Raw genomic sequence first — 72089 nt, forward strand, 5'->3', positions numbered from 1 at the left:
GAGAATGTGAAATGTGTTCATATATAGTAGAAACCTGAGAAATCCGTCTGTTTTCGTCATTTGTTATCGAATCGACTTAAAGCCAGATCGTCACATTGGCCGCTCTTCTCTCGTAAACGGTTGTACTTATCGTCTTCAAAGCTATGTCGCGTGCTGCGGTATGCGGAGACACTAAAAGCACCATAGTAGAACACAGATGAAGCTTCTAAGTTGATGTAATAGCCAGTAAGAAGTAGTACAATTCAAGTTTTAGGTATCGATTATTGGCTTTTTAGCTGGCTTTGGTGCCTTGGACATGAGCTAGGACCTTAAGATTCTAAAAAAAAAAAAAACTTAATCATTAGTGTCATGCAATATTTTGTGTAATGTAATTTCTTGTACAGACATCTTTTGTTAACCTGACACGTTCCACATCATTACGAAGTGTCGTATTCATGATCTATGGAACAAGTATTAATCTAATCTAATCTAATCTAATCTGCATGAAAGGAGGACTAGCAGAAGCGTTGTACGGGAGAATGTGAATTGTGTTCATATGTAGTAAAAACCTGAGAAATACGTCCGTTTTCGTCATTTGTTATCGAATCGACTTAAAGCCAGATCGTCACATTGGCCGCTCTTCTCTCTGAAACGGTTGTACTTATCGACTTAAAGCCAGATCGTCACATTGGCCGCTCTTCTCTCGTAAACGGTTGTACTTATCGTCTTCAAAGCTATGTCGCGTGCTGCGGTATGCGGAGACACTAAAAGCACCATAGTAGAACACATATGAAGCTTCTATGATGATGTAATAGCCAGTAAGAAGTAGTACAATTCAAGTTTAAGGTATCGATTATCGACTTTTTAGCTGGCTTTGGTGCCTTGGACATGAGTTAGGACCTTAAGATTCTGCATGAAAGGAGGACTAGCAGCCGAGTTGCACGGGAGAATGTGAAAAGTGTTCATATGTAGTAAAAACCTGAGAAATCCGTCCGTTTTCGTCATTTGTTATCGAATCGACTTAAAGCCAGATCGTCACATTGGCCCCTCTTTTCTCTGAAACGGTTGTACTTATCGTCTGCAAAGCTATATCGCGTACTGCGGTGTGCGGAGACACTAAAAGCACCATGGTAGAACACAGATGAAGCTTCTAAGTTGATGTAATAGCCAGTAAGAAGTAGTACAATTCAAGTTTTAGATATCGATTATTGACTTTTTAGCTGGCTTTGGTGCCTTGGACATGAGCTAGGACCTTAAGATTCTGCATTAAAGGAGGACTAGCAGCCGCGTTGCACGGGAGAATGTGAAATGTGTTCATATGTAGTAGAAACCTGCAGAAATCCGTCCGTTTTCGTCATTTGTTATCGAATCGACTTCAAGCCCGATCGTCACATTGGCCGCTCTTCTCTCTGAAACGGTTGTACTTATCGTCTGCAAAGCTATGTCGCGTGCTGCGGTATGCGGAGACAATAAAATCACCATAGTAGAACACAAATGAAGCTTCTAAGTCGATGTAATAGCCAGTAAGAAGTAGTACAATTCAAGTTTTAGGTACTGATTATTGACTTTTTAGCTGGCTTTGGTGCCTTGGACATGAGCTAGGACCTTAAGATTCTGCATGAAAGGAGGACTAGCAGCCGAGTTGCACGGGACAATATGAAAAGTGTTCATATGTAGTAAAAACCTGAGAAATCCGTCCGTTTTCGTCAATTGTTATCGAATCGCCTTAAAGCCAGATCATCACTTGGCCGCTCTTCTCTCTGAAACGGCTGTGCTTATCGTCTGCAAAGCTATGTGGCGTGCTGCGGTATGCGGAGACACTAAAAGCACCATAGTAGAACACAGATTAAGCTTCTAAGTTGATGTAATAGCCAGTAAGAAGTAGTACAATTCAAGTTTTAGGTATCGATTATTGACTTTTTAGCTGGCTTTGGTGCCTTGGACATGAGCTAGGACCTTAAGATTCTACATGAAAGGAGGACTAGCAGCCGAGTTGCACGGGAGAATGTGAAAAGTGTTCATATGTAGTAAAAACCTGAGAATTTCGTCCGTTTTCGTCATTTGTTATCGAATCGACTTAAAGCCAGATCGTCACGTTGGCCCCTCTTTTCTCTGAAACGGTTGTACTTATCGTCTGCAAAGCTATATCGCGTACTGCGGTGTGCGGAGACACTAAAAGCACCATGGTAGAACACAGATGAAGCTTCTAAGTTGATGTAATAGCCAGTAAGAAGTAGTACAATTCAAGTTTTAGGTATTGATTATTGACTTTTTAGCTGGCTTTGGTGCCTTGGACACGCGCTTGGACCTTAAGATTCTGCATTAAAGGAGGACTAGCAGCCGCGTTGCACGGGAGAATGTGAAATGTGTTCATATATAGTAGAAACCTGAGAAATCCGTCTGTTTTCGTCATTTGTTATCGAATCGACTTAAAGCCAGATCGTCACATTGGCCGCTCTTCTCTCGTAAACGGTTGTACTTATCGTCTTCAAAGCTATGTCGCGTGCTGCGGTATGCGGAGACACTAAAAGCACCATAGTAGAACACAGATGAAGCTTCTAAGTTGATGTAATAGCCAGTAAGAAGTAGTACAATTCAAGTTTTAGGTATCGATTATTGGCTTTTTAGCTGGCTTTGGTGCCTTGGACATGAGCTAGGACCTTAAGATTCTGCATGAAAGGAGGACTAGCAGCCGCGTTGTACGGGAGAATGTGAAATGTGTTCATATGTAGTAAAAACCTGAGAAATACGTCCGTTTTCGTCATTTGTTATCGAATCGACTTAAAGCCAGATCGTCACATTGGCCGCTCTTCTCTCTGAAACGGTTGTACTTATCGTCTGCAAAGCTATGTCGCGTGCTGCGGTATGCGGAGACACTAAAAGCACCATAGTAGAACACATATGAAGCTTCTATGATGATGTAATAGCCAGTAAGAAGTAGTACAATTCAAGTTTAAGGTATCGATTATCGACTTTTTAGCTGGCTTTGGTGCCTTGGACATGAGTTAGGACCTTAAGATTCTGCATGAAAGGAGGACTAGCAGCCGAGTTGCACGGGAGAATGTGAAAAGTGTTCATATGTAGTAAAAACCTGAGAAATCCGTCCGTTTTCGTCATTTGTTATCGAATCGACTTAAAGCCAGATCGTCACATTGGCCCCTCTTTTCTCTGAAACGGTTGTACTTATCGTCTGCAAAGCTATATCGCGTACTGCGGTGTGCGGAGACACTAAAAGCACCATGGTAGAACACAGATGAAGCTTCTAAGTTGATGTAATAGCCAGTAAGAAGTAGTACAATTCAAGTTTTAGATATCGATTATTGACTTTTTAGCTGGCTTTGGTGCCTTGGACATGAGCTAGGACCTTAAGATTCTGCATTAAAGGAGGACTAGCAGCCGCGTTGCACGGGAGAATGTGAAATGTGTTCATATGTAGTAGAAACCTGAGAAATCCGTCCGTTTTCGTCATTTGTTATCGAATCGACTTCAAGCCCGATCGTCACATTGGCCGCTCTTCTCTCTGAAACGGTTGTACTTATCGTCTGCAAAGCTATGTCGCGTGCTGCGGTATGCGGAGACAATAAAATCACCATAGTAGAACACAAATGAAGCTTCTAAGTCGATGTAATAGCCAGTAAGAAGTAGTACAATTCAAGTTTTAGGTACTGATTATTGACTTTTTAGCTGGCTTTGGTGCCTTGGACATGAGCTAGGACCTTAAGATTCTGCATGAAAGGAGGACTAGCAGCCGAGTTGCACGGGAGAATGTGAAAAGTGTACATATGTAGTACAAACCTGAGAAATCCGTCCGTTTTCGTCATTTGTTATCGAATCTACTTAAAGCCAGATCGTCACATTGGCCGCTCTTCTCTCTGAAACGGTTGTACTTATCGTCTGCAAAGCTATGTCGCGTGCTGCGGTATGCGGAGACACTAAAAGCACCATAGTAGAACACAGATGAAGCTTCTATGATGATGTAATAGCCAGTAAGAAGTAGTACAATTCAAGTTTTAGGTATCGATTATTGACTTTTTAGCTGGCTTTGGTGCCTTGGACATGAGCTAGGACCTTAAGATTCTGCATGAAAGGAGGACTAGCAGCCGCGTTGGATAGGAGAATGTGAAAAGTGTTCATATGTAGTAAAAACCTGAGAAATCCGTCCGTTTTCGTCATTTGTTATCAAATCGACTTAAAGCCAGATCGTCACATTGGCTGCTCTTCTCTCTGAAACGGTTGTACTTATCGTCTGGAAAGCTTTGTCGCGTGCTGCGGAATGCGGAGACACTAAAAGCGCCATGGTAGAACACAGATGAAGCTTCTAAGATGATGTAATAGCCAGTAAGAAGTAGTACAATTCAAGTTTTAGGTATCGATTATTCACTTTTTAAATGGCTTTGGTGCCTTGAACATGAGCTAGGACCTTAAGATTCTGCATGAAAGGAGGACTAGCAGCCGAGTTGCACGGGAGAATGTGAAAAGTGTTCATATGTAGTAAAAACCTGAGAAATCCGTCCGTTTTCGTCATTTGTTATCGAATCGACTTAAAGCCAGATCGTCACATTGGCCGCTCTTCTCTCTGAAACGGTTGTACTTATCGTCTTCAAAGCTACGTCGCGTGCTGCGGTATGCGGAGACACTAAAAGCACCATAGTAGAACACAGATGAAGCTTCTAAGTTGATGTAATAGCCAGTAAGAAGTAGTACAATTCAAGTTTTAGGTATCGATTATTGACTTCTTAGCTGGCTTTGGTGCCTTGGACATGAGCTAGGACCTTAAGATTCTGCATGAAAGGAGGACTAGCACTTGAGTTGCACGGGAGAATGTGAAAAGTGTTCACATGTAGTAAAAACCTGAGAAATCCGTCCGTTTTCGTCATTTGTTATCGAATCGACTTAAAGCCAGATCGTCACTTGGCCGCTCTTCTCTCTGAAACGGTTGTACTTATCGTCTGCAAAGCTATGTCGCGTGCTGCGGTATGCGGAGACACTAAAAGCACCATAGTAGAACACAGATGAAGCTTCTAAGTTGATGTAATAGCCAGTAAGAAGTAGTACAATTCAAGTTTTAGGTACTGATTATTTACTTTTTAGCTGTCTTTGGTGCCTTGTACATGTGCTATTACCTTAAGATTCTGCATGAAAGGAGGACTAGCAGCCGCGTTGCACGGGAGAATGTGAAATGTGTTCATATGTAGTAAAAACCTGAGAAATCCGTCCGTTTTCGTCATTTGTTATCGAATCGACTTAAAGCCAGATCGTCACATTGGCCGCTCTTCTCTCTGAAACGGTTGTACTTATCGTCTGCAAAGCTATGTCGCGTGCTGCGGTATGCGCAGACACTAAAAGCACCATAGTAGAACACAGATGAAGCTTCTAAGTCGATGTAATAGCCAGTAAGAAGTAGTACAATTCAAGTTTTAGGTATCGATTATTGACTTCTTAGATGGATTTGGTGCCTTGGGCATGAGCTAAGACCTTAAGATTCTGCATGAAAGGAGGACTAGCAGCCGAGTTGCACGGGACAATATGAAAAGTGTTCATATGTAGAAAAAACCTGAGAAATCCGTCCGTTTTCGTCATTTGTTATCGAATCGCCTTAAAGCTAGATCGTCACTTGGCCGCTCTTCTCTCTGAAACGGCTGTACTTATCGTCTGCAAAGCTATGTGGCGTGCTGCGGTATGCGGAGACACTAAAAGCACCATAGTAGAACACAGATTAAGCTTCTAAGTTGATGTAATAGCCAGTAAGAAGTATTACAATTCAAGTTTTAGGTATCGATTATTGACTTCTTTGCTGGCTTTGGTGCCTTGGACATGAGCTAGGACCTTAATATTCTGCATGAAAGGAGGACTAGCACTTGAGTTGCACGGGAGAATGTGAAAAGTGTTCACATGTAGTAAAAACCTGAGAAATCCGTCCGTTTTCGTCATTTGTTATCGAATCGACTTAAAGCCAGATCGTCACTTGGCCGCTCTTCTCTCTGAAACGGTTGTACTTATCGTCTGCAAAGCCATGTCGCGTGCTGCGGTATGCGGAGACACTAAAAGCACCATAGTAGAACACAGATGAACCTTCTAAGTTGATGTAATAGCCAGTAAGAAGTAGTACAATTCAAGTTTTATGTACTGATTATTTACTTTTTAGCTGTCTTTGGTGCCTTGTACATGAGCTATTACCTTAAGATTCTGCATGAAAGGAGGACTAGCAGCCGCGTTGCACGGGAGAATGTGAAATGTATTCATATGTAGTAAAAACTTGAGAAATCCGTCTGTTTCCGTCATTTGTTATCGAATCGACTTAAAGCCCGATCGTCACATTGGCCGCTCTTCTCTCTGAAACGGTTGTACTTATCCTCTGCAAAGCTATGTGGCGTGCTGCGGTATGCGGAGACACTAAAAGCACCATAGTAGAACACAGATTAAGCTTCTAAGTTGATGTAATAGCCAGTAAGAAGTAGTACAATTCAAGTTTTAGGTATCGATTATTGACTTCTTAGCTGGCTTTGGTGCCTTGGACATGAGCTAGGACCTTAAGATTCTGCATGAAAGGAGGACTAGCACTTGAGTTGCACGGGAGAATGTGAAAAGTGTTCACATGTAGTAAAAACCTGAGAAATCCGTCCGTTTTCGTCATTTGTTATCGAATCGACTTAAAGCCAGATCGTCACTTGGCCGCTCTTCTCTCTGAAACGGTTGTACTTATCGTCTGCAAAGCCATGTCGCGTGCTGCGGTATGCGGAGACACTAAAAGCACCATAGTAGAACACAGATGAAGCTTCTAAGTTGATGTAATAGCCAGTAAGAAGTAGTACAATTCAAGTTTTATGTACTGATTATTTACTTTTTAGCTGTCTTTGGTGCCTTGTACATGAGCTATTACCTTAAGATTCTGCATGAAAGGAGGACTAGCAGCCGCGTTGCACGGGAGAATGTGAAATGTATTCATATGTAGTAAAAACTTGAGAAATCCGTCTGTTTCCGTCATTTGTTATCGAATCGACTTAAAGCCCGATCGTCACATTGGCCGCTCTTCTCTCTGAAACGGTTGTACTTATCCTCTGCAAAGCTATGTCGCGTGCTGCGGTATGCGGAGACACTAAAAGCACCATAGTAGAACACAGATGAAGCTTCTATGATGATGTAATAGCCAGTAAGAAGTAGTACAATTCAAGTTTTAGGTATCGATTATTGACTTCTTAGATGGATTTGGTGCCTTGGACATGAGCTAAGACCTTAAGATTCTGCATGAAAGGAGGACTAGCAGCCGAGTTGCACGGGACAATATGAAAAGTGTTCATATGTAGAAAAAACCTGAGAAATCCGTCCGTTTTCGTCATTTGTTATCGAATCGCCTTAAAGCTAGATCGTCACTTGGCCCCTCTTCTCTCTGAAACGGCTGTACTTATCGTCTGCAAAGCTATGTGGCGTGCTGCGGTATGCGGAGACACTAAAAGCACCATAGTAGAACACAGATTAAGCTTCTAAGTTTATGTAATAGCCAGTAAGAAGTAGTATAATTCAAGTTTTAGGTAGTGATTATTGACTTTTTAGCTGGCTTTGGTGCCTTGGACATGAGCTAGGACCTTAAGATTCTGCATGAAAGGAGGACTAGCAGCCGCGTTGGATGGGAGAATGTGAAAAGTGTTCATATGTAGTAAAAACCTGAGAAATCCGTCCGTTTTCGTCATTTGTTATCGAATCGACTTAAAGCCAGATCGTCACATTGGCCGCTCTTCTCTCTGAAACGGTTGTACTTATCGCCTGCAAAGCTATGTCGCCTGATGCGGTATGCGGAGACACTAAAAGCACCATAGTAGAACACAGATGAAGCTTCTAAGTTGATGTAATAGCCAGTAAGAAGTAGTACAATTCAAGTTTTAGGTATCGATTATTGACTTTTTAGCTGGCTTTGGTGCCTTGGACATGAGCTAGGACCTTAAGATTCTGCATGAAAGGAGGACTAGCAGCCGAGTTCCACGGGAGAATGTGAAAAGTGTTCATATGTAGTAAAAACCTGAGAAATCCGTCCGTTTTCGTCAATTGTTATCGAATCGACTTAAAGCCAGATCGTCACATTGGCCGCTCTTCTCTCTGAAACGATTGTACTTATCGTCTTCAAAGCTATGTCGCGTGCTGCGGTATGCGGAGACACTAAAAGCACCATAGTAGAACACAGATGAAGCTTCTAAGTTGATGTAATAGCCAGTAAGAAGTAGTACAATTCAAGTTTTAGGTATCGATTATTGATTTTTTAGCTGGTGTTGTTGCCTTGGACATGAGGTAGGACCTTAAGATTCTGCAAGAAAGGAGAACTAGCAGCCGAGTTGCAGGGGAGAATGTGAAAAGTGTTCATATGTAGTAAAAACCTGAGAAATCCGTCCGTTTTCGTCATTTGTTATCGAATCGACATAAAGCCAGATCGTCACATTGGCCGCTCTTCTCTCTGAAACGGTTGTACTTATCGTCTTCAAAGCTATGTCGCGTGCTGCGGTATGCGGAGACACTAAAAGCACCATAGTAGAACACAAATGAAGCTTCTAAGTTGATGTAATAGCCAGTAAGAAGTAGTACAATTCAAGTTTTAGGTATCGATTATTGACTTTTTAGCTGGCTTTGGTGCCTTGGACATGAGCTAGGACCTTAAGATTCTGCATGAAAGGAGGACTAGCAGCCGAGTTCCACGGGAGAATGTGAAAAGTGTTCATATGTAGTAAAAACCTGAGAAATCCGTCCGTTTTCGTCAATTGTTATCGAATCGACTTAAAGCCAGATCGTCACATTGGCCGCTCTTCTCTCTGAAACGGTTCTACTTATCGTCTGCAAAGCTATGTCGCGTGCTGCGGTATGCGGAGAGACTAAAAGCACCATAGTAGAACACAGATGAAGCTTCTAAGTTGATGTAATAGCCAGTAAGAAGTAGTACAATTCAAGTGTTAGGTATCGATTATTGACTTTTTAGCTGGCTTTGGTGCCTTGGACATGAGCTAGGACCTTAAGATTCTGCATGAAAGGAGGACTAGCAGCCGCGTTGGATGGGAGAATGTGAAAAGTGTTCATATGTAGTAAAAACCTGAGAAATCCGTCCGTTTTCGTCATTTGTTATCGAATCGACTTAAAGCCAGATCGTCACATTAGCCGCTCTTCTCTCTGAAACGGTTGTACTTATCGCCTGCAAAGCTATGTCGCGTGATACGGTATGCGGAGACACTAAAAGCACCATAGTAGAACACAGATGATGCTTCTAAGTTGATGTAATAGCCAGTAAGAAGTATTACAATTCAAGTTTTAGGTATCGATTATTGACTTTTTAGCTGGCTTTGGTGCCTTGGACATGAGCTGGGACCTTAAGATTCTGCATGAAAGGAGGACTAGCAGCCGAGTTGCATGGGAGAATGTGAAAAGTATTCAAATGTAGTAAAAACCTGAGAAATCCGTCCGTTTTCGTCATTTGTTATCGAATCGACTTAAAGCCAGATCGTCACATTGGCCGCTCTTCTCTCTGAAACGATTGTACTTATCGTCTTCAAAGCTATGTCGCGTGCTGCGGTATGCGGAGACACTAAAAGCACCATAGTAGAACACAGATGAAGCTTCTAAGTTGATGTAATAGCCAGTAAGAAGTAGTACAATTCAAGTTTTAGGTATCGATTATTGATTTTTTAGCTGGCTTTGTTGCCTTGGACATGAGCTAGGACCTTAAGATTCTGCAAGAAAGGAGGACTAGCAGCCGAGTTGCAGGGGAGAATGTGAAAGGTGTTCATATGTAGTAAAAACCTGAGAAATCCGTCCGTTTTCGACATTTGTTATCGAATCGACTTAAAGCCAGATCGTCACATTGGCCGCTCTTCTCTCTGAAACGGTTGTACTTATCGTCTTCAAAGCAATGTCGCGTGCTGCGGTATGCGGAGACACTAAAAGCACCATAGTAGAACACAGATGAAGCTTCTAAGTTGATGTAATAGCCAGTAAGAAGTAGTACAATTCAAGTTTTAGGTATCGATTATTGACTTTTTAGCTGGTTTTGGTGCCTTGGACATGAGCTAGGACCTTAAGATTCTGCATGAAAGGAGGACTAGCAGCCGAGTTGCACGGGAGAATGTGAAAAGTGTTCATATGTAGTAAAAACCTGAGAAATCCGTCCGTTTTCGTCAATTGTTATCGAATCGACTTAAAGCCAGATCGTCACATTGGCCGCTCTTCTCTCTGAAACGGTTCTACTTATCGTCTGCAAAGCTATGTCGCGTGCTGCGGTATGCGGAGACACTAAAAGCACCATAGTAGAACACAGATGAAGCTTCTAAGTTGATGTAATAGCCAGTAAGAAGTAGTACAATTCAAGTTTTAGGTACTGATTATTTACTTTTTAGCTGGCTTTGGTGCCTTGGGCATGAGCTAGGACCTTAAGATTCTGCATGAAAGGAGGACTAGCAGCCGAGTTGCACGGCAGAATGTGAAAAGTGTTCATATGTAGTAAAAACCTGAGAAATCCGTCCGTTTTCGTCATTTGTTATCGAATCGACTTAAAGCCAGATCGTCACATTGGCCGCTCTTCTCTCTGAAACGGTTGTACTTATCGTCTGCAAAGCTATGTCGCGTACTGCGGTATGCGCAGACACCAAAAGCACCATAGTATAAAACAGATGAAGCTTCTAAGTTGATGTAATAGCCAGTAAGAAGTAGTACAACTCAAGTTTTAGGTATCGATTATTGACTTTTTAGCTGGCTTTGGTGCCTTGGACATGAGCTAGGACCTTAAGATTCTGCATGAAAGGAGGACTAGCAGCCGCGTTGCACGGGAGAATGTGAAATGTGTTCATATGTAGTAGAAACCTGAGAAATCCGTCCGTTTTCGTCATTTGTTATCGAATCGACTGAAAGCCCGATCGTCACATTGGCCGCTCTTCTCTCTGAAACGTTTGTACTTATCGTCTGCAAAGCTACGTCGCGTGCTGCGGTATGCGGAGACAATAAAATCACCATAGTAGAACACAGATGAAGCTTCTAAGTTGATGTAGGAGCCAGTAAGAAGTAGTACAATTCAAGTTTTAGGTATCGAGTATTGACTTCTTAGATGGATTTGGTGCCTTGGACATGAGCTAGGACCTTAAGATTCTGCATGATAGGGGGACTAGCAGCCGAGTTGCACGGGACAATATGAAAAGTGTTCATATGTAGTAAAAACCTGAGAAATCCGTCCGTTTTCGTCATTTGTTATCGAATCGCCTTAAAGCTAGATCGTCACTTGGCCGCTCTTCTCTCGGAAACGGCTGTACTTATCGTCTGCAAAGCTATGTGGCGTGCTGCGGTATGCGGAGACACTAAAAGCACCATAGTAGAACACAGATTAAGCTTCTAAGTTGATGTAATAGCCAGTAAGAAGTAGTACAATTCAAGTTTTAGGTATGGATTATTGACTTTTTAGCTGGCTTTGGTGCCTTGGACATGAGCTAGGACCTTAAGATTCTGCATGAAAGGAGGACTAGCAGCCGCGTTGCACGGGAGAATGTGAAATGTGTTCATATGTAGTAGAAACCTGAGAAATCCGTCCGTTTTCGTCATTTGTTATCGAATCGACTTAAAGCCCGATCGTCACACTGGCCGCTCTTCTCTCTGAAACGTTTGTACTTATCGTCTGCAAAGCTACGTCGCGTGCTGCGGTATGCGGAGACACTAAAAGCACCATAGTATAAAACAGATGAAGCTTCTAAGTTGATGTAATAGCCAGTAAGAAGTAGTACAACTGAAGTTTTAGGTATCGATTATTGACTTTAAGCTGGCTTTGGTGCCTTGGACATGAGCTAGGACCTTAAGATTCTGCATGATAGGAGGACTAGCAGCCGCGTTGCACGGGAGTGTGTGAAATGTGTTCATATGTAGTAGAAACCTGAGAAATCCGTCCGCTTTCGTCATTTGTTATCGAATCGCCTTAAAGCTAGATCGTCACTTGGCCGCTCTTCTCTCTGAAACGACTGTACTTATCGTCTGCAAAGCTATGTGGCGTGCTGCGGTATGCGGAGACACTAAAAGCACCATAGTAGAACACAGATTAAGCTTCTAAGTTGATGTAATAGCCAGTAAGAAGTAGTACAATTCAAGTTTTAGGTATGGATTATTGACTTTTTAGCTGGCTTTGGTGCCTTGGACATGAGCTAGGACCTTAAGATTCTGCATGAAAGGAGGACTAGCAGCCGCGTTGGATGGGAGAATGTGAAAAGTGTTCATATGTAGTAAAAACCTGAGAAATCCGTCCGTTTTCGTCATTTGTTATCGAATCGACTTAAAGCCAGATCGTCACATTGGCCGCTCTTCTCTCTGAAACGGTTGTACTTATCGCCTGCAAAGCTATGTCGCGTGATGCGGTATGCGGAGACACTAAAAGCACCATAGTAGAACACAGATGAAGCTTCTATGATGATGTAATAGCCAGTAAGAAGTAGTACAATTAAAGTTTTAGGTATCGATTATTGACTTTTTAGCTGGCTTTGGTGCCTTGGACATGAGCTAGGACCTTAAGATTCTGCATGAAAGGAGGACTAGCAGCCGCGTTGGATGGGAGAATGTGAAAATTGTTCATATGTAGTAAAAACCTGAGAAATCCGTCCGTTTTCGTCATTTGTTATCGAATCGACTTAAAGCCAGATCGTCACATTGGCCGCTCTTCTCTCTGAAACGGTTGTACTTATCGCCTGCAAAGCTATGTCGCGTGATACGGTATGCGGAGACACTAAAAGCACCATAGTAGAACACAGATGATGCTTCTAAGTTGATGTAATAGCCAGTAAGAAGTATTACAATTCAAGTTTTAGGTATCGATTATTGACTTTTTAGCTGGCTTTGGTGCCTTGCACATGAGCTAGGACCTTAAGATTCTGCATGAAAGGAGGACTAGCAGCCGAGTTGCACGGGAGAATGTGAAAAGTATTCAAATGTAGTAAAAACCTGAGAAATCCGTCCGTTTTCGTCATTTGTTATCGAATCGACTTAAAGCCAGATCGTCACATTGGCCGCTCTTCTCTCTGAAACGATTGTACTTATCGTCTTCAAAGCTATGTCGCGTGCTGCGGTATGCGGAGACACTAAAAGCACCATAGTAGAACACAGATGAAGCTTCTAAGTTGATGTAATAGCCAGTAAGAAGTAGTACAATTCAAGTTTTAGGTATCGATTATTGACTTTTTAGCTGGCTTTGTTGCCTTGGACATGAGCTAGGACCTTAAGATTCTGCAAGACAGGAGGACTAGCAGCCGAGTTGCAGGGGAGAATGTGAAAGGTGTTCATATGTAGTAAAAACCTGAGAAATCCGTCCGTTTTCGACATTTGTTATCGAATCGGCTTAAAGCCAGATCGTCACATTGGCCGCTCTTCTCTCTGAAACGGTTGTACTTATCGTCTTCAAAGCTATGTCGCGTGCTGCGGTATGCGGAGACACTAAAAGCACCATAGTAGAACACAGATGAAGCTTCTAAGTTGATGTAATAGCCAGTAAGAAGTAGTACAATTCAAGTTTTAGGTATCGATTATTGACTTTTTAGCTGGCTTTGGTGCCTTGGACATGAGCTAGGACCTTAAGATTCTGCATGAAAGGAGGACTAGCAGCCGAGTTCCACGGGAGAATGTGAAAAGTGTTCATATGTAGTAAAAACCTGAGAAATCCGTCCGTTTTCGTCATTTGTTATCGAATCGACTTAAAGCCAGATCGTCACATTGGCCGCTCTTCTCTCTGAAACGGTTCTACTTATCGTCTGCAAAGCTATGTCGCGTGCTGCGGTATGCGGAGACACTAAAAGCACCATAGTAGAACACAGATGAAGCTTCTATGATGATGTAATAGCCAGTAAGAAGTAGTACAATTAAAGTTTTACGTATCGATTATTGACTTTTTAGCTGGCTTTGGTGCCTTGGACATGAGCTAGGACCTTAAGATTCTGCATGAAAGGAGGACTAGCAGCCGCGTTGGATGGGAGAATGTGAAAAGTGTTCATATGTAGTAAAAACCTGAGAAATCCGTCCGTTTTCGTCATTTGTTATCGAATCGACTTAAAGCCAGATCGTCACATTGGCCGCTCTTCTCTCTGAAACGGTTGTACTTATCGCCTGCAAAGCTATGTCGCGTGATACGGTATGCGGAGACACTAAAAGCACCATAGTAGAACACAGATGATGCTTCTAAGTTGATGTAATAGCCAGTAAGAAGTATTACAATTCAAGTTTTAGGTATCGATTATTGACTTTTTAGCTGGCTTTGGTGCCTTGGACATGAGCTAGGACCTTAAGATTCTGCATGAAAGGAGGACTAGCAGCCGAGTTGCACGGGAGAATGTGAAAAGTATTCAAATGTAGTAAAAACCTGAGAAATCCGTCCGTTTTCGTCATTTGTTATCGAATCGACTTAAAGCCAGATCGTCACATTGGCCGCTCTTCTCTCTGAAACGATTGTACTTATCGTCTTCAAAGCTATGTCGCGTGCTGCGGTATGCGGAGACACTAAAAGCACCATAGTAGAACACAGATGAAGCTTCTAAGTTGATGTAATAGCCAGTAAGAAGTAGTACAATTCAAGTTTTAGGTATCGATTATTGACTTTTTAGCTGGCTTTGGTGCCTTGGACATGAGCTAGGACCTTAAGATTCTGCATGAAAGGAGGACTAGCAGCCGAGTTGCACGGGAGAATGTGAAAAGTGTTCATATGTAGTAAAAACCTGAGAAATCCGTCCGTTTTCGTCAATTGTTATCGAATCGACTTAAAGCCAGATCGTCACATTGGCCGCTCTTCTCTCTGAAACGGTTCTACTTATCGTCTGCAAAGCTATGTCGCGTGCTGCGGTATGCGGAGACACTAAAAGCACCATAGTAGAACACAGATGAAGCTTCTAAGTTGATGTAATAGCCAGTAAGAAGTAGTACAATTCAAGTTTTAGGTACTGATTATTTACTTTTTAGCTGGCTTTGGTGCCTTGGGCATGAGCTAGGACCTTAAGATTCTGCATGAAAGGAGGACTAGCAGCCGAGTTGCACGGCAGAATGTGAAAAGTGTTCATATGTAGTAAAAACCTGAGAAATCCGTCCGTTTTCGTCATTTGTTATCGAATCGACTTAAAGCCAGATCGTCACATTGGCCGCTCTTCTCTCTGAAACGGTTGTACTTATCGTCTGCAAAGCTATGTCGCGTACTGCGGTATGCGCAGACACCAAAAGCACCATAGTATAAAACAGATGAAGCTTCTAAGTTGATGTAATAGCCAGTAAGAAGTAGTACAACTCAAGTTTTAGGTATCGATTATTGACTTTTTAGCTGGCTTTGGTGCCTTGGACATGAGCTAGGACCTTAAGATTCTGCATGAAAGGAGGACTAGCAGCCACGTTGCACGGGAGAATGTGAAATGTGTTCATATGTAGTAGAAACCTGAGAAATCCGTCCGTTTTCGTCATTTGTTATCGAATCGACTGAAAGCCCGATCGTCACATTGGCCGCTCTTCTCTCTAAAACGTTTGTACTTATCGTCTGCAAAGCTACGTCGCGTGCTGCGGTATGCGGAGACAATAAAATCACCATAGTAGAACACAGATGAAGCTTCTAAGTTGATGTAGGAGCCAGTAAGAAGTAGTACAATTCAAGTTTTAGGTATCGAGTTTTGACTTCTTAGATGGATTTGGTGCCTTGGACATGAGCTAGGACCTTAAGATTCTGCATGAAATGGGGACTAGCAGCAGAGTTGCACGGGACAATATGAAAAGTGTTCATATGTAGTAAAAACCTGAGAAATCCGTCCGTTTTCGTCATTTGTTATCGAATTGCCTTAAAGCTAGATCGTCACTTGGCCGCTCTTCTCTCTGAAACGGCTGTACTTATCGTCTGCAAAGCTATGTGGCGTGCTGCGGTATGCGGAGACACTAAAAGCACCATAGTAGAACACAGATTAAGCTTCTAAGTTGATGTAATAGCCAGTAAGAAGTAGTACAATTCAAGTTTTAGGTATGGATTATTGACTTTTTAGCTGGCTTTGGTGCCTTGGACATGAGCTAGGACCTTAAGATTCTGCATGAAAGGAGGACTAGCAGCCGCGTTGCACGGGAGAATGTGAAATGTGTTCATATGTAGTAGAAACCTGAGAAATCCGTCCGTTTTCGTCATTTGTTATCGAATCGACTTAAAGCCCGATCGTCACACTGGCCGCTCTTCTCTCTGAAACGTTTGTACTTATCGTCTGCAAAGCTACGTCGCGTGCTGCGGTATGCGGAGACACTAAAAGCACCATAGTATAAAACAGATGAAGCTTCTAAGTTGATGTAATAGCCAGTAAGAAGTAGTACAACTGAAGTTTTAGGTATCGATTATTGACTTTTAGCTGGCTTTGGTGCCTTGCACATGAGCTAGGACCTTAAGATTCTGCATGATAGGAGGACTAGCAGCCGCGTTGCACGGGAGAGTGTGAAATGTGTTCATATGTAGTAGAAACCTGAGAAATCCGTCCGTTTTCGTCATTTGTTATCGAATCGCCTTAAAGCTAGATCGTCACTTGGCCGCTCTTCTCTCTGAAACGACTGTACTTATCGTCTGCAAAGCTATGTGGCGTGCTGCGGTATGCGGAGACACTAAAAGCACCATAGTAGAACACAGATTAAGCTTCTAAGTTGATGTAATAGCCAGTAAGAAGTAGTACAATTCAAGTTTTAGGTATGGATTATTGACTTTTTAGCTGGCTTTGGTGCCTTGGACATGAGCTAGGACCTTAAGATTCTGCATGAAAGGAGGACTAGCAGCCGCGTTGGATGGGAGAATGTGAAAAGTGTTCATATGTAGTAAAAACCTGAGAAATCCGTCCGTTTTCGTCATTTGTTATCGAATCGACTTAAAGCCAGATCGTCACATTGGCCGCTCTTCTCTCTGAAACGGTTGTACTTATCGCCTGCAAAGCTATGTCGCGTGATGCGGTATGCGGAGACACTAAAAGCACCATAGTAGAACACAGATGAAGCTTCTATGATGATGTAATAGCCAGTAAGAAGTAGTACAATTAAAGTTTTAGGTATCGATTATTGACTTTTTAGCTGGCTTTGGTGCCTTGGACATGAGCTAGGACCTTAAGATTCTGCATGAAAGGAGGACTAGCAGCCGCGTTGGATGGGAGAATGTGAAAATTGTTCATATGTAGTAAAAACCTGAGAAATCCGTCCGTTTTCGTCATTTGTTATCGAATCGACTTAAAGCCAGATCGTCACATTGGCCGCTCTTCTCTCTGAAACGATTGTACTTATCGTCTTCAAAGCTATGTCGCGTGCTGCGGTATGCGGAGACACTAAAAGCACCATAGTAGAACACAGATGAAGCTTCTAAGTTGATGTAATAGCCAGTAAGAAGTAGTACAATTCAAGTTTTAGGTATCGATTATTGACTTTTTAGCTGGCTTTGTTGCCTTGGACATGAGCTAGGACCTTAAGATTCTGCAAGACAGGAGGACTAGCAGCCGAGTTGCAGGGGAGAATGTGAAAGGTGTTCATATGTAGTAAAAACCTGAGAAATCCGTCCGTTTTCGACATTTGTTATCGAATCGGCTTAAAGCCAGATCGTCACATTGGCCGCTCTTCTCTCTGAAACGGTTGTACTTATCGTCTTCAAAGCTATGTCGCGTGCTGCGGTATGCGGAGACACTAAAAGCACCATAGTAGAACACAGATGAAGCTTCTAAGTTGATGTAATAGCCAGTAAGAAGTAGTACAATTCAAGTTTTAGGTATCGATTATTGACTTTTTAGCTGGCTTTGGTGCCTTGGACATGAGCTAGGACCTTAAGATTCTGCATGAAAGGAGGACTAGCAGCCGAGTTCCACGGGAGAATGTGAAAAGTGTTCATATGTAGTAAAAACCTGAGAAATCCGTCCGTTTTCGTCATTTGTTATCGAATCGACTTAAAGCCAGATCGTCACATTGGCCGCTCTTCTCTCTGAAACGGTTCTACTTATCGTCTGCAAAGCTATGTCGCGTGCTGCGGTATGCGGAGACACTAAAAGCACCATAGTAGAACACAGATGAAGCTTCTATGATGATGTAATAGCCAGTAAGAAGTAGTACAATTAAAGTTTTACGTATCGATTATTGACTTTTTAGCTGGCTTTGGTGCCTTGGACATGAGCTAGGACCTTAAGATTCTGCATGAAAGGAGGACTAGCAGCCGCGTTGGATGGGAGAATGTGAAAAGTGTTCATATGTAGTAAAAACCTGAGAAATCCGTCCGTTTTCGTCATTTGTTATCGAATCGACTTAAAGCCAGATCGTCACATTGGCCGCTCTTCTCTCTGAAACGGTTGTACTTATCGCCTGCAAAGCTATGTCGCGTGATACGGTATGCGGAGACACTAAAAGCACCATAGTAGAACACAGATGATGCTTCTAAGTTGATGTAATAGCCAGTAAGAAGTATTACAATTCAAGTTTTAGGTATCGATTATTGACTTTTTAGCTGGCTTTGGTGCCTTGGACATGAGCTAGGACCTTAAGATTCTGCATGAAAGGAGGACTAGCAGCCGAGTTGCACGGGAGAATGTGAAAAGTATTCAAATGTAGTAAAAACCTGAGAAATCCGTCCGTTTTCGTCATTTGTTATCGAATCGACTTAAAGCCAGATCGTCACATTGGCCGCTCTTCTCTCTGAAACGATTGTACTTATCGTCTTCAAAGCTATGTCGCGTGCTGCGGTATGCGGAGACACTAAAAGCACCATAGTAGAACACAGATGAAGCTTCTAAGTTGATGTAATAGCCAGTAAGAAGTAGTACAATTCAAGTTTTAGGTATCGATTATTGACTTTTTAGCTGGCTTTGGTGCCTTGGACATGAGCTAGGACCTTAAGATTCTGCATGAAAGGAGGACTAGCAGCCGAGTTGCACGGGAGAATGTGAAAAGTGTTCATATGTAGTAAAAACCTGAGAAATCCGTCCGTTTTCGTCAATTGTTATCGAATCGACTTAAAGCCAGATCGTCACATTGGCCGCTCTTCTCTCTGAAACGGTTCTACTTATCGTCTGCAAAGCTATGTCGCGTGCTGCGGTATGCGGAGACACTAAAAGCACCATAGTAGAACACAGATGAAGCTTCTAAGTTGATGTAATAGCCAGTAAGAAGTAGTACAATTCAAGTTTTAGGTACTGATTATTTACTTTTTAGCTGGCTTTGGTGCCTTGGGCATGAGCTAGGACCTTAAGATTCTGCATGAAAGGAGGACTAGCAGCCGAGTTGCACGGCAGAATGTGAAAAGTGTTCATATGTAGTAAAAACCTGAGAAATCCGTCCGTTTTCGTCATTTGTTATCGAATCGACTTAAAGCCAGATCGTCACATTGGCCGCTCTTCTCTCTGAAACGGTTGTACTTATCGTCTGCAAAGCTATGTCGCGTACTGCGGTATGCGCAGACACCAAAAGCACCATAGTATAAAACAGATGAAGCTTCTAAGTTGATGTAATAGCCAGTAAGAAGTAGTACAACTCAAGTTTTAGGTATCGATTATTGACTTTTTAGCTGGCTTTGGTGCCTTGGACATGAGCTAGGACCTTAAGATTCTGCATGAAAGGAGGACTAGCAGCCACGTTGCACGGGAGAATGTGAAATGTGTTCATATGTAGTAGAAACCTGAGAAATCCGTCCGTTTTCGTCATTTGTTATCGAATCGACTGAAAGCCCGATCGTCACATTGGCCGCTCTTCTCTCTGAAACGTTTGTACTTATCGTCTGCAAAGCTACGTCGCGTGCTGCGGTATGCGGAGACAATAAAATCACCATAGTAGAACACAGATGAAGCTTCTAAGTTGATGTAGGAGCCAGTAAGAAGTAGTACAATTCAAGTTTTAGGTATCGAGGTTTGACTTCTTAGATGGATTTGGTGCCTTGGACATGAGCTAGGACCTTAAGATTCTGCATGAAATGGGGACTAGCAGCAGAGTTGCACGGGACAATATGAAAAGTGTTCATATGTAGTAAAAACCTGAGAAATCCGTCCGTTTTCGTCATTTGTTATCGAATTGCCTTAAAGCTAGATCGTCACTTGGCCGCTCTTCTCTCTGAAACGGCTGTACTTATCGTCTGCAAAGCTATGTGGCGTGCTGCGGTATGCGGAGACACTAAAAGCACCATAGTAGAACACAGATTAAGCTTCTAAGTTGATGTAATAGCCAGTAAGAAGTAGTACAATTCAAGTTTTAGGTATGGATTATTGACTTTTTAGCTGGCTTTGGTGCCTTGGACATGAGCTAGGACCTTAAGATTCTGCATGAAAGGAGGACTAGCAGCCGCGTTGCACGGGAGAATGTGAAATGTGTTCATATGTAGTAGAAACCTGAGAAATCCGTCCGTTTTCGTCATTTGTTATCGAATCGACTTAAAGCCCGATCGTCACACTGGCCGCTCTTCTCTCTGAAACGTTTGTACTTATCGTCTGCAAAGCTACGTCGCGTGCTGCGGTATGCGGAGACACTAAAAGCACCATAGTATAAAACAGATGAAGCTTCTAAGTTGATGTAATAGCCAGTAAGAAGTAGTACAACTGAAGTTTTAGGTATCGATTATTGACTTTTAGCTGGCTTTGGTGCCTTGCACATGAGCTAGGACCTTAAGATTCTGCATGATAGGAGGACTAGCAGCCGCGTTGCACGGGAGAGTGTGAAATGTGTTCATATGTAGTAGAAACCTGAGAAATCCGTCCGTTTTCGTCATTTGTTATCGAATCGCCTTAAAGCTAGATCGTCACTTGGCCGCTCTTCTCTCTGAAACGACTGTACTTATCGTCTGCAAAGCTATGTGGCGTGCTGCGGTATGCGGAGACACTAAAAGCACCATAGTAGAACACAGATTAAGCTTCTAAGTTGATGTAATAGCCAGTAAGAAGTAGTACAATTCAAGTTTTAGGTATGGATTATTGACTTTTTAGCTGGCTTTGGTGCCTTGGACATGAGCTAGGACCTTAAGATTCTGCATGAAAGGAGGACTAGCAGCCGCGTTGGATGGGAGAATGTGAAAAGTGTTCATATGTAGTAAAAACCTGAGAAATCCGTCCGTTTTCGTCATTTGTTATCGAATCGACTTAAAGCCAGATCGTCACATTGGCCGCTCTTCTCTCTGAAACGGTTGTACTTATCGCCTGCAAAGCTATGTCGCGTGATGCGGTATGCGGAGACACTAAAAGCACCATAGTAGAACACAGATGAAGCTTCTATGATGATGTAATAGCCAGTAAGAAGTAGTACAATTAAAGTTTTAGGTATCGATTATTGACTTTTTAGCTGGCTTTGGTGCCTTGGACATGAGCTAGGACCTTAAGATTCTGCATGAAAGGAGGACTAGCAGCCGCGTTGGATGGGAGAATGTGAAAATTGTTCATACGTAGTAAAAACCTGAGAAATCCGTCCGTTTTCGTCATTTGTTATCGAATCGACTTAAAGCCAGATCGTCACATTGGCCGCTCTTCTCTCTGAAACGGTTGTACTTATCGCCTGCAAAGCTATGTCGCGTGATACGGTATGCGGAGACACTAAAAGCACCATAGTAGAACACAGATGATGCTTCTAAGTTGATGTAATAGCCAGTAAGAAGTATTACAATTCAAGTTTTAGGTATCGATTATTGACTTTTTAGCTGGCTTTGGTGCCTTGCACATGAGCTAGGACCTTAAGATTCTGCATGAAAGGAGGACTAGCAGCCGAGTTGCACGGGAGAATGTGAAAAGTATTCAAATGTAGTAAAAACCTGAGAAATCCGTCCGTTTTCGTCATTTGTTATCGAATCGACTTAAAGCCAGATCGTCACATTGGCCGCTCTTCTCTCTGAAACGATTGTACTTATCGTCTTCAAAGCTATGTCGCGTGCTGCGGTATGCGGAGACACTAAAAGCACCATAGTAGAACACAGATGAAGCTTCTAAGTTGATGTAATAGCCAGTAAGAAGTAGTACAATTCAAGTTTTAGGTATCGATTATTGACTTTTTAGCTGGCTTTGTTGCCTTGGACATGAGCTAGGACCTTAAGATTCTGCAAGACAGGAGGACTAGCAGCCGAGTTGCAGGGGAGAATGTGAAAGGTGTTCATATGTAGTAAAAACCTGAGAAATCCGTCCGTTTTCGACATTTGTTATCGAATCGACTTAAAGCCAGATCGTCACATTGGCCGCTCTTCTCTCTGAAACGGTTGTACTTATCGTCTTCAAAGCTATGTCGCGTGCTGCGGTATGCGGAGACACTAAAACCACCATAGTAGAACACAGATGAAGCTTCTAAGTTGATGTAATAGCCAGTAAGAAGTAGTACAATTCAAGTTTTAGGTATCGATTATTGACTTTTTAGCTGGCTTTGGTGCCTTGGACATGAGCTAGGACCTTAAGATTCTGCATGAAAGGAGGACTAGCAGCCGAGTTCCACGGGAGAATGTGAAAAGTGTTCATATGTAGTAAAAACCTGAGAAATCCGTCCGTTTTCGTCATTTGTTATCGAATCGACTTAAAGCCAGATCGTCACATTGGCCGCTCTTCTCTCTGAAACGGTTCTACTTATCGTCTGCAAAGCTATGTCGCGTGCTGCGGTATGCGGAGACACTAAAAGCACCATAGTAGAACACAGATGAAGCTTCTATGATGATGTAATAGCCAGTAAGAAGTAGTACAATTAAAGTTTTACGTATCGATTATTGACTTTTTAGCTGGCTTTGGTGCCTTGGACATGAGCTAGGACCTTAAGATTCTGCATGAAAGGAGGACTAGCAGCCGCGTTGGATGGGAGAATGTGAAAAGTGTTCATATGTAGTAAAAACCTGAGAAATCCGTCCGTTTTCGTCATTTGTTATCGAATCGACTTAAAGCCAGATCGTCACATTGGCCGCTCTTCTCTCTGAAACGGTTGTACTTATCGCCTGCAAAGCTATGTCGCGTGATACGGTATGCGGAGACACTAAAAGCACCATAGTAGAACACAGATGATGCTTCTAAGTTGATGTAATAGCCAGTAAGAAGTATTACAATTCAAGTTTTAGGTATCGATTATTGACTTTTTAGCTGGCTTTGGTGCCTTGGACATGAGCTAGGACCTTAAGATTCTGCATGAAAGGAGGACTAGCAGCCGAGTTGCACGGGAGAATGTGAAAAGTATTCAAATGTAGTAAAAACCTGAGAAATCCGTCCGTTTTCGTCATTTGTTATCGAATCGACTTAAAGCCAGATCGTCACATTGGCCGCTCTTCTCTCTGAAACGATTGTACTTATCGTCTTCAAAGCTATGTCGCGTGCTGCGGTATGCGGAGACACTAAAAGCACCATAGTAGAACACAGATGAAGCTTCTAAGTTGATGTAATAGCCAGTAAGAAGTAGTACAATTCAAGTTTTAGGTATCGATTATTGACTTTTTAGCTGGCTTTGGTGCCTTGGACATGAGCTAGGACCTTAAGATTCTGCATGAAAGGAGGACTAGCAGCCGAGTTGCACGGGAGAATGTGAAAAGTGTTCATATGTAGTAAAAACCTGAGAAATCCGTCCGTTTTCGTCAATTGTTATCGAATCGACTTAAAGCCAGATCGTCACATTGGCCGCTCTTCTCTCTGAAACGGTTCTACTTATCGTCTGCAAAGCTATGTCGCGTGCTGCGGTATGCGGAGACACTAAAAGCACCATAGTAGAACACAGATGAAGCTTCTAAGTTGATGTAATAGCCAGTAAGAAGTAGTACAATTCAAGTTTTAGGTACTGATTATTTACTTTTTAGCTGGCTTTGGTGCCTTGGGCATGAGCTAGGACCTTAAGATTCTGCATGAAAGGAGGACTAGCAGCCGAGTTGCACGGCAGAATGTGAAAAGTGTTCATATGTAGTAAAAACCTGAGAAATCCGTCCGTTTTCGTCATTTGTTATCGAATCGACTTAAAGCCAGATCGTCACATTGGCCGCTCTTCTCTCTGAAACGGTTGTACTTATCGTCTGCAAAGCTATGTCGCGTACTGCGGTATGCGCAGACACCAAAAGCACCATAGTATAAAACAGATGAAGCTTCTAAGTTGATGTAATAGCCAGTAAGAAGTAGTACAACTCAAGTTTTAGGTATCGATTATTGACTTTTTAGCTGGCTTTGGTGCCTTGGACATGAGCTAGGACCTTAAGATTCTGCATGAAAGGAGGACTAGCAGCCACGTTGCACGGGAGAATGTGAAATGTGTTCATATGTAGTAGAAACCTGAGAAATCCGTCCGTTTTCGTCATTTGTTATCGAATTGACTGAAAGCCCGATCGTCACATTGGCCGCTCTTCTCTCTGAAACGTTTGTACTTATCGTCTGCAAAGCTACGTCGCGTGCTGCGGTATGCGGAGACAATAAAATCACCATAGTAGAACACAGATGAAGCTTCTAAGTTGATGTAGGAGCCAGTAAGAAGTAGTACAATTCAAGTTTTAGGTATCGAGTTTTGACTTCTTAGATGGATTTGGTGCCTTGGACATGAGCTAGGACCTTAAGATTCTGCATGAAATGGGGACTAGCAGCCGAGTTGCACGGGACAATATGAAAAGTGTTCATATGTAGTAAAAACCTGAGAAATCCGTCCGTTTTCGTCATTTGTTATCGAATTGCCTTAAAGCTAGATCGTCACTTGGCCGCTCTTCTCTCTGAAACGGCTGTACTTATCGTCTGCAAAGCTATGTGGCGTGCTGCGGTATGCGGAGACACTAAAAGCACCATAGTAGAACACAGATTAAGCTTCTAATTTGATGTAATAGCCAGTAAGAAGTAGTACAATTCAAGTTTTAGGTATGGATTATTGACTTTTTAGCTGGCTTTGGTGCCTTGGACATGAGCTAGGACCTTAAGATTCTGCATGAAAGGAGGACTAGCAGCCGCGTTGCACGGGAGAATGTGAAATGTGTTCATATGTAGTAGAAACCTGAGAAATCCGTCCGTTTTCGTCATTTGTTATCGAATCGACTTAAAGCCCGATCGTCACACTGGCCGCTATTCTCTCTGAAACGTTTGTACTTATCGTCTGCAAAGCTACGTCGCGTGCTGCGGTATGCGGAGACACTAAAAGCACCATAGTATAAAACAGATGAAGCTTCTAAGTTGATGTAATAGCCAGTAAGAAGTAGTACAACTGAAGTTTTAGGTATCGATTATTGACTTTTAGCTGGCTTTGGTGCCTTGGACATGAGCTAGGACCTTAAGATTCTGCATGATAGGAGGACTAGCAGCCGCGTTGCACGGGAGAGTGTGAAATGTGTTCATATGTAGTAGAAACCTGAGAAATCCGTCCGTTTTCGTCATTTGTTATCGAATCGCCTTAAAGCTAGATCGTCACTTGGCCGCTCTTCTCTCTGAAACGACTGTACTTATCGTCTGCAAAGCTATGTGGCGTGCTGCGGTATGCGGAGACACTAAGAGCACCATAGTAGAACACAGATTAAGCTTCTAAGTTGATGTAATAGCCAGTAAGAAGTAGTACAATTCAAGTTTTAGGTATGGATTATTGACTTTTTAGCTGGCTTTGGTGCCTTGGACATGAGCTAGGACCTTAAGATTCTGCATGAAAGGAGGACTAGCAGCCGCGTTGCACGGGAGAATATGAAATGTGTTCATATGTAGTAGAAACCTGAGAAATCCGTCCGTTTTCGTCATTTGTTATCGAATCGACTTAAAGCCAGATCGTCACATTGGCCGCTCTTCTCTCTGAAACGGTTGTACTTATCGCCTGCAAAGCTATGTCGCGTGATGCGGTATGCGGAGACACTAAAAGCACCATAGTAGAACACAGATGAAGCTTCTATGATGATGTAATAGCCAGTAAGAAGTAGTACAATTAAAGTTTTAGGTATCGATTATTGACTTTTTAGCTGGCTTTGGTGCCTTGGACATGAGCTAGGACCTTAAGATTCTGCATGAAAGGAGGACTAGCAGCCGCGTTGGATGGGAGAATGTGAAAAGTGTTCATATGTAGTAAAAACCTGAGAAATCCGTCCGTTTTCGTCATTTGTTATCGAATCGACTTAAAGCCAGATCGTCACATTGGCCGCTCTTCTCTCTGAAACGGTTGTACTTATCGCCTGCAAAGCTATGTCGCGTGATACGGTATGCGGAGACACTAAAAGCACCATAGTAGAACACAGATGATGCTTCTAAGTTGATGTAATAGCCAGTAAGAAGTATTACAATTCAAGTTTTAGGTATCGATTATTGACTTCTTAGCTGGCTTTGGTGCCTTGGACATGAGCTAGGACCTTAAGATTCTGCATGAAAGGAGGACTAGCAGCCGAGTTGCACGGGAGAATGTGAAAAGTATTCAAATGTAGTAAAAACCTGAGAAATCCGTCCGTTTTCGTCATTTGTTATCGAATCGACTTAGAGCCAGATCGTCACATTGGCCGCTCTTCTCTCTGAAACGATTGTACTTATCGTCTTCAAAGCTATGTCGCGTGCTGCGGTATGCGGAGACACTAAAAGCACCATAGTAGAACACAGATGAAGCTTCTAAGTTGATGTAATAGCCAGTAAGAAGTAGTACAATTCAAGTTTTAGGTATCGATTATTGATTTTTTAGCTGGCTTTGTTGCCTTGGACATGAGCTAGGACCTTAAGATTCTGCAAGACAGGAGGTCTAGCAGCCGAGTTGCAGGGGAGAATGTGAAAGGTGTTCATATGTAGTAAAAACCTGAGAAATCCGTCCGTTTTCGACATTTGTTATCGAATCGACTTAAAGCCAGATCGTCACATTGGCCGCTCTTCTCTCTGAAACGGTTGTACTTATCGTCTTCAAAGCTATGTCGCGTGCTGCGGTATGCGGAGACACTAAAAGCACCATAGTATAACACAGATGAAGCTTCTAAGTTGATGTAATAGCCAGTAAGAAGTAGTACAATTCAAGTTTTAGGTATCGATTATTGACTTTTTAGCTGGCTTTGGTGCCTTGGACATGAGCTAGGACCTTAAGATTCTGCATGAAAGGAGGACTAGCAGCCGAGTTGCACGGGAGAATGTGAAAAGTGTTCATATGTAGTAAAAACCTGAGAAATCCGTCCGTTTTCGTCAATTGTTATCGAATCGACTTAAAGCCAGATCGTCACATTGGCCGCTCTTCTCTCTGAAACGGTTCTACTTATCGTCTGCAAAGCTATGTCGCGTGCTGCGGTATGCGGAGACACTAAAAGCACCATAGTAGAACACAGATGAAGCTTCTAAGTTGATGTAATAGCCAGTAAGAAGTAGTACAATTCAAGTTTTAGGTACTGATTATTTACTTTTTAGCTGGCTTTGGTGCCTTGGGCATGAGCTAGGACCTTAAGATTCTGCATGAAAGGAGGACTAGCAGCCGAGTTGCACGGCAGAATGTGAAAAGTGTTCATATGTAGTAAAAACCTGAGAAATCCGTCCGTTTTCGTCATTTGTTATCGAATCGACTTAAAGCCAGATCGTCACATTGGCCGCTCTTCTCTCTGAAACGGTTGTACTTATCGTCTGCAAAGCTATGTCGCGTACTGCGGTATGCGCAGACACCAAAAGCACCATAGTATAAAACAGATGAAGTTTCTAAGTTGATGTAATAGCCAGTAAGAAGTAGTACAACTCAAGTTTTAGGTATCGATTATTGACTTTTTAGCTGGCTTTGGTGCCTTGGACATGAGCTAGGACCTTAAGATTCTGCATGAAAGGAGGACTAGCAGCCGCGTTGCACGGGAGAATGTGAAATGTGTTCATATGTAGTAGAAACCTGAGAAATCCGTCCGTTTTCGTCATTTGTTATCGAATCGACTGAAAGCCCGATCGTCACATTGGCCGCTCTTCTCTCTGAAACGTTTGTACTTATCGTCTGCAAAGCTACGTCGCGTGCTGCGGTATGCGGAGACAATAAAATCACCATAGTAGAACACAGATGAAGCTTCTAAGTCGATGTAATAGCCAGTAAGAAGTAGTACAATTCAAGTTTTAGGTATCGAGTATTGACTTCTTAGATGGATTTGGTGCCTTGGACATGAGCTAGGACCTTAAGATTCTGCATGAAAGGGGGACTAGCAGCCGAGTTGCACGGGACAATATGAAAAGTGTTCATATGTAGTAAAAACCTGAGAAATCAGTCCGTTTTCGTCATTTGTCATCGAATCGCCTTAAAGCTAGATCGTCACTTGGCCGCTCTTCTCTCTGAAACGGCTGTACTTATCGTCTGCAAAGCTATGTGGCGTGCTGCGGTATGCGGAGACACTAAAAGCACCATAGTAGAACACAGATTAAGCTTCTAAGTTAATGTAATAGCCAGTAAGAAGTAGTACAATTCAAGTTTTAGGTACTGATTATTGACTTTTTAGCTGGCTTTGGTGCCTTGGACATGAGCTAGGACCTTAAGATTCTGCATGAAAGGAGGACTAGCAGCCGCGTTGGATGGGAGAATGTGAATAGTGTTCATATGTAGTAAAAACCTGAGAAATACTTCCGTTTTCGTCATTTGTTATCGAATCGACTTAAAGCCAGATCGTCACATTGGCCGCTCTTCTCTCTGAAACGGTTGTACTTATCGCCTGCAAAGCTATGTCGCGTGATGCGGTATGCGGAGACACTAAAAGCACCATAGTAGAACACAGATGAAGCTTCTATGATGATGTAATAGCCAGTAAGAAGTAGTACAATTAAAGTTTTAGGTATCGATTATTGACTTTTTAGCTGGCTTTGGTGCCTTGGACATGAGCTAGGACCTTAAGATTCTGCATGAAAGGAGGACTAGCAGCCGAGTTCCACGGGAGAATGTGAAAAGTGTTCATATGTAGTAAAAACCTGAGAAATCCGTCCGTTTTCGTCATTTGTTATCGAATCGACTTAAAGCCAGATCGTCACATTGGCCGCTCTTCTCTCTGAAACGGTTGTACTTATCGCCTGCAAAGCTATGTAGCGTGATGCGGTATGCGGAGACACTAAAAGCACCACAGTAGAACACAGATGAAGCTTCTAAGTTGATGTAATAGCCAGTAAGAAGTAGTACATTTCAAGTTTAAGGTATCGATTATTGACTTTTTAGCTGGCTTTGGTGCCTTGGACATGACCTAGGACCTTAAGATTCTGCATGAAAGGAGGACTAGCAGCCGAGTGGCACGGGAGAATGCGAAAAGTGTTCATATGTAGTAAAAACCTGAGAAATCCGTCCGTTTTCGTCATTTGTTATCGAATCGACTTAAAGCCAGATCGTCACATTGGCCGCTCTTCTCTCTGAAACGGTTGTACTTATCGCCTGCAAAGCTATGTCGCGTGATGCGGTATGCGGAGACACTAAAAGCACCATAGTAGAACACAGATGAAGCTTCTATGATGATGTAATAGCCAGTAAGAAGTAGTACAATTAAAGTTTTAGGTATCGATTATTGACTTTTTAGCTGGCTTTGATGCCTTGGACATGAGCTAGGACCTTAAGAATCTGCATGAAAGGAGGACTAGCAGCCGAGTTGCAGGGAAGAATGTGAAAAGTGTTCATATGTAGTAAAAACCTGAGAAATCCGTCCGTTTTCGTCATTTGTTATCGAATCGACTTAAAGCCAGATCGTCAAATTGGCCGCTCTTCTCTCTGAAACGGTTGTACTTATCGTCTGCAAAGCTATGTCGCGTGCTGCGGTATGCGGAGACTCTAAAAGCACCGTAGTAGAACACAGATGAAGCTTCTAAGTTGATGTAATAGCCTGTAAGAAGTAGTAAAATTCAAGTTTTAGGTACTGATTATTTACTTTTTAGCTGGCTTTGGTGCCTTGGACATGAGCTAGGACATTAAGATTCTGCATGAAAGGAGGACTAGCAGCCGCGTTGCACGGGAGAATGTGAAATGTGTTCATATGTAGTAAAAACCTGAGAAATCCGTCCGTTTTCGTCATTTGTTATCGAATCGACTTAAAGCCCGATCGTCACATTGGCCGCTCTTCTCTCTGAAACGGTTGTACTTATCGTCTGCAAATCTATGCCGCGTGCTGCGGTATGCGGAGACACTAAAATCACCATAGTAGAACACAGATGAAGCTTGTAAGTTGATGTAATAGCCAGTAAGAAGTAGTACAATTCAAGTTTTAGGTATCGAGTATTGACTTCTTAGATGGATTTGGTGCCTTGGACATGAGCTAGGACCTTAAGATTCAGCATGAAAGGGGGACTAGCAGCCGCGTTGCACGGGACAATATGAAAAGTGTTCATATGTAGTAAAAACCTGAGAAATCCGTCCGTTTTCGTCATTTGTTATCGAATCGCCTTAAAGCTAGATCGTCACTTGGCCGCTCTTCTCTCTGAAACGGCTGTACTTATCGTCTGCAAAGCTATGTGGCGTGCTGCGGTATGCGGAGACACTAAAAGCACCATAGTAGAACACAGATTAAGCTTCTAAGTTAATGTAATAGCCAGTAAGAAGTAGTACAATTCAAGTTTTAGGTACTGATTATTGACTTTTTAGCTGGCTTTGGTGCCTTGGACATGAGCTAGGACCTTAAGATTCTGCATGAAAGGAGGACTAGCAGCCGCGTTGGATGGGAGAATGTGAATAGTGTTCATATGTAGTAAAAACCTGAGAAATCCGTCCGTTTTCGTCATTTGTTATCGAATCGACTTAAAGCCAGATCGTCACATTGGCCGCTCTTCTCTCTGAAACGGTTGTACTTATCGTCTTCAAATCTATGTCGCGTGCTGCGGTATGCGGAGACACTAAAAGCACCATAGTAGAACACAGATGAAGCTTCTAAGTTGATGTAATAGCCAGTAAGAAGTAGTACAATTCAAGTTTTAGGTATCGATTATTGACTTTATAGCTGGCTTTGGTGCCTTGGACATGAGCTAGGACCTTAAGATTCTGCATGAAAGGAGGACTAGCAGCCGAGTTGCACGGGAGAATGTGAAAAGTGTTCATATGTAGTAAAAACCTGAGAAATCCGTCCGTTTTCGTCATTTGTTATCGAATCGACTTAAAGCCAGATCGTCACATTGGCCGCTCTTCTCTCTGAAACGGTTGTACTTATCGTCTGCAAAGCTATGTCGCGTGCTGCGGTATGCGGAGACACTAAAAGCACCATAGTAGAACACAGATGAAGCTTCTAAGTTGATGTAATAGCCAGTAAGAAGTAGTACAATTCAAGTTTTAGGTACTGATTATTTACTTTTTAGCTGGCTTTGGTGCCTTGGGCATGAGCTAGGACCTTAAGATTCTGCATGAAAGGAGGACTAGCAGCCGAGTTGCACGGCAGAATGTGAAAAGTGTTCATATGTAGTAAAAACCTGAGAAATCCGTCCGTTTTCGTCATTTGTTATCGAATCGACTTAAAGCCAGATCGTCACATTGGCCGCTCTTCTCTCTGAAACGGTTGTACTTATCGTCTTCAAATCTATGTCGCGTGCTGCGGTATGCGGAGACACTAAAAGCACCATAGTAGAACACAGATGAAGCTTCTATGTCGATGTAATAGCCAGTAAGAAGTAGTACAATTCAAGTTTTAGGTATCGAGTATTGACTTCTTAGATGGATTTGGTGCCTTGGACATGAGCTAGGACCTTAAGATTCTGCATGAAAGGGGGACTAGCAGCCGAGTTGCACGGGACAATATGAAAAGTGTTCATATGTAGTAAAAACCTGAGAAATCAGTCCGTTTTCGTCATTTGTTATCGAATCGCCTTAAAGCTAGATCGTCACTTGGCCGCTCTTCTCTCTGAAACGGCTGTACTTATCGTCTGCAAAGCTATGTGGCGTGCTGCGGTATGCGGAGACACTAAAAGCACCATAGTAGAACACAGATTAAGCTTCTAAGTTAATGTAATAGCCAGTAAGAAGTAGTACAATTCAAGTTTTAGGTACTGATTATTGACTTTTTAGCTGGCTTTGGTGCCTTGGACATGAGCTAGGACCTTAAGATTCTGCATGAAAGGAGGACTAGCAGCCGCGTTGGATGGGAGAATGTGAATAGTGTTCATATGTAGTAAAAACCTGAGAAATCCGTCCGTTTTCGTCATTTGTTATGGAATCGACTTAAAGCCAGATCGTCACATTGGCCGCTCTTCTCTCTGAAACGGTTGTACTTATCGCCTGCAAAGCTATGTCGCGTGATGCGGTATGCGGAGACACTAAAAGCACCATAGTAGAACACAGATGAAGCTTCTATGATGATGTAATAGCCAGTAAGAAGTAGTACAATTAAAGTTTTAGGTATCGATTATTGACTTTTTAGCTGGCTTTGATGCCTTGGACATGAGCTAGGACCTTAAGAATCTGCATGAAAGGAGGACTAGCAGCCGAGTTGCAGGGAAGAATGTGAAAAGTGTTCATATGTAGTAAAAACCTGAGAAATCCGACCGTTTTCGTCATTTGTTATCGAATCGACTTAAAGCCAGATCGTCACATTGGCCGCTCTTCTCTCTGAAACGGTTGTACTTATCGTCTGCAAAGCTATGTCGCGTGCTGCGGTATGCGGAGACTCTAAAAGCACCGTAGTAGAACACAGATGAAGCTTCTAAGTTGATGTAATAGCCAGTAAGAAGTAGTAAAATTCAAGTTTTAGGTACTGATTATTTACTTTTTAGCTGGCTTTGGTGCCTTGGACATGAGCTAGGACATTAAGATTCTGCATGAAAGGAGGACTAGCAGCCGCGTTGCACGGGAGAATGTGAAATGTGTTCATATGTAGTAAAAACCTGAGAAATCCGTCCGTTTTCGTCATTTGTTATCGAATCGACTTAAAGCCCGATCGTCACATTGGCCGCTCTTCTCTCTGAAACGGTTGTACTTATCGTCTGCAAATCTATGTCGCGTGCTGCGGTATGCGGAGACACCAAAATCACCATAGTAGAACACAGATGAAGCTTGTAAGTTGATGTAATAGCCAGTAAGAAGTAGTACAATTCAAGTTTTAGGTATCGAGTATTGGCTTCTTAGATGGATTTGGTGCCTTGGACATGAGCTAGGACCTTAAGATTCTGCATGAAAGGGGGACTAGCAGCCGCGTTGCACGGGACAATATGAAAAGTGTTCATATGTAGTAAAAACCTGAGAAATCCGTCCGTTTTCGTCATTTGTTATCGAATCGCCTTAAAGCTAGATCGTCACTTGGCCGCTCTTCTCTCTGAAACGGCTGTACTTATCGTCTGCAAAGCTATGTGGCGTGCTGCGGTATGCGGAGACACTAAAAGCACCATAGTAGAACACAGATTAAGCTTCTAAGTTAATGTAATAGCCAGTAAGAAGTAGTACAATTCAAGTTTTAGGTACTGATTATTGACTTTTTAGCTGGCTTTGGTGCCTTGGACATGAGCTAGGACCTTAAGATTCTGCATGAAAGGAGGACTAGCAGCCGCGTTGGATGGGAGAATGTGAATAGTGTTCATATGTAGTAAAAACCTGAGAAATCCGTCCGTTTTCGTCATTTGTTATCGAATCGACTTAAAGCCAGATCGTCACATTGGCCGCTCTTCTCTCTGAAACGGTTGTACTTATCGCCTGCAAAGCTATGTCGCGTGATGCGGTATGCGGAGACACTAAAAGCACCATAGTAGAACACAGATGAAGCTTCTATGATGATGTAATAGCCAGTAAGAAGTAGTACAATTAAAGTTTTAGGTATCGATTATTGACTTTTTAGCTGGCTTTGGTGCCTTGGACATGAGCTAGGACCTTAAGATTCTGCATGAAAGGAGGACTAGCAGCCGAGTTCCACGGGAGAATGTGAAAAGTGTTCATATGTAGTAAAAACCTGAGATATCCGTCCGTTTTCGTCATTTGTTATCGAATCGACTTAAAGCCAGATCGTCACATTGGCCGCTCTTCTCTCTGAAACGGTTGTACTTATCGTCTGCAAAGCTATGTCGCGTGCTGCGGTATGCGGAGACACTAAAAGCACCATAGTAGAACACAGATGAAGCTTCTAAGTTGATGTAATAGCCAGTAAGAAGTAGTACAATTCAAGTTTTAGGTACTGATTATTTACTTTTTAGCTGGCTTTGGTGCCTTGGGCATGAGCTAGGACCTTAAGATTCTGCATGAAAGGAGGACTAGCAGCCGAGTTGCACGGCAGAATGTGAAAAGTGTTCATATGTAGTAAAAACCTGAGAAATCCGTCCGTTTTCGTCATTTGTTATTGAATCGACTTAAAGCCAGATCGTCACATTGGCCGCTCTTCTCTCTGAAACGGTTGTACTTATCGTCTGCAAAGCTATGTCGCGTACTGCGGTATGCGCAGACAAAACAAGCACCATAGTATAAAACAGATGAAGTTTCTAAGTTGATGTAATAGCCAGTAAGAAGTAGTACAACTCAAGTTTTAGGTATCGATTATTGACTTTTTAGCTGGCTTTGGTGCCTTGGACATGAGCTAGGACCTTAAGATTCTGCATGAAAGGAGGACTAGCAGCCGCGTTGCACGGGAGAATGTGAAATGTGTTCATATGTAGTAGAAACCTAAGAAATCCGTCCGTTTTCGTCATTTGTTATCGAATCGACTGAAAGCCCGATCGTCACATTGGCCGCTCTTCTCTCTGAAACGTTTGTACTTATCGTCTTCAAAGCTACGTCGCGTGCTGCGGTATGCGGAGACAATAAAATCACCATAGTAGAACACAGATGAAGCTTCTATGTCGATGTAATAGCCAGTAAGAAGTAGTACAATTCAAGTTTTAGGTATCGAGTATTGACTTCTTAGATGGATTTGGTGCCTTGGACATGAGCTAGGACCTTAAGATTCTGCATGAAAGGGGGACTAGCAGCCGAGTTGCACGGGACAATATGAAAAGTGTTCATATGTAGTAAAAACCTGAGAAATCAGTCCGTTTTCGTCATTTGTTATCGAATCGCCTTAAAGCTAGATCGTCACTTGGCCGCTCTTCTCTCTGAAACGACTGTACTTATCGTCTGCAAAGCTATGTGGCGTGCTGCGGTATGCGGAGACACTAAAAGCACCATAGTAGAACACAGATTAAGCTTCTAAGTTAATGTAATAGCCAGTAAGAAGTAGTACAATTCAAGTTTTAGGTACTGATTATTGACTTTTTAGCTGGCTTTGGTGCCTTGGACATGAGCTAGGACCTCAAGATTCTGCATGAAAGGAGGACTAGCAGCCGCGTTGGATGGGAGAATGTGAATAGTGTTCATATGTAGTAAAAACCTGAGAAATACGTCCGTTTTCGTCATTTGTTATCGAATCGACTTAAAGCCAGATCGTCACATTGGCCGCTCTTCTCTCTGAAACGGTTGTACTTATCGCCTGCAAAGCTATGTCGCGTGATGCGGTATGCGGAGACACTAAAAGCACCATAGTAGAACACAGATGAAGCTTCTATGATGATGTAATAGCCAGTAAGAAGTAGTACAATTAAAGTTTTAGGTATCGATTATTGACTTTTTAGCTGGCTTTGGTGCCTTGGACATGAGCTAGGACCTTAAGATTCTGCATGAAAGGAGGACTAGCAGCCGAGTTCCACGGGAGAATGTGAAAAGTGTTCATATGTAGTAAAAACCTGAGAAATCCGTCCGTTTTCGTCATTTGTTATCGAATCGACTTAAAGCCAGATCGTCACATTGGCCGCTCTTCTCTCTGAAACGGTTGTACTTATCGCCTGCAAAGCTATGTAGTGTGATGCGGTATGCGGAGACACTAAAAGCACCATAGTAGAACACAGATGAAGCTTCTAAGTTGATGTAATAGCCAGTAAGAAGTAGTACATTTCAAGTTTAAGGTATCGATTATTGACTTTTTAGCTGGCTTTGGTGCCTTGGACATGACCTAGGACCTTAAGATTCTGCATGAAAGGAGGACTAGCAGCCGAGTTGCACGGGAGAATGCGAAAAGTGTTCATATGTAGTAAAAACCTGAGAAATCCGTCCGTTTTCGTCATTTGTTATCGAATCGACTTAAAGCCAGATCGTCACATTGGCCGCTCTTCTCTCTGAAACGGTTGTACTTATCGCCTGCAAAGCTATGTCGCGTGATGCGGTATGCGGAGACACTAAAAGCACCATAGTAGAACACAGATGAAGCTTCTATGATGATGTAATAGCCAGTAAGAAGTAGTACAATTAAAGTTTTAGGTATCGATTATTGACTTTTTAGCTGGCTTTGATGCCTTGGACATGAGCTAGGACCTTAAGAATCTGCATGAAAGGAGGACTAGCAGCCGAGTTGCAGGGAAGAATGTGAAAAGTGTTCATATGTAGTAAAAACCTGAGAAATCCGACCGTTTTCGTCATTTGTTATCGAATCGACTTAAAGCCAGATCGTCACATTGGCCGCTCTTCTCTCTGAAACGGTTGTACTTATCGTCTGCAAAGCTATGTCGCGTGCTGCGGTATGCGGAGACTCTAAAAGCACCGTAGTAGAACACAGATGAAGCTTCTAAGTTGATGTAATAGCCAGTAAGAAGTAGTAAAATTCAAGTTTTAGGTATCGATTATTTACTTTTTAGCTGGCTTTGGTGCCTTGGACATGAGCTAGGACATTAAGATTCTGCATGAAAGGAGGACTAGCAGCCGCGTTGCACGGGAGAATGTGAAATGTGTTCATATGTAGTAAAAACCTGAGAAATCCGTCCGTTTTCGTCATTTGTTATCGAATCGACTTAAAGCCCGATCGTCACATTGGCCGCTCTTCTCTCTGAAACGGTTGTACTTATCGTCTGCAAATCTATGTCGCGTGCTGCGGTATGCGGAGACACCAAAATCACCATAGTAGAACACAGATGAAGCTTGTAAGTTGATGTAATAGCCAGTAAGAAGTAGTACAATTCAAGTTTTAGGTATCGAGTATTGGCTTCTTAGATGGATTTGGTGCCTTGGACATGAGCTAGGACCTTAAGATTCTGCATGAAAGGGGGACTAGCAGCCGCGTTGCACGGGACAATATGAAAAGTGTTCATATGTAGTAAAAACCTGAGAAATCCGTCCGTTTTCGTCATTTGTTATCGAATCGCCTTAAAGCTAGATCGTCACTTGGCCGCTCTTCTCTCTGAAACGGCTGTACTTATCGTCTGCAAAGCTATGTGGCGTGCTGCGGTATGCGGAGACACTAAAAGCACCATAGTAGAACACAGATTAAGCTTCTAAGTTAATGTAATAGCCAGTAAGAAGTAGTACAATTCAAGTTTTAGGTACTGATTATTGACTTTTTAGCTGGCTTTGGTGCCTTGGACATGAGCTAGGACCTTAAGATTCTGCATGAAAGGAGGACTAGCAGCCGCGTTGGATGGGAGAATGTGAATAGTGTTCATATGTAGTAAAAACCTGAGAAATCCGTCCGTTTTCGTCATTTGTTATCGAATCGACTTAAAGCCAGATCGTCACATTGGCCGCTCTTCTCTCTGAAACGGTTGTACTTATCGCCTGCAAAGCTATGTCGCGTGATGCGGTATGCGGAGACACTAAAAGCACCATAGTAGAACACAGATGAAGCTTCTATGATGATGTAATAGCCAGTAAGAAGTAGTACAATTAAAGTTTTAGGTATCGATTATTGACTTTTTAGCTGGCTTTGGTGCCTTGGACATGAGCTAGGACCTTAAGATTCTGCATGAAAGGAGGACTAGCAGCCGAGTTCCACGGGAGAATGTGAAAAGTGTTCATATGTAGTAAAAACCTGAGATATCCGTCCGTTTTCGTCATTTGTTATCGAATCGACTTAAAGCCAGATCGTCACATTGGCCGCTCTTCTCTCTGAAACGGTTGTACTTATCGTCTGCAAAGCTATGTCGCGTGCTGCGGTATGCGGAGACACTAAAAGCACCATAGTAGAACACAGATGAAGCTTCTAAGTTGATGTAATAGCCAGTAAGAAGTAGTACAATTCAAGTTTTAGGTACTGATTATTTACTTTTTAGCTGGCTTTGGTGCCTTGGGCATGAGCTAGGACCTTAAGATTCTGCATGAAAGGAGGACTAGCAGCCGAGTTGCACGGCAGAATGTGAAAAGTGTTCATATGTAGTAAAAACCTGAGAAATCCGTCCGTTTTCGTCATTTGTTATCGAATCGACTTAAAGCCAGATCGTCACATTGGCCGCTCTTCTCTCTGAAACGGTTGTACTTATCGTCTGCAAAGCTATGTCGCGTACTGCGGTATGCGCAGACAAAACAAGCACCATAGTATAAAACAGATGAAGTTTCTAAGTTGATGTAATAGCCAGTAAGAAGTAGTACAACTCAAGTTTTAGGTATCGATTATTGACTTTTTAGCTGGCTTTGGTGCCTTGGACATGAGCTAGGACCTTAAGATTCTGCATGAAAGGAGGACTAGCAGCCGCGTTGCACGGGAGAATGTGAAATGTGTTCATATGTAGTAGAAACCTAAGAAATCCGTCCGTTTTCGTCATTTGTTATCGAATCGACTGAAAGCCCGATCGTCACATTGGCCGCTCTTCTCTCTGAAACGTTTGTACTTATCGTCTTCAAAGCTACGTCGCGTGCTGCGGTATGCGGAGACAATAAAATCACCATAGTAGAACACAGATGAAGCTTCTATGTCGATGTAATAGCCAGTAAGAAGTAGTACAATTCAAGTTTTAGGTATCGAGTATTGACTTCTTAGATGGATTTGGTGCCTTGGACATGAGCTAGGACCTTAAGATTCTGCATGAAAGGGGGACTAGCAGCCGAGTTGCACGGGACAATATGAAAAGTGTTCATATGTAGTAAAAACCTGAGAAATCAGTCCGTTTTCGTCATTTGTTATCGAATCGCCTTAAAGCTAGATCGTCACTTGGCCGCTCTTCTCTCTGAAACGACTGTACTTATCGTCTGCAAAGCTATGTGGCGTGCTGCGGTATGCGGAGACACTAAAAGCACCATAGTAGAACACAGATTAAGCTTCTAAGTTAATGTAATAGCCAGTAAGAAGTAGTACAATTCAAGTTTTAGGTACTGATTATTGACTTTTTAGCTGGCTTTGGTGCCTTGGACATGAGCTAGGACCTCAAGATTCTGCATGAAAGGAGGACTAGCAGCCGCGTTGGATGGGAGAATGTGAATAGTGTTCATATGTAGTAAAAACCTGAGAAATACGTCCGTTTTCGTCATTTGTTATCGAATCGACTTAAAGCCAGATCGTCACATTGGCCGCTCTTCTCTCTGAAACGGTTGTACTTATCGCCTGCAAAGCTATGTCGCGTGCTGCGGTATGCGGAGACACTAAAAGCACCATAGTAGAACACAGATGAAGCTTGTAAGTTGATGTAATAGCCAGTAAGAAGTAGTACATTTGAAGTTTAAGGTATCGATTATTGACTTTTTAGCTGGCTTTGGTGCCTTGGACATGACCTAGGACCTTAAGATTCTGCATGAAAGGAGGACTAGCAGCCGAGTTGCACGGGAGAATGCGAAAAGTGTTCATATGTAGTAAAAACCTGAGAAATCCGTCCGTTTTCGTCATTTGTTATCGAATCGACTTAAAGCCAGATCGTCACATTGGCCGCTCTTCTCTCTGAAACGGTTGTGCTTATCGTCTGCAAAGCTATGTCGTATGCTGCGGTAGGCGGAGACACTGAAACCACCACAGTAGAACACAGATGAAGCTTCTAATTTGATGTAATAGCCAGTAAGAAATAGTACAATTCAAGTTTTAGGTATCGATTATTGACTTTTTAGCTGGCTTTGATGCCTTGGACATGAGCTAGGACCTTAAGAATCTGCATGAAAGGAGGACTAGCAGCCCAGTTGCAGGGAAGAATGTGAAAAGTGTTCATATGTAGTAAAAACCTGAGAAATCCGTCCGTTTTCGTCATTTGTTATCGAATCGACTTAAAGCCCGATCGTCACATTGGCCGCTCTTCTCTCTGAAACGGTTGTACTTATCGTCTGCAAATCTATGTCGCGTGCTGCGGTATGCGGAGACACCAAAATCACCATAGTAGAACACAGATGAAGCTTGTAAGTTGATGTAATAGCCAGTAAGAAGTAGTACAATTCAAGTTTTAGGTATCGAGTATTGACTTCTTAGATGGATTTGGTGCCTTGGACATGAGCTAGGACCTTAAGATTCTGCATAAAAGGGGGACTAGCAGCCGCGTTGCACGGGACAATATGAAAAGTGTTCATATGTAGTAAAAACCTGAGAAATCCGTCCGTTTTCGTCATTTGTTATCGAATCGCCTTAAAGCTAGATCGTCACTTGGCCGCTCTTCTCTCTGAAACGGCTGTACTTATCGTCTGCAAAGCTATGTGGCGTGCTGCGGTATGCGGAGACACTAAAAGCACCATAGTAGAACACAGATTAAGCTTCTAAGTTAATGTAATAGCCAGTAAGAAGTAGTACAATTCAAGTTTTAGGTACTGATTATTGACTTTTTAGCTGGCTTTGGTGCCTTGGACATGAGCTAGGACCTTAAGATTCTGCATGAAAGGAGGACTAGCAGCCGAGTTCCACGGGAGAATGTGAAAAGTGTTCATATGTAGTAAAAACCTGAGAAATCCGTCCGTTTTCGTCATTTGTTATCGAATCGACTTAAAGCCAGATCGTCACATTGGCCGCTCTTCTCTCTGAAACGGTTGTACTTATCGCCTGCAAAGCTATGTAGCGTGATGCGGTATGCGGAGACACTAAAGGCACCATAGTAGAACACAGATGAAGCTTCTAAGTTGATGTAATAGCCAGTAAGAAGTAGTACAATTCAAGTTTAAGGTATCGATTATTGACTTTTTAGCTGGCTTTGGTGCCTTGGACATGACCTAGGACCTTAAGATTCTGCATGAAAGGAGGACTAGCAGCCGAGTTGCACGGGAGAATGCGAAATGTGTTCATATGTAGTAAAAACCTGAGAAATCCGTCCGTTTTCGTCATTTGTTATCGAATCGACTTAAAGCCAGATCGTCACATTGGCCGCTCTTCTCTCTGAAACGGTTGTACTTATCGTCTGCAAAGCTATGTCGTATGCTGCGGTAGGCGGAGACACTGAAACCACCACAGTAGAACACAGATGAAGCTTCTAATTTGATGTAATAGCCAGTAAGAAATAGTACAATTCAAGTTTTAGGTATCGATTATTGACTTTTTAGCTGGCTTTGATGCCTTGGACATGAGCTAGGACCTTAAGAATCTGCATGAAAGGAGGACTAGCAGCCGAGTTGCAGGGAAGAATGTGAAAAGTGTTCATATGTAGTAAAAACCTGAGAAATCCGTCCGTTTTCGTCATTTGTTATCGAATCGACTTAAAGCCAGATCGTCACATTGGCCGCTCTTCTCTCTGAAAAGGTTGTACTTATCGTCTGCAAAGCTATGTCGCGTGCTGCGGTATGCGGAGACTCTAAAAGCACCGTAGTAGAACACAGATGAAGCTTCTAAGTTGATGTAATAGCCAGTAAGAAGTAGTAAAATTCAAGTTTTATGTACTGATTATTTACTTTTTATCTGGCTTTGGTGCCTTGGGCATGAGCTAGGACCTTAAGATTCTGCATGATAGGAGGACTAGCAGCCGCGTTGCACGGGAGAGTGTGAAATGTGTTCATATGTAGTAGAAACCTGAGAAATCCGTCCGTTTTCGTCATTTGTTATCGAATCGACTTAAAGCCCGATCGTCACATTGGCCGCTCTTCTCTCTGAAACGGTTGTACTTATCGTCTGCAAAGCTATGTCGCGTGCTGCGGTATGCGGAGACACTAAAAGCACCATAGTAGAACACAGATGAAGCTTCTAAGTTGATGTAATAGCCAGTAAGAAGTAGTACAATTCAAGTTTTAGGTATCGAGTATTGACTTCTTAGATGGATTTGGTGCCTTGGACATGAGCTAGGACCTTAAGATTCTGCATGAAAGGGGGACTAGCAGCCGAGTTGCACGGGACAATATGAAAAGTGTTCATATGTAGTAAAAACCTGAGAAATCCGTCCGTTTTCGTCATTTGTTATCGAATCGCCTTAAAGCTAGATCGTCACTTGGCCGCTCTTCTCTCTGAAACGGCTGTACTTATCGTCTGCAAAGCTATGTGGCGTACTGCGGTATGCGGAGACACTAAAAGCACCATAGTAGAACACAGATTAAGCTTCTAAGTTAATGTAATAGCCAGTAAGAAGTAGTACAATTCAAGTTTTAGGTACTGATTATTGACTTTTTAGCTGGCTTTGGTGCCTTGGACATGAGCTAGGACCTTAAGATTCTGCATGAATGGAGGACTAGCAGCCGCGTTGGATGGGAGAATGTGAATAGTGTTCATATGTAGTAAAAACCTGAGAAATCCGTCCGTTTTCGTCATTTGTTATCGAATCGACTTAAAGCCAGATCGTCACATTGGCCGCTCTTCTCTCTGAAACGGTTGTACTTATCGCCTGCAAAGCTATGTCGCATGATGCGGTATGCGGAGACACTAAAAGCACCATAGTAGAACACAGATGAAGCTTCTATGATGATGTAATAGCCAGTAAGAAGTAGTACAATTAAAGTTTTAGGTATCGATTATTGACTTTTTAGCTGGCTTTGGTGCCTTGGACATGAGCTAGGACCTTAAGATTCTGCATGAAAGGAGGACTAGCAGCCGAGTTCCACGGGAGAATGTGAAAAGTGTTCATATGTAGTAAAAACCTGAGAAATCCGTCCGTTTTCGTCATTTGTTATCGAATCGACTTAAAGCCAGATCGTCACATTGGCCGCTCTTCTCTCTGAAACGGTTGTACTTATCGCCTGCAAAGCTATGTAGCGTGATGCGGTATGCGGAGACACTAAAAGCACAATAGTAGAACACAGTTGAAGCTTCTAAGTTGATGTAATAGCCAGTAAGAAGTAGTACAATTCAAGTTTAAGTTATCGATTATTGACTTTTTAGCTGGCTTTGGTGCCTTGGACATGACCTAGGACCTTAAGATTCTGCATGAAAGGAGGACTAGCAGCCGAGTTGCAGGGCAGAATGCGAAATGTGTTCATATGTAGTAAGAACCTGAGAAATCCGTCCGTTTTCGTCATTTGTTATCGAATCGACTTAAAGCCAGATCGTCACATTGGCCGCTCTTCTCTCTGAAACGGTTGTACTTATTGTCTGCAAAGCTATGTCGTATGCTGCGGTAGGCGGAGACACTGAAACCACCACAGTAGAACACAGATGAAGCTTCTAATTTGATGTAATAGCCAGTAAGAAATAGTACAATTCAAGTTTTAGGTATCGATTATTGACTTTTTAGCTGGCTTTGATGCCTTGGACATGAGCTAGGACCTTAAGAATCTGCATGAAAGGAGGACTAGCAGCCGAGTTGCAGGGAAGAATGTGAAAAGTGTTCATATGTAGTAAAAACCTGAGAAATCCGTCCGTTTTCGTCATTTGTTATCGAATCGACTTAAAGCCAGATCGTCACATTGGCCGCTCTTCTCTCTGAAACGGTTGTACTTATCGTCTGCAAAGCTATGTCGCGTGCTGCGGTATGCGGAGACTCTAAAAGCACCGTAGTAGAACACAGATGAAGCTTCTAAGTTGATGTAATAGCCAGTAAGAAGTAGTAAAATTCAAGTTTTAGGTAATGATTATTTACTTTTTAGCTGGCTTTGGTGCCTTGGACATAAGCTAGGACATTAAGATTCTGCATGAAAGGAGGACTAGCAGCCGCGTTGCACGGGAGAATGTGAAATGTGTTCATATGTAGTAAAAACCTGAGAAATCCGTCCGTTTTCGTCATTTGTTATCGAATCGAATTAAAGCCCGATCGTCACATTGGCCGCTCTTCTCTCTGAAACGGTTGTACTTATCGTCTGCAAAGCTATGTCGCGTGCTGCGGTATGCGCAGACACTAAAAGCACCATAGTATAAAACAGATGAAGCTTCTAAGTTGATGTAATAGCCAGTAAGAAGTAGTACAACTGAAGTTTTAGGTATCGATTATTGACTTTTAGCTGGCTTTGGTGCCTTGGACATGAGCTAGGACCTTAAGATTCTGCATCATAGGAGGACTAGCAGCCGCGTTGCACAGGAGAGAGTGAAATGTGTTCATATGTAGTAGAAATCTGAGAAATCCGTCCGTTTTCGTCATTTGTTATCGAATCGACTTAAAGCCCGATTGTCACATTGGCCGCTCTTCTCTTTGAAACGGTTGTACTTATCGTCTGCAAAGCTATGTCGCGTGCTGCGGTATGCGGAGACACTAAAAGCACCATAGTAGAACACAGATGAAGCTTCTAAGTTGATGTAATAGCCAGTAAGAAGTAGTACAATTCAAGTTTTAGGTATCGATTATTGACTTTTTAGCTGGCTTTGGTGCCTTGGACATGAGCTAGGACCTTAAGATTCTGCATGAAAGGAGGACTAGCAGCCGCGTTGCACGGGAGAATGTGAAATGTGTTCATATGTAGTAGAATCCTGAGAAATCCGTCCGTTTTCGTCATTTGTAATCGAATCGACTTAAAGCCAGATCGTCACTTGGCCGCTCTTCTCTCTGAAACGGCTGTACTTATCGTCTGCAAAGCTATGTGGCGTGCTGCGGTATGCGGAGACACTAAAAGCACCATAGTAATACACAGATTAAGCTTCTAAGTTGATGTAATAGCCAGTAAGAAGTAGTACAATTCAAGTTTTAGGTACTGATTATTGACTTTTTAGCTGGCTTTGGCGCCTTGGACATGAGCTAGGACCTTAAGATTCTGCATGAAAGGAGGACTAGCAGCCGAGTTGCACGGGAGAATGTGAAAAGTGTTCATATGTAGTAAAAACCTGAGAAATCCGTCCGTTTTCGTCATTTGTTATCGAATCGACTTATAGCCAGATCGTCACATTGGCCGCTCTTCTCTCTGAAACGGTTGTACTTATCGTCTGCAAAGCTATGTCGCGTGCTGCGGTATGCGGAGACACTAAAAGCACCATAGTAGAACACAGATGAAGCTTCTATGATGATGTAATAGCCAGTAAGTAGTAGTACAATTAAAGTTTTAGGTATCGATTATTGACTTTTTAGCTGGCTTTGGTGCCTTGGACATGAGCTAGGACCTTAAGAATCTGCATGAATGGAGGACTAGCAGCCGAGTTGCAGTTAAGAATGTGAAAAGTGTTCATATGTAGTAAAAACCTGAGAAATCCGTCCGTTTTCGTCATTTGTTATCGAATCGACTTAAAGCCAGATCGTCACATTGGCCGCTCTTCTCTCTGAAACGGTTGTACTTATCGTCTGCAAAGCTATGTCGCGTGCTGCGGTATGTGGAGACAATAAAATCACCATAGTAGAACACAGATGAAGTTTTAAGTCGATGTAATAGCCAGTAAGAAGTAGTACAATTCAAGTTTTAGGTATCGATTATTGACTTTTTAGCTGGCTTTGGTGCCTTGGACATGAGCTATGACCTTAAGATTCTGCATGAAAGGAGGACTAGCAGCCGAGTTGCACGGGAGAATGTGAAAAGTGTTCATATGTAGTAAAAACCTGAGAAATCCGTCAGTTTTCGTCATTTGTTATCGAATCGACTTAAAGCCAGATCGTCACTTGGCCGATCTTATCCCTGAAACGGTTGTACTTATCGTCTGCAAAGCTATGTCTCGTGCTGCGGTATGCGGAGACACTAAAAGCACCATAGTAGAACACAGATGAAGCTTCTAAGTTGATGTAATAGCCAGTAAGAGGTAGTACAATTCAAGTTTTAGGTACTGATTATTTACTTTTTAGGTTACTTTGGTGCCTTGGACATGAGCTAGGACCTTAAGTTTCTGCATGAAAGGAGGTCCAGCAGCCGAGTTACACGGGAGAATGTGAAAAATGTTCATATGTAGTAAAAACCTGAGAAATCCGTCCGTTTTCGTCATTTGTTATCGAATCGACTTAAAGCCAGATCGTCACATTGGCCGCTCTTCTCTCTGAAACGGTTGTACATATCGTCTGCAAAGCTATGTCGCGTGCTGCGGTGTGCGGAGACACTAAATGCACCATAGTAGAACACAGATGAAGCTTCTAAGTTGATGTAATAGCCAGTAAGAAGTAGTACAATTCAAGTTTTAGGTATCGATTATTGACTTTTTAGCTGGCTTTGGTGCCTTGGACATGAGCTAGGACCTTAAGATTCTGCATGAAAGGAGGACTAGCAGCCGCGTTGCACGGGAGAATGTGAAATGTGTTCATATGTAGTAAAAACCTGAGAAATCCGTCCGTTTTCGTCATTTGTTATCGAATCGACTTAAAGCCAGATCGTCACATGGCAGCTCTTCTCTCTGAAACGGTTGTACTTATCGTCTGCAAAGCTATGTCGCGTGCTGAGGTATGGGGAGACACTAAAAGCACCATAGTAGAACACAGATGAAGCTTCTAAGTTGATGTAATACCCAGTAAGAAGTAGTACAATTCAAGTTTAAGGTATCGATTATTGACTTTTTAGCTGGCTTTGGTGCCTTGGACATGAGCTAGGACCTTAAGATTCTGCATGAAAGGAGGACTAGTAGCCGCGTTGCACGGGAGAATGTGAAATGTGTTCATATGTAGTAGAAACCTGAGAAATCCGTCCGTTTTCGTCATTTGTTATCGAATCGACTTAAAGCCCGATTGTCACATTGGAAGCTCTTCTCTCTGAAACGGTTGTACTTATCGTCTGCAAAGCTATGTCGCGTGCTGCGGTATGTGGAGACAATAAAATCACCATAGTAGAACACAGATGAAGTTTTAAGTCGATGTAATAGCCAGTAAGAAGTAGTACAATTCAAGTTTTAGGTATCGATTATTGACTTTTTAGCTGGCTTTGGTTATCTGGACATGAGCTATGACCTTCAGATTCAGCATGAAAGGAGGACTAGCAGCCGAGTTGCACGGGAGAATGTGAAAAGTGTTCATATGTAGTAAAAACCTGAGAAATCCGTCCGTTTTCGTCATTTGTTATCGAATCGACTTAAAGCCAGATCGTCACATTGGCCGCTCTTCTCTCTGAAACGGTTGTACGTATCGTCTTCAAAGCTATGTCGCGTGCTGCGCTATGCGGAGACACTAAAAGCACCATAGTAGAACACAGATGAAGCTTCTAAGTTGATGTAATAGCCAGTAAGAAGTAGTACAATTCAAGTTTTAGGTATCGATTATTGATTTTTTAGCTGGCTTTGGTGCCTTGGACATGAGCTAGGACCTTAAGATTCTGCATCAAAAGGAGGACTAGCAGCCGAGTTGCACGGGAGAATGTGAAAAGTGTTCATATGTAGTAAAAACCAGAGAAATCCGTCCGTTTTCGTCATTTGTTATCCAATCTACTTAAAGCCAGATCGTCACATTGGCTGCTCTTCTCTCTGAAACGGTTGTACTTATCGTCTGCAAAGCTACGTCGCGTACTGCGGTGTGCGGAGACACTAAAACCACTATAGTAGAACACAGATGAAGCTCCTAAGTTGATGTAATAGCCAGTAAGAAGTAGTACAATTCAAGTTTCAGGTATCGATTATTGACTTTTTAGCTGGCTTTGGTGCCTTGGACATGAGCTAGGACCTTATGATTCAGCATGAAAGGAGGACTAGCAGCCGAGTTGCATGGGAGAATGTGAAAAGTGTTCATATGTAGTAGAAACCTGAGAAATCCGTTCGTTTTCGTCATTTGTTATCGAATCGACTTAATGCCAGAACGTCACATTGGCCGCTCTTCTCTCTGAACCGGTTGTACTTATCGTTTGCAAAGCTATGTCGTATGCTGCGGTATGCGGAGACACTAAAACCACCACAGTAGAACACAGATGAAGCTTCTAAGTTGATGTAATATCCAGTAAGAAGTAGTACAATTCAAGTTTTAGGTATCGATTATTGACTTTTTAGCTGGCTTTGGTGCCTTGGACATGAGCTAGGACCTTAAGATTCAGCATGAAAGGAGGACTAGCAGCCGAGTTGCATGGGAGAATGTGAAAAGTGTTCATATGTAGTAAAAACTTGAGAAATCCGTATGTTTTAGTCATTTGTTATCGAATCGACTTAAAGCCAGATCTTCACATTGGCCCCTCTTTTCTCTGAAACGGTTGTACTTATCGTCTGCAAAGCTATGTCGCGTGCTGCGGTGTGCGGAGACACTAAAAGCACCATAGTAGAACACAGATGAAGCTTCTAAGTTGATGTAATATCCAGTAAGAAGTAGTACAATTCAAGATTTAGGTATCGATTATTGACTTTTTAGCTGGCTTTGGTGCCTTGGACATGAGCTAAGAGCTTAAGATTCTGCATAGAAGGAGGACTAGCAGCCGCGTTGCACGGGAGAATGTGAAATGTGTTCATATGTAGTAGAAACCTGAGAAATCCGTTCGTTTTCGTCATTCGTTATCGAATCGACTTAAAGCCCGATCGTCACATTGGCCGCTCTTCTCTCTGAAACGGTTGTACTTATCGTTTGCAAAGCTATGTCGTATGCTGCGGTATGCGGAGACACTAAAACCACCACAGTAGAACACAGATGAAGCTTCTAAGTTGATGTAATAGCCAGTAAGATGTAATTCAATTCAAGTTTTGGGTATCGATTATTGACTTTTTAGCTGGCTTTGGTGCCTTGGACATGAGCTAAGAGCTTAAGATTCTGCATGAAAGGAGGACTAGGAGCCGAGTTGCACGTGAGAATGTGAAAAGTGTTCATATGTAATAAAAACCTGAGAAATCCGTCCGTTTTCGTCATTTGATATTGAATCGATGTAAAGCCAGATCGTCACATTGGCCGCTCTTCTCTCTGAAACGGTTGTACTTATCGTCTGCAAAGTTATGTCGCATACTGCGGTATTCGGAGACACTAAAAGCACCACAGTAGAACACAGATGTAGCTTCTAAGTTGATGTAATATCCAGTAAGAAGTAGTACAATTCAAGTTTTAGGTATCGATTATTGACTTTTTAGCTGGCTTTGGTGCCTTGGACTTGAGCTGTTACCTTAAGATTCCCCATGAAAGGAGGACTAGCTGTCGAGTTGCACGGGAGAATGTGAAACGTGTTCATATGTAGTAAAAACCTGAGAAATCCGTCAGTTTTCGTCATTTGTTATCGAATCGACTTAAAGCCAGATCGTCACTTGGCCGCTCTTATCCCTGAAACGGTTGTACTTATCGTCTGCAAAGCTATGTCGCGTGCTGCGGTATGCGGAGACACTAAAAGCACCATAGTAGAACACAGATGAAGCTTCTAAGTTGATGTAATAGCCAGTAAGAAGTAGTACAATTCAAGTTTTAGGTACTGATTATTTACTTCTTAGCTGGCTTTGCTGCCTTGGACATGAGCTAGGACCTTAAGATTCTGCATGAATGGAGGACTAGCAGCAGCGTTTCACGGGAGAATGTGAAATTTGTTCATATGTAGTAAAAACCTGAGAAATCCGTCCGTTTTCGTCATTTGTTATCGAATCGACTTAAAGCCCGATCGTCACATTGGCCGCTCTTCACTCTGAAACGGTTGTACTTATCGTCTGCAAAGCTATGTCGTAAGCTGCGGTATGTGGAGAGACTAAAACCATCACAGTAGAACACAGAAGAAGCTTCTAAGTTGAAGTAATAGCCAGTAAGAAGTAGTAGAATTCAAGTTTTAGTTATCGATTATTCCCTTTTGGCCGGCTTTGGTGGCTTGGACATGACCTAGGACCTTAAGATTCTGCATGAAAGGAGAACTAGCAGCCGAGCTGCACGGGAGAGTGTGAAAAGTGTTCATATGTAGTAAAAACCTGAGAAACCTGTACGTTTTCGTCATTTGTTATCGAATCGACTTAAAGCCAGATCGTCACATTGTCTGCTCTTCTCTCTGAAACGGTTGTACTTATCGTCTGCAAAGCTATGTCGCGTGCTGCGGTATGCGGAGACACTAAAAGCACCATAGTAGAACACAGATGAAGCTTCTAAGTTGATGTAATAGCCAGTAAGAAGTAGTACAATTCAAGTTTTAGGTATCGATTATTGGCTTTTTAGCTGGCTTTGGCGCCTTGGACATGAGCTAGGACCTTAAGATTCTGCATGAAAGGAGGACTAGCAGCCGAGTTGCACGGGAGAGTGTGAAAAGTGATCACATGTAGTAAAAACCTGAGAAATCCGTCCGTTTTCGACATTTGTTATCGAATCGACTTAAAGCCAAATCGTCACATTGGCCGCTCTTCTCTCTGAAACGGTTGTACTTATCGTCTGCAAAGCTATGTCGCGTGCTGCGGTATGTAGAGACACTAAAAGCACCATAGTAGAACACAGATGAAGCTTCTAAGTTGATGTAATAGCCAGTAGGAAGTAGTGCAATTCAAGTTTTAGGTATCGATTATTGACTTCTTAGCTGGCTTACGTGCCTTAGAAATAAGCTAGGACCTTAAGATTCTGCATGAAAGGAGGACTAGCAGCCGAGTTGCACGGGAGAATGTGAAAAGTGTTCATATGTAGTAAAAACCTGAGAAATCCGTCCGTTTTTGTCATTTGTTATCGAATCGACTTAAAGCCAGATCGTACTTGGCCGCTATTCTCGCTGAAACGGTTGTACTTATCGTCTGCAAAGCTATGTCGCGTGCTGCGGTATGCGGCGACTGTAAAACCACCATAGTAGAACACAGATGAAGCTTCTAAGTTGATGTAATATCCAGTAAGAAGTAGTACAATTCAAGTTTTAGGTATCGATTATTGAATTTTTAGCTGGCTTTGGTGCCTTGGACATGAGCTAGGACCTTAAGATTCTGCATGAAAGGAGGACTAGCAGCCGAGTTGCACGGGAGAATGTAAAAAGTGTTCATATGTAGTAAAAACCTGAGAAATCCGTCAGTTTTCGTCATTTGTTATCGAATCGACTTAAAGCCAGATCGTCACATTGTCTGCTCTTCTCTCTGAAACGGTTGTACTTATCGTCTGCAAAGCTATGTCGCGTGCTGCGGTATGCGGAGACACTAAAACCACCACAGTAGAACACAGATGAAGCTTCTAAGTTGATGTAATATCCAGTAAGAAGTAGTACAATTCAAGTTTTAGGTATCGATTATTGACTTTTTAGCTGGCTTTGGTGCCTTGGACATGAGCTAGGACCTTAAGATTCAGCATGAAAGGAGGACTAGCAGCCGAGTTGCATGGGAGAATGTGAAAAGTGTTCATATGTAGTAAAAACTTGAGAAATCCGTATGTTTTCGTCATTTGTTATCGAATCGACTTAAAGCCAGATCTTCACATTGGCCCCTCTTTTCTCTGAAACGGCTGTACTTATTGTCTGCAAAGCTATGTCGCGTGCTGCGGTGTGCGGAGACACTAAAAGCACCATAGTAGAACACAGATGAAGCTTCTAAGTTGATGTAATAGCCAGTAAGATGTAATTCAATTCAAGTTTTGGGTATCGATTATTGACTTTTTAGCTGGCTTTGGTGCCTTGGACATGAGCTAGGACCTTAAGATTCTGCATAGAAGGAGGACTAGCAGCCGCGTTGCACGGGAGAATGTGAAATGTGTTCATATGTAGTAGAAACCTGAGAAATCCGTTCGTTTTCGTCATTCGTTATCGAATCGACTTAAAGCCCGATCGTCACATTGGCCGCTCTTCTCTCTGAAACGATTGTACTTATCGTTTGCAAAGCTATGTCGTATGCTGCGGTATGCGGAGACACTAAAACCACCACAGTAGAACACAGATGAAGCTTCTAAGTTGATGTAATAGCCAGTAAGATGTAATTCAATTCAAGTTTTGGGTATCGATTATTGACTTTTTAGCTGGCTTTGGTGCCTTGGACATGAGCTAAGAGCTTAAGATTCTGCATGAAAGGAGGACTAGGAGCCGAGTTGCACGGGAGAATGTGAAAAGTGTTCATATGTAATAAAAACCTGAGAAATCCGTCCGTTTTCGTCATTTGATATTGAATCGATGTAAAGCCAGATCGTCACATTGGCCGCTCTTCTCTCTGAAACGGTTGTACTTATCGTCTGCAAAGTTATGTCGCATACTGCGGTATTCGGAGACACTAAAAGCACCACAGTAGAACACAGATGTAGCTTCTAAGTTGATGTAATATCCAGTAAGAAGTAGTACAATTCAAGTTTTAGGTATCGATTATTGACTTTTTAGCTGGCTTTGGTGCCTTGGACATGAGCTGTTACCTTAAGATTCCCCATGAAAGGAGGACTAGCTGTCGAGTTGCACGGGAGAATGTGAAACGTGTTCATATGTAGTAAAAACCTGAGAAATCCGTCAGTTTTCGTCATTTGTTATCGAATCGACTTAAAGCCAGATCGTCACTTGGCCGCTCTTATCCCTGAAACGGTTGTACTTATCGTCTGCAAAGCTATGTCGCGTGCTGCGGTATGCGGAGACACTAAAAGCACCATAGTAGAACACAGATGAAGCTTCTAAGTTGATGTAATAGCCAGTAAGAAGTAGTACAATTCAAGTTTTAGGTACTGATTATTTACTTCTTAGCTGGCTTTGCTGCCTTGGACATGAGCTAGGACCTTAAGATTCTGCATGAATGGAGGACTAGCAGCAGCGTTTCACGGGAGAATGTGAAATTTGTTCATATGTAGTAAAAACCTGAGAAATCCGTCCGTTTTCGTCATTTGTTATCGAATCGACTTAAAGCCCGATCGTCACATTGGCCGCTCTTCACTCTGAAACGGTTGTACTTATCGTCTGCAAAGCTATGTCGTAAGCTGCGGTATGTGGAGAGACTAAAACCACCACAGTAGAACACAGAAGAAGCTTCTAAGTTGAAGTAATAGCCAGTAAGAAGTAGTACAATTCAAGTTTTAGTTATCGATTATTCCCTTTTGGCCGGCTTTGGTGGCTTGGACATGACCTAGGACCTTAAGATTCTGCATGAAAGGAGAACTAGCAGCCGAGCTGCACGGGAGAGTGTGAAAAGTGTTCATATGTAGTAAAAACCTGAGAAACCTGTCCGTTTTCGTCATTTGTTATCGAATCGACTTAAAGCCAGATCGTCACATTGTCTGCTCTTCTCTCTGAAACGGTTGTACTTATCGTCTGCAAAGCTATGTCGCGTGCTGCGGTATGCGGAGACACTAAAAGCACCATAGTAGAACACAGATGAAGCTTCTAAGTTGATGTAATAGCCAGTAAGAAGTAGTACAATTCAAGTTTTAGGTATCGATTATTGGCTTTTTAGCTGGCTTTGGCGTCTTGGACATGAGCTAGGACCTTAAGATTCTGCATGAAAGGAGGACTAGCAGCCGAGTTGCACGGGAGAGTGTGAAAAGTGTTCACATGTAGTAAAAACCTGAGAAATCCGTCCGTTTTCGACATTTGTTATCGAATCGACTTAAAGCCAAATCGTCACATTGGCCGCTCTTCTCTCTGAAACGGTTGTACTTATCGTCTGCAAAGCTATGTCGCGTGCTGCGGTATGTAGAGACACTAAAAGCACCATAGTAGAACACAGATGAAGCTTCTAAGTTGATGTAATAGCCAGTAGGAAGTAGTGCAATTCAAGTTTTAGGTATCGATTATTGACTTCTTAGCTGGCTTACGTGCCTTAGAAATAAGCTAGGACCTTAAGGTTCTGCATGAAAGGAGGACTAGCAGCCGAGTTGCACGGGAGAATGTGAAACGTGTTCATATGTAGAAAAAACCTGAGAAATCCGTCAGTTTTCGTCATTTGTTATCGAATCGACTTAAAGCCAGATCGTCACTTGGCCGCTCTTATCCCTGAAACGGTTGTACTTATCGTCTGCAAAGCTATGTCGCGTGCTGCGGTATGCGGAGACACTAAAAGCACCATAGTAGAACACAGATGAAGCTTCTAAGTTGATGTAATAGCCAGTAAGAAGTAGTACAATTCAAGTTTTAGGTACTGATTATTTACTTCTTAGCTGGCTTTGCTGCCTTGGACATGAGCTAGGACCTTAAGATTCTGCATGAATGGAGGACTAGCAGCAGCGTTTCACGGGAGAATGTGAAATTTGTTCATATGTAGTAAAAACCTGAGAAATCCGTCCGTTTTCGTCATTTGTTATCGAATCGACTTAAAGCCCGATCGTCACATTGGCCGCTCTTCACTCTGAAACGGTTGTACTTATCGTCTGCAAAGCTATGTCGTAAGCTGCGGTATGTGGAGAGACTAAAACCACCACAGTAGAACACAGAAGAAGCTTCTAAGTTGAAGTAATAGCCAGTAAGAAGTAGTACAATTCAAGTTTTAGTTATCGATTATTCCCTTTTGGCCGGCTTTGGTGGCTTGGACATGACCTAGGACCTTAAGATTCTGCATGAAAGGAGAACTAGCAGCCGAGCTGCACGGGAGAGTGTGAAAAGTGTTCATATGTAGTAAAAACCTGTGAAACCTGTCCGTTTTCGTCATTTGTTATCGAATCGACTTAAAGCCAGATCGTCACATTGTCTGCTCTTCTCTCTGAAACGGTTGTACTTATCGTCTGCAAAGCTATGTCGCGTGCTGCGGTATGCGGAGACACTAAAAGCACCATAGTAGAACACAGATGAAGCTTCTAAGTTAATGTAATAGCCAGTAAGAAGTAGTACAATTCAAGTTTTAGGTATCGATTATTGGCTTTTTAGCTGGCTTTGGCGCCTTGGACATGAGCTAGGACCTTAAGATTCTGCATGAAAGGAGGACTAGCAGCCGAGTTGCACGGGAGAGTGTGAAAAGTGTTCACATGTAGTAAAAACCTGAGAAATCCGTCCGTTTTCGACATTTGTTATCGAATCGACTTAAAGCCAAATCGTCACATTGGCCGCTCTTCTCTCTGAAACGGTTGTACTTATCGTCTGAAAAGCTATGTCGCGTGCTGCGGTATGTAGAGACACTAAAAGCACCATAGTAGAACACAGATAAAGCTTCTAAGTTGATGTAATAGCCAGTAGGAAGTAGTGCAATTCAAGTTTTAGGTATCGATTATTGACTTCTTAGCTGGCTTACGTGCCTTAGAAATAAGCTAGGACCTTAAGATTCTGCATGAAAGGAGGACTAGCAGCCGAGTTGCACGGGAGAATGTGAAAAGTGTTCATATGTAGTAAAAACCTGAGAAATCCGTCCGTTTTTGTCATTTGTTATCGAATCGACTTAAAGCCAGATCGTACTTGGCCGCTATTCTCGCTGAAACGGTTGTACTTATCGTCTGCAAAGCTATGTCGCGTGCTGCGGTATTCGGCGACTGTAAAACCACCATAGTAGAACACAGATGAAGCTTCTAAGTTGATGTAATATCCAGTAAGAAGTAGTACAATTCAAGTTTTAGGTATCGATTATTGGATTTTTAGCTGGCTTTGGTGCCTTGGACATGAGCTAGGACCTTAAGATTCTGCATGAAAGGAGGACTAGCAGCCGAGTTGCACGGGAGAATGTAAAAAGTGTTCATATGTAGTAAAAACCTGAGAAATCCGTCAGTTTTCGTCATTTGTAATCGAATCGACTTAAAGCCAGATCGTCACTTGGCCGATCTTATCCCTGAAACGGTTGTACTTATCGTCTGCAAAGCTATGGCGCGTGCTGCGGTATGCGGAGACACTAAAAGCACCATAGTAGAACACAGATGAAGCTTCTAAGTTGATGTAATAGCCAGTAAGAAGTAGTACAATTCAAGTTTTAGGTACTGATTATTTACTTTTTAGCTTACTTTGGTGCCTTGGACATGAGCTAGGACCTTAAGTTTCTGCATGAAAGGAGGTCTAGCAGCCGAGTTACACGGGAGAATGTGAAAAATGTTCATATGTAGTAAAAACCTGAGAAATCCGTCCGTTTTCGTCATTTGTTATCGAATCGACTTAAAGCCAGATCGTCACATTGGCCGCTCTTCTCTCTGAAACGGTTGTACTTATCGTCTGCAAAGCTATGTCGCGTGCTGCGGTATGCGGAGACTGTAAAAGCACCATAGTAGAACACAGATGAAGCTTCTAAGTTGATGTAATAGCAAGTAAGAAGTTGTACAATTCAAGTTTTAGGTATCGATTATTGACTTTTTAGCTGTCTTTGGTGCCTTGGACATGAGCTGGGACCTTAATATTCTGCATGAAGGGCGATCTAGCAGCCGAGTTGCACGGGAGAATGTGAAAAGTGTTCATATGTAGTAAAAACCTGAGAAATCCGTCCGTTTTCGTCATTTGATATCGAATCGACTTAAAGACAGATCGTCACATTGGCCGCTCTTCTCTCTGAAACGGTTGTACTTATTGTCTGCAAAGCTTTGTCGCGTGCTGCGGTATGAGGAGACAATAAAATCACCATAGTAGAACACAGATGAAGCTTCTAAGTTGATATAATAGCCAGTAAGAAGTAGTACACTTCAAGTTTTAGGTATCGATTATTGACGTTTTAGCTGGCTTTGGTGCCTTGGACATGAGCTAGGACCTTAAGATTCTGCATCAAAAGGAGGACTAGCAGCCGAGTTGCACGGGAGAATGTGAAATGTGTTCATATGTAGTAGAAACCTGAGAAATCCGTCCGTTTTCGTCATTTGTTATCGAATCGACGTAAAGCCCGATCGTAACATTGGCCGCTCTTCTCTCTGAAACGGTTGTACTTATCGTCTGCAAAGCTATGTCGCGTTCTGCGGTATGCGGAGACAATAAAATCACCATAGTAGAACACAAATGAAGCTTCTAAGTTGATATAATAGCCAGTAAGAAGTAGTACACTTCAAGTTTTAGGTATCGATTATTGACTTTTTAGCTGGCTTTGGTGCCTTGGACATGAGCTAGGACCTTAAGATTCTGCATCAAAAGGAGGACTAGCAGCCGAGTTGCATGGGAGAATGTGAAAAGTGTTCATATGTAGTAAAAACTTGAGAAATCCGTCCGTTTTCGTCATTTGTTATCGAATCGACTTAAAGCCAGATCGTCAAATTGGCCCCTCTTTTCCCTGAAACGGTTGTACTTATCGTCTGCAAAGCTATGTCGCGTGCTGCGGTATGCGGAGACAATAAAATCACCATAGTTGAACACAGATGAAGCTTCTATGTTAATATAATAGCCAGTAAGAAGTAGTACACTTCAAGTTTTAGGTATCGATTATTGACTTTTTAGCTGGCTTTGGTGCCTTGGACATGAGCTAGGACCTTAAGATTCTGCATCAAAAGGAGGACTAGCAGCCGAGTTGCACGGGAGAATGTGAAAAGTGAACACAGATGAAGCTTCTAAGATGATGTAATAGCCAGTAAGAAGTAATACAATTCAAGTTTTAGGTATCGATTATTGACTTTTTAGCTGGCTTTGGTGATCTGGACATGAGCTAGGACCTTAAGATTCTGCATCAAAAGGAGAACTAGCAGCCGAGTTGCACGGGAGAATGTGAAAAGTGTTCATATGTAGTAAAAACCTTAGAAATCCGGCCGTTTTCGTCATTTGTTATGGAATCGACTTAAAGCCAGATCGTCAAATTGGCCCCTCTTTTCTCTGAAACGGTTGTACTTATCGTCTGCAAAGCTATGTCGCGTGCTGCGGTATGCGGAGACAATAAAATCACCATAGGAGAACACAGATGAAGCTTCTAAGTTGATATAATAGCCAGTAAGAAGTAGTACACTTCAAGTTTTAGGTACTGTTTAATTACTTTTTAGCTGGCTTTGGTGCCTTGGACACGAGCTAGGACCTTAAAGTTCTGCATGAAAGGAGGACTAGCAGCCAAGCTGCACGGGAGAATGTGAAAAGTGTTCATATGTAGTAAAAACCTGAGAAATCCGTCCGTTTTCGTCATTTGTTATCGAATCGACTTAAAGCCAGATCGTCAAATTGGCCCCTCTTTTCTCTGAAACAGTTGTACGTATCGTCTGCAAAGCTATGTCGCGTGCTGCGGTATGCGGAGACAATAAAATCACCATAGTAGAACACAGATGAAGCTTCTATGTTGACATAATAGCGAGTAAGAAGTAGTACACTTCAAGTTTTAGGTATCGATTATTGACTTTTTAGCTGCCTTTGGTGCCTTGGACATGAGCTAGGACCTTAAGATTCTGCATCAAAAGGAGGACTAGCAGCCGAGTTGCACGGGAGAATGTGAAAAGTGTTCATATGTAGTAAAAACCTGAGAAATCCGTCCGTTTTCGTCATTTGTTATCGAATCGACTTAAAGCCAGATCGTACTTGGCCGCTATTCTCTCTGAAACGGTTGTACTTATCGTCTGCAAAGCTATGTCGCGTGCTGCGGTATGCGGAGACTGTAAAACCACCATAGTAGAACACAGATGAAGCTTCTAAGTTGATGTAATAGCCAGTAAGAAGTAGTACAATTCAAGTTTTAGGTATCGATTATTGACTTTTTAGCTGGATTTGGTGCCTTGGACATGAGCTAGGACCTTCAGATTCTGCATCAAAAGGAGGACTAGCAGCCGAGTTGCACGGGAGAATGTGAAAAGTGTTCATATGTAGTAAAAACCTGAGAAATCCGTCCGTTTTCGTCATTTGTTATCGAATCGACTTAATGCCAGAACGTCACATTGGCCGCTCCTCTCTCTGAAACGGTTGTACTTATCGTCCTCAAAGCTATGTCGCGTGCTGCGGTATGCGGAGACACTAAAAGCACCATAGTAGAACACAGATGAAGCTTCTAAGTTGATGTAATAGCCAGTAAGAAGTAGTACAATTCAAGTTTTAGGTATCGATTATTGACTTTTTAGCTGGCTTTGGTTCCTTGGACATGAGCTAGGACCTTAAGATTCTGCATTAAAGGAGGACTAGCAGCCGCGTTGCACGGGAGAATGTAAAATGTGTTCATATGTAGTAGAAACCTGAGAAATCCGTCCGTTTTCGTCATTTGTTATCGAATCGACGTAAAGCCCGATCGTAACATTGGCCGCTCTTCTCTCTGAAACGGTTGTACTTATCGTCTGCAAAGCTATGTCGCGTTCTGCGGTATGCGGAGACAATAAAATCACCATAGTAGAACACAAATGAACCTTCTATGTTGATATAATAGCCAGTAAGAAGTAGTACACTTCAAGTTTTAGGTATCGATTATTGACTTTTTAGCTGGCTTTGGTGCCTTGGACATGAGCTAGGACCTTAAGATTCTGCATCAAAAGGAAGACTAGCAGCCGAGTTGCACGGGAGAATGTGAAAAGTGTTCATATGTAGTAAAAACCTGAGAAATCCGTCCGTTTTCGTCATTTGTTATCGAATCGACTTAAAGCCAGATCGTCAAATTGGCCCCTCTTTTCCCTGAAACGGTTGTACTTATCGTCTGCAAAGCTATGTCGCGTGCTGCGGTATGCGGAGACAATAAAATCACCATAGTTGAACACAGATGAAGCATCTAAGTTAATATAATAGCCAGTAAGAAGTAGTACACTTCAAGTTTTAGGTATCGATTATTGACTTTTTAGCTGGCTTTGGTGCCTTGGACATGAGCTAGGACCTTAAGATTCTGCATCAAAAGGAGGACTAGCAGCCGAGTTGCACGGGAGAATGTGAAAAGTGTTCATATGTAGTAAAAACCTGAGAAATCCGTCCGTTTTCGTCATTTGTTATCGAATCGACTTAATGCCAGAACGTCACATTGGCCGCTCCTCTCTCTGAAACGGTTGTACTTATCGTCCTCAAAGCTATGTCGCGTGCTGCGGTATGCGGAGACACTAAAAGCACCATAGTAGAACACAGATGAAGCTTCTAAGTTGATGTAATAGCCAGTAAGAAGTAGTACAATTCAAGTTTTAGGTATCGATTATTGACTTTTTAGCTGGCTTTGGTTATCTGGACATGAGCTAGGACCTTAAGATTCTGCATGAAAGGAGGACTAGCAGCCGAGTTGCACGGGAGAATGTGAAAAGTGTTCATATGTAGTAAAAACCTGAGAAATCAGTCCGTTTTCGTCATTTGTTATCGAATCGACTTAAAGCCAGATCGTCAAATTGGCCCCTCTTTTCTCTGAAACGGTTGTACTTATCGTCTGCAAAGCTATGTCGCGTGCTGCGGTATGCGGAGACAATAAAATCACCATAGTAGAAAACAGATGAAGCTTCTAAGTTGATATAATAGCCAGTAAGAAGTAGTACACTTAAAGTTTTAGGTATCGATTATTGACTTTTTAGCTGGCTTTGGTGCCTTGAACATGAGCTAGGACCTTAAGATTCTGCATCAAAAGGAGGACTAGCAGCCGAGTTGCATGGGAGAATGTGAAATGGGTTCATATGTAGTAGAAACCTGAGAAATCCGTCCGTTTTCGTCATTTGTTATCGAATCGACGTAAAGCCCGATCGTAACATTGGCCGCTCTTCTCTCTGAAACGGTTGTACTTATCGTCTGCAAAGCTATGTTGCGTTCTGCGGTATGTGGAGACAATAAAATCACCATAGTAGAACACAAATGAAGCTTCTAAGTTGATATAATAGCCAGTAAGAAGTAGTACACTTCAAGTTTTAGGTATCGATTATTGACTTTTTAGCTGGCTTTGGTGCCTTGGACATGAGCTAGGACCTTAAGATTCTGCATCAAAAGGAGGACTAGCAGCCGAGTTGCACGGGAGAATGTGAAAGTGTTCATATGTAGTAAAAACCTGAGAAATCCGTCCGTTTTCGTCATTTGTTATCGAATCGACTTAAAGCCAGATCGTCAAATTTGCCCCTCTTTTCCCTGAAACGGTTGTACTTATCGTCTGCAAAGCTATGTCGCGTGCTGCGGTATGCGGAGACAATAAAATCACCATAGTTGAACACAGATGAAGCTTCTATGTTAATATAATAGCCAGTAAGAAGTAGTACACTTCAAGTTTTAGGTATCGATTATTGACTTTTTAGCTGGCTTTGGTGCCTTGGACATGAGCTAGGACCTTAAGATTCTGCATCAAAAGGAGGACTAGCAGCCGAGTTGCACGGGAGAATGTGAAAAGTGAACACAGATGAAGCTTCTAAGATGATGTAATAGCCAGTAAGAAGTAATACAATTCAAGTTTTAGGTATCGATTATTGACTTTTTAGCTGGCTTTGGTGATCTGGACATGAGCTTGGACCTTAAGATTCTGCATCAAAAGGAGAACTAGCAGCCGAGTTGCACGGGAGAATGTGAAAAGTGTTCATATGTAGTAAAAACCTTAGAAATCCGGCCGTTTTCGTCATTTGTTATGGAATCGACTTAAAGCCAGATCGTCAAATTGGCCCCTCTTTTCTCTGAAACGGTTGTACTTATCGTCTGCAAAGCTATGTCGCGTGCTGCGGTATGCGGAGACAATAAAATCACCATAGTAGAACACAGATGAAGCTTCTAAGTTGATATAATAGCCAGTAAGAAGTAGTACACTTCAAGTTTTAGGTACTGTTTAATTACTTTTGAGCTGGCTTTGGTGCCTTTGACATGAGCTAGGACCTTAAAGTTCTGCATGAAAGGAGGACTAGCAGCCAAGCTGCACGGGAAAATGTGAAAAGTGTTCATATGTAGTAAAAACCTGAGAAATCCGTCCGTTTTCGTCATTTGTTATCGAATCGACTTAAAGCCAGATCGTCAAATTGGCCCCTCTTTTCTCTGAAACGGTTGTACGTATCGTCTGCAAAGCTATGGCGCGTGCTGCGGTATGCGGAGACAATAAAATCACCATAGTAGAACACAGATGAAGCTTCTATGTTGACATAATAGCCAGTAAGAAGTAGTACACTTCAAGTTTTAAGTATCGATTATTGACTTTTTAGCTGCCTTTGGTGCCTTGCACATGAGCTAGGACCTTAAGATTCTGCATCAAAAGGAGGACTAGCAGCCGAGTTGCATGGGAGAATGTGAAAAGTGTTCATATGTAGTAAAAACCTGAGAAATCCGTCCGTTTTCGTCATTTGTTTTCGAATCGACTTAAAGCCAGATCGTACTTGGCCGCTATTCTCTCTGAAACGGTTGTACTTATCGTCTGCAAAGCTATGTCGCGTGCTGCGGTATGCGGAGACTGTAAAACCACCATAGTAGAACACAGATGAAGCTTCTAAGTTGATGTAATAGCCAGTAAGAAGTAGTACAATTCAAGTTTTAGGTATCGATTATTGACGTTTTAGCTGGCTTTGGTGCCTTGGACATGAGCTAGGACCTTCAGATTCTGCATCAAAAGGAGGACTAGCAGCCGAGTTGCACGGGAGAATGTGAAAAGTGTTCATATGTAGTAAAAACCTGAGAAATCCGTCCGTTTTCGTCATTTGTTATCGAATCGACTTAATGCCAGAACGTCACATTGGCCGCTCCTCTCTCTGAAACGGTTGTACTTATCGTCCTCAAAGCTATGTCGCGTGCTGCGGTATGCGGAGACACTAAAAGCACCATAGTAGAACACAGATGAAGCTTCTAAGTTGATGTAATAGCCAGTAAGAAGTAGTACAATTCAAGTTTTAGGTATCGATTATTGACTTTTTAGCTGGCTTTGGTGCCTTGGACATGAGCTAGGACCTTAATATTCTGCATTAAAGGAGGACTAGCAGCCGCGTTGCACGGGAGAATGTAAAATGTGTTCATATGTAGTAGAAACCTGAGAAATCTGTCCGTTTTCGTCATTTGTTATCGAATCGACGTAAAGCCCGATCGTAACATTGGCCGCTCTTCTCTCTGAAACGGTTGTACTTATCGTCTGCAAAGCTATGTCGCGTTCTGCGGTATGCGGAGACAATAAAATCACCATAGTAGAACACAAATGAAACTTCTAAGTTGATATAATAGCCAGTAAGAAGTAGTACACTTCAAGTTTTAGGTATCGATTATTGACTTTTTAGCTGGCTTTGGTGCCTTGGACATGAGCTAGGACCTTAAGATTCTGCATCAAAAGGAGGACTAGCAGCCGAGTTGCACGGGAGAATGTGAAAAGTGTTCATATGTAGTAAAAACCTGAGAAATCCGTCCGTTTTCGTCATTTGTTATCGAATCGACTTAAAGCCAGATCGTCAAATTGGCCCCTCTTTTCCCTGAAACGGTTGTACTTATCGTCTGCAAAGCTATGTCGCGTGCTGCGGTATGCGGAGACAATAAAATCACCATAGTTGAACACAGATGAAGCTTATAAGTTAATATAATAGCCAGTAAGAAGTAGTACAGTTCAAGTTTTAGGTATCGATTATTGACTTTTTAGCTGGCTTTGGTGCCTTGGACATCAGCTAGGACCTTAAGATTCTGCATCAAAAGGAGGACTAGCAGCCGAGTTGCACGGGAGAATGTGAAAAGTGTTCATATGTAGTAAAAACCTGAGAAATCCGTCCGGTTTCGTCATTTGTTATCGAATCGACTTAAAGCCAGATCGTCAAATTGGCCCCTCTTTTCCCTGAAACGGTTGTACTTATCGTCTGCAAAGCTATGTCGCGTGCTGCGGTATGCGGAGACAATAAAATCACCATAGTTGAACACAGATGAAGCTTCTATGTTAATATAATAGCCAGTAAGAAGTAGTACACTTCAAGTTTTAGGTATCGATTATTGACTTTTTAGCTGGCTTTGGTGCCTTGGACATGAGCTAGGACCTTAAGATTCTGCATCAAAAGGAGGACTAGCAGCCGAGTTGCACGGGAGAATGTGAAAAGTGAACACAGATGAAGCTTCTAAGATGATGTAATAGCCAGTAAGAAGTAATACAATTCAAGTTTTAGGTATCGATTATTGACTTTTTAGCTGGCTTTGGTGATCTGGACATGAGCTAGGACCTTAAGATTCTGCATCAAAAGGAGAACTAGCAGCCGAGTTGCACGGGAGAATGTGAAAAGTGTTCATATGTAGTAAAAACCTTAGAAATCCGGCCGTTTTCGTTATTTGTTATGGAATCGACTTAAAGCCAGATCGTCAAATTGGCCCCTCTTTTCTCTGAAACGGTTGTACTTATCGTCTGCAAAGCTATGTCGCGTGCTGCGGTATGCGGAGACAATAAAATCACCATAGTAGAACACAGATGAAGCTTCTAAGTTGATATAATAGCCAGTAAGAAGTAGTACACTTCAAGTTTTAGGTACTGTTTAATTACTTTTGAGCTGGCTTTGGTGCCTTGGACATGAGCTAGGACCTTAAAGTTCTGCATGAAAGGAGGACTAGCAGCCAAGCTGCACGGGAGAATGTGAAAAGTGTTCATATGTAGTAAAAACCTGAGAAATCCGTCCGTTTTCGTCATTTGTTATCGAATCGACTTAAAGCCAGATCGTCAAATTGGCCCGTCTTTTCTCTGAAACGGTTGTACGTATCGTCTGCAAAGCTATGTCGCGTGCTGCGGTATGCGGAGACAATAAAATCACCATAGTAGAACACAGATGAAGCTTCTATGTTGACATAATAGCCAGTAAGAAGTAGTACACTTCAAGTTTTAGGTATCGATTATTGACTTTTTAGCTGCCTTTGGTGCCTTGCACATGAGCTAGGACCTTAAGATTCTGCATCAAAAGGAGGACTAGCAGCCGAGTTGCACGGGAGAATGTGAAAAGTGTTCATATGTAGTAAAAACCTGAGAAATCCGTCCGTTTTCGTCATTTGTTATCGAATCGACTTAAAGCCAGATCGTACTTGGCCGCTATTCTCTCTGCAACGGTTGTACTTATCGTCTGCAAAGCTATGTCGCGTGCTGCGGTATGCGGAGACTGTAAAACCACCATAGTAGAACACAGATGAAGCTTCTAAGTTGATGTAATAGCCAGTAACAAGTAGTACAATTCAAGTTTTAGGTATCGATTATTGACGTTTTAGCTGGCTTTGGTGCCTTGGGCATGAGCTAGGACCTTCAGATTCTGCATCAAAAGGAGGACTAGCAGCCGAGTTGCATGGGAGAATGTGAAAAGTGTTCATATGTAGTAAAAACCTGAGAAATCCGTCCGTTTTCGTCATTTGTTATCGAGTCGACTTAATGCCAGAACGTCACATTGGCCGCTCCTCTCTCTGAAACGGTTGTACTTATCGTCCTCAAAGCTATGTCGCGTGCTGCGGTGTGCGGAGACACTAAAAGCACCATAGTAGAACACAGATGAAGCTTCTAAGTTGATGTAATAGCCAGTAAGAAGTAGTACAATTCAAGTTTTAGGTATCGATTATTGACTTTTTAGCTGGCTTTGGTGCCTTGGACATGAGCTAGGACCTTAAGATTCCGCATTAAAGGAGGACTAGCAGCCGCGTTGCACGGGAGAATGTAAAATGTGTTCATATGTAGTAGAAACCTGAGAAATCCGTCCGTTTTCGTCATTTGTTATCGAATCGACGTAAAGCCCGATCGTAACATTGGCCGCTCTTCTCTCTGAAACGGTTGTACTTATCGTCTGCAAAGCTATGTCGCGTTCTGCGGTATGCGGAGACAATAAAATCACCATAGTAGAACACAAATGAAACTTCTAAGTTGATATAATAGCCAGTAAGAAGTAGTACACTTCAAGTTTTAGGTATCGATTATTGACTTTTTAGCTGGCTTTGGTGCCTTGGACATGAGCTAGGACCTTAAGATTCTGCATCAAAAGGAGGACTAGCAGCCGAGTTGCACGGGAGAATGTGAAAAGTGTTCATATGTAGTAAAAACCTGAGAAATCCGTCCATTTTCGTCATTTGTTATCGAATCGACTTAAAGCCAGATCGTCAAATTGGCCCCTCTTTTCCCTGAAACGGTTGTACTTATCGTCTGCAAAGCTATGTCGCGTGCTGCGGTATGCGGAGACAATAAAATCACCATAGTTGAACACAGATGAAGCTTCTAAGTTAATATAATAGCCAGTAAGAAGTAGTACACTTCAAGTTTTAGGTATCGATTATTGACTTTTTAGCTGGCTTTGGTGCCTTGGACATCAGCTAGGACCTTAAGATTCTGCATCAAAAGGAGGACTAGCAGCCGAGTTGCACGGGAGAATGTGAAAAGAGTTCATATGTAGTAAAAACCTGAGAAATCCGTCCGGTTTCGTCATTTGTTATCGAATCGACTTAAAGCCAGATCGTCACATTGGCCGCTCTTCTCTCTGAAACGGTTGTACTTATCGTCTGGAAAGCTATGTCGCGTGCTGCGGTATGCGGAGACACTAAATGCACCATAGTAGAACACAGATGAAGCTTCTAAGATGATGTAATAGCCAGTAAGAAGTAATACAATTCAAGTTTTAGGTATCGATTATTGACTTTTTAGCTGGATTTGGTTATCTGGACATGAGCTAGGACCTTAAGATTCTGCATGAAAGGAGGACTAGCAGCCGAGTTGCACGGGAGAATGTGAAAAGTGTTCATATGTAGTAAAAACCTGAGAAATCAGTCCGTTTTCGTCATTTGTTATCGAATCGACTTAAAGCCAGATCGTCAAATTGGCCCCTCTTTTCTCTGAAACGGTTGTACTTATCGTCTGCAAAGCTATGTCGCGTGCTGCGGTATGCGGAGACAATAAAATCACCATAGTAGAAAACAGATGAAGCTTCTAAGTTGATATAATAGCCAGTAAGAGGTAGTACACTTCAAGTTTTAAGTATCGATTATTGACTTTTTAGCTGGCTTTGGTGCCTTGGACATGAGCTGGGACCTTAAGATTCTGCATTAAAGGAGGACTAGCAGCCGCGTTGCACGGGAGAATGTGAAATGTGTTCATATGTGGTAGAAACCTGAGAAATCCGTCCGTTTTCGTCATTTGTTATCGAATCGACTTAAAGCCCGATCGTCACATTGGCCGCTCTTCTCTCTGAAACGGTTGTACTTATCGTCTGCAAAGCTATGTCGCGTGCTGCGGTACGCGGAGACAATAAAATCACCATAGTAGAACACAGATGAAGCTTTTAAGTTGATATAATACCCAATAAGAAGTAGTACACTTCAAGTTTTAGGTACCGATTATTGACTTTTTAGCTGGCTGTGGTGATCTGGACATGAGCTAGGACCTTAAGATTCTGCATCAAAAGGAGAACTAGCAGCCGAGTTGCACGGGAGAATGTGAAAAGTGTTCATATGTAGTAAAAACCTTAGAAATCCGTCCGTTTTCGTCATTTGTTATGGAATCGACTTAAAGACAGATCGTCAAATTGGCCCCTCTTTTCTCTGAAACGGTTGTACTTATCGTCTGCAAAGCTATTTCGCGTGCTGCGGTATGCGGAGACAATAAAATCACCATAGTAGAACACAGATGAAGGTTCTAAGTTGATATAATAGCCAGTAAGAAGTAGTACACTTCAAGTTTTAGGTACTGTTTAATTACTTTTTAGCTGGCTTTGGTGCCTTGGACATGAGCTAGGACCTTAAAGTTCTGCATGAAAGGAGGACTAGCAGCCAAGCTGCACGGGAGAATGTGAAAAGTGTTCATATGTAGTAAAAACCTGAGAAATCCGTCCGTTTTCGTCATTTGTTATCGAATCGACTTAAAGCCAGATCGTCAAATTGGCCCCTCTTTTCTCTGAAACGGTTGTACTTATGGTCTGCAGAGCTATGTCGCGTGCTGCGGTATGCGGAGACAATAAAATCACCATAGTAGAACACAGATGAAGCTTCTAAGTTGACATAATAGCCAGTAAGAAGTAGTACACTTCAAGTTTTAGGTATCGATTATTGACTTTTTAGCTGCCTTTGGTGCCTTGGACATGAGCTAGGACCTTAAGATTCTGCATCAAAAGGAGGACTAGCAGCCGAGTTGCACGGGAGAATGTGAAAAGTGTTCATATGTAGTAAGAACCTGAGAAATCCGTCCGTTTTCGTCATTTGTTATCGAATCGACTTAATGCCAGAACGTCACATTGGCCGCTCCTCTCTCTGAAACGGTTGTACTTATCGTCCTCAAAGCTATGTCGCGTGCTGCGGTATGCGGAGACACTAAAAGCACCATAGTAGAACACAGATGTAGCTTCTAAGTTGATGTAATAGCCAGTAAGAAGTAGTACAATTCAAGTTTTAGGTATCGATTATTGACTTTTTAGCTGGCTTTGGTGCCTTGGACATGAGCTAGGACCTTAAGATTCTGCATAGAAGGAGGACTAGCAGCCGCGTTGCACGGGAGAATGTGAAATGTGTTCATATGTAGTAGAAACCTGAGAAATCCGTGGGTTTTCGTCATTTGTTATCGAATCGACTTAAAGCCAGATCGTCACATTGGCCGCTCTTCTCTCTGAAACGGTTGTACTTATCGTCTGCAAAGCTATGTCGCGTGCTGCGGTATGCGGAGACAATAAAATCACCATAGTAGAACACAGATGAAGCTTCTAAGTTGATATAATAGCCAGTAAGAAGTAGTACAATACAAGTTTTAGGTATCGATTATTGACTTTTTAGCTGGCTTTGGAGCCTTGGACATGAGCTAGGACCTTAAGATTCTGCATCAAAAGGAGGACTAGCAGCCGAGTTGCACGGGAGAATGTGAAAAGTGTTCATATGTAGTAAAAACCTTAGAAATCTGTCCGTTTTCGTCATTTGTTATCGAATCGACTTAAAGCCAGATCGTCAAATAGGCCCCTCTTTTCTCTGAAACGGATGTACTTATCGTCTGCAAAGCTATGTCGCGTGCTGCGGTATGCGGAGACAAAAAATTACCATAGTAGAACACAGATGAAGCTTCTAAATTGATATAATAGCCAGTAAGAAGTAGTACACTTAAAGTTTTAGGTATCGATTATTGACTTTTTAGCTGGATTTGGTGCCTTGGACATGAGCTAGGACCTTAAGATTCTGCATCAAAAGGAGGACTAGCAGCCGAGTTGCACGGGAGAATGTAAAAAGTGTTCATATGTAGTAAAAACCTGAGAAATCCGTCCGTTTTCGTCATTTGTTATCGAATCGACTTAAAGCCAGATCGTCACATTGGCCGCTCTTCTCTCTGAAACGGTTGTACTTATCGTCTGGAAAGCTATGTCGCGTGCTGCGGTATGCGGAGACACTAAAAGCACCATAGTAGAACACAGATGAAGCTTCTAATATGATGTAATAGCCAGTAAGAAGTAGTACAATTCAAGTTTTAGGTATCGATTATTGACTTTTTAGCTGGCTTTGATGATCTGGACATGAGCTAGGACCTTAAGATTCTGCATGAAAGGAGGACTAGCAGCCGAGTTACACTGGAGAATGTGAAAAGTGTTCATATGTAGTAAAAACCTGAGAAATCCGTCCGTTTTCGTCATTTGTTATCGAATCGACTTAATGCCAGAACGTCACATTGGCCGCTCCTTTAACTGAAACGGTTGTCCTTATCGTCCTCAAAGCTATGTCGCGTGCTGCGGTATGCGGAGACAATAAAATCACCATAGTAGAACACAGATGAAGCTTCTAAGTTGATATAATAGCCAGTAAGAAGTAGTACACTTCAAGTTTTAGGTATCGATTATTGACTTTTTAGCTTGCTTTGGTGCCATGGACATGAGCTAGGACCTTAAGATTCTGCATTAAAGGAGGACTAGCAGCCGCGTTGCACGGGAGAATGTGAAATGTGTTCATATGTAGTAGAAACCTGAGAAATCCGTCCATTTTCGTCATTTGTTATCGAATCGACTTAAAGCCCGATCGTCACATTGGCCGCTCTTCTCTCTGAAACGGTTGTACTTATCGTCTGCATAGCTATATCGCGTGCTGCGGTGTGCGGAGACACTAAAGGCACCATAGTAGAACACAGATGAAGCTTCTAAGTTGATGTAATAGCCAGTAAGAAGTAGTACACTTCAAGTTTTAGGTATCGATTATTGACTTTTTAGCTGGCTTTAGTGCCTTGGACATGAGCTAAGACCTTAAGATTCTGCATCAAAAGGAGGACTAGCAGCCGAGTTGCACGGGAGAATGTGAAAAGTGTTCATATGTAGTAAAAACCTGAGAAATCCGTCCGTTTTCGTCATTTGTTATAGAATCGACTTAAAGCCAAATCGTCACATTTTCCGCATTTTCCGCTCTGCTCTCTGAAACGGTTGTACTTATCGTCTGCAAAGCTATGTCGCGAACTGCGGTATTCGGAGACACTAAAAGCACCATAGTAGAACACAGATGAAGCTTCTAATATGAAGTAATAGCCAGTAAGAAGTAGTACAATTCAAGTTTTAGGTATCGATTATTGACTTTTTAGCTGGCTTTGGTGATCTGGACATGAGCTAGGACCTTAAGATTCTGCATGAAAGGAGGACTAGCAGCCGAGTTGCACGGGAGAATGTGAAAAGTGTTCATATGTAGTAAAAACCTGAGAAATCCGTCCGTTTTCGTCATTTGTTATCGAATCGACTTAATGCCAGAACGTCACATTGGCCGCTCCTCTCTCTGAAACGGTTGTACTTATCGTCCTCAAAGCTATGTCGCGTGCTGCGGCATGCGGAGACACTAAAAGCACCATAGTAGAACACAGATGAAGCTTCTAAGTTGATGTAATAGCCAGTAAGAAGTAGTACAATTCAAGTTTTAGGTATCGATTATTGACTTTTTAGCTGGCTTTGGTGCTCTGGCCATGAGCTAGGACCTTAAGATTCTGCATTAAAGGAGGACTAGCAGCCGCGTTGCACGGGAGAATGTGAAATGTGTTCATATGTAGTAGAAACCTGAGAAATCCGTCCATTTTCGTCATTTGTTATCGAATCGACTTAAAGCCCGATCGTCACATTGGCCGCTCTTCTCTCTGAAACGGTTGTACTTATCGTCTGCATAGCTATATCGCGTGCTGCGGTGTGCGGAGACACTAAAGGCACCATAGTAGAACACAGATGAAGCTTCTAAGTTGATGTAATAGCCAGTAAGAAGTAGTACACTTCAAGTTTTAGGTATCGATTATTGACTTTTTAGCTGGCTTTAGTGCCTTGGACATGAGCTAAGACCTTAAGATTCTGCATCAAAAGGAGGACTAGCAGCCGAGTTGCACGGGAGAATGTGAAAAGTGTTCATATGTAGTAAAAACCTGAGAAATCCGTCCGTTTTCGTCATTTGTTATCGAATCGACTTAATGCCAGAACGTCACATTGGCCGCTCCTCTCTCTGAAACGGTTGTACTTATCGTCCTCAAAGCTATGTCGCGTGCTGCGGCATGCGGAGACACTAAAAGCACCATAGTAGAACACAGATGAAGCTTCTAAGTTGATGTAATAGCCAGTAAGAAGTAGTACAATTCAAGTTTTAGGTATCGATTATTGACTTTTTAGCTGGCTTTGGTGCTCTGGCCATGAGCTAGGACCTTAAGATTCTGCATTAAAGGAGGACTAGCAGCCGCGTTGCACGGGAGAATGTGAAATGTGTTCATATGTAGTAGAAACCTGAGAAATACGTCCGTTTTCGTCATTTGTTATCGAATCGACTTAAAGCCCGATCGTCACATTGGCCGCTCTTCTCTCTGAAACGGTTGTACTTATCGTCTGCAAAGCTATGTCGCGTGCTGCGGTATGCGGAGACAATAAAATCACCATAGTAGAACACAGATGAAGCTTCTAAGTTGATATAATAGCCAGTAAGAAGTAGTACACTTCAAGTTTTAGGTATCGATTATTGACTTTTTAGCTGGCTTTGGTGCCATAGACATGAGCTAGGACCTTAAGATTCTGCATTAAAGGAGGACTAGCAGCCGCGTTGCACGGGAGAATGTGAAATGTGTTCATATGTAGTAGAAACCTGAGAAATCCGTCCATTTTCGTCATTTGTTATCGAATCGACTTAAAGCCCGATCGTCACATTGGCCGCTCTTCTCTCTGAAACGGTTGTACTTATCGTATGCATAGCTATATCGCGTGCTGCGGTGTGCGGAGACACTAAAGGCACCATAGTAGAACACAGATGAAGCTTCTAAGTTGATGTAATAGCCAGTAAGAAGTAGTACACTTCAAGTTTTAGGTATCGATTATTGACTTTTTAGCTGGCTTTAGTGCCTTGGACATGAGCTAAAACCTTAAGATTCTGCATCAAAAGGAGGACTAGCAGCCGAGTTGCACGGGAGAATGTGAAAAGTGTTCATATGTAGTAAAAACCTGAGAAATCCGTCCGTTTTCGTCATTTGTTATAGAATCGACTTAAAGCCAAATCGTCACATTTTCCGCATTTTCCGCTCTGCTCTCTGAAACGGTTGTACTTATCGTCTGCAAAGCTATGTCGCGAACTGCGGTATTCGGAGACACTAAAAGCACCATAGTAGAACACAGATGAAGCTTCTAATATGAAGTAATAGCCAGTAAGAAGTAGTACAATTCAAGTTTTAGGTATCGATTATTGACTTTTTAGCTGGCTTTGGTGATCTGGACATGAGCTAGGACCTTAAGATTCTGCATGAAAGGAGGACTAGCAGCCGAGTTGCACGGGAGAATGTGAAAAGTGTTCATATGTAGTAAAAACCTGAGAAATCCGTCCGTTTTCGTCATTTGTTATCGAATCGACTTAATGCCAGAACGTCACATTGGCCGCTCCTCTCTCTGAAACGGTTGTACTTATCGTCCTCAAAGCTATGTCGCGTGCTGCGGCATGCGGAGACACTAAAAGCACCATAGTAGAACACAGATGAAGCTTCTAAGTTGATGTAATAGCCAGTAAGA

This window comes from Schistocerca gregaria, chromosome 6 (genome assembly GCF_023897955.1).
Source record: "Schistocerca gregaria isolate iqSchGreg1 chromosome 6, iqSchGreg1.2, whole genome shotgun sequence".
Classification (NCBI taxonomy): Eukaryota; Metazoa; Arthropoda; class Insecta; order Orthoptera; family Acrididae; genus Schistocerca; species Schistocerca gregaria.